Below are 71,761 nucleotides of genomic sequence, written 5' to 3' on the forward strand. Positions count from 1 at the left end.
TAAGCTATAGAGGAACAGTATCTACACAAAGGGGAGAACAAGCAGGCGGTGCAAAAATGAGCATTCACACTTTACACTGCTGGTGCCCTTTGCGGGATTGTGCGTGGTGCTACAGTTCCCAGGGAGCTTACTGGCAAACAGGGGCTGTCTTGCCTCTCAGTGTTAATTTCTGGAGGTTCACACCCAGCCTCAGTAATCAAGTTTCTTGCTGGGAGGTGGAGCCAGCCCCATTTATAAATAGGGGCTGGAGCTGACAACAGCCAGGCATTCGGCTCCGGAGATTCACCCTCCCTACCCTCCCTTTGTTTAATGTTTCTTGTTTGCAGGTTAACTTTTTCTTCCTGTTTAGTAGGTGCTACTACGGTCTTTGACTGGTTGCTGTTGAAGGACTGGGAAGAAATTTTCTTGCATTGGCAGGTTTTGTCTTCCCCATAGCAACTTGTCACAATGGTTATGGCCTTGGGTGGAATTCTTTAGTCCTTTCTTCCCTGTAATGGGGGGGGGCATAAAGGGGTGGCTCACCCCCCTGTGGTGGCGATTCCAGGTTCCCTCTTAAAGGGGTTATATATATGGGTCTCACTGGCCATACACTGAAAGGTTGTCAGTGAACTACCCTGTGTGTGGGGATATGGGCTTGGCTGCCTGCTACACTTATGTCTCGCAGAGCACCCTCCTATCCCATTTACCCTGATGAGCCCCAGTTCCCCCTGGTTGGGGGGCCGGGAGGGATACACGCCCAAGACCTAAGCCAAGGTCTTCCTACATAAAATTGTGGCCTAATTTTAATTCCATATAACGTTGTCAGAGATCCTGCTTTTTACATCTTACCTTTTCCTCCAAAGTTCTGGAGGTGGCATGTCTGGCTCTCCTGCTCACCATTTTAGCCTCAAACACCCGTGTGAAATAAGTCAGGCTAAGGGGCAGTGTCTGGCCCCAGGTCACCCAGCAAGTGTCGTGGCTCAAGTACAGATTTGAACTCTAGTCTCCTCCCACCCTTGTTCTTGATGGAGATGTTCACTCACCCCTCCTTCCTTGGTGGGAGGAGGCACCATTTTGTGGTTCGCCTTACCATTTTCCCCACCCTGGTGTATGCTTTTATTGAAAGCACTATAGCAACACTAGGACAAAGAATTATGTGAGAGGTAGTTTTTTGAGGGTGCTGAGAATTTATAGGAAAACCCCCTATCCCCCTCACAGAGTAATGGATTAGCAATCAAACCTCACACAATAGCTCTTATTACCTACTCTCTTTATTGAAATCATTATTATCTTTATGAAATCATTATTTTACCTAGAACTAAGCACATCTTTTTCCAGAAGAGATTTTTTAAAGGATAAAACTGCTGAGAGCTTTCTTTCTCTTTCTCTTTCTCGTTCTAAGAAAGAGGGCCAATTTGTAGAATTTTATCATCGTTTGTGTGCATCTGTGGCTGCGATTTTGTCTCTCAGAATGCCCCCCAATGCTGCTCAGTGCTAAGCCCAATTGCTTAAAGTGGTATCCCTGTGCTTGAAATGTATGCTGTGAATGTGGCCCCAGTCAGAAATCTCTTGCACCATGCCTTGATGTAGCCCTGGATGAATGGAGCATGGCTGAAGCACTCTGCTTGGAGAAGTGCTGGAAGGTGGTAGGCATCCATCTTGGAAGGAGGAGAACAATTACTGCCCCTTACATACAGCAAGTTGTGGTTTGCATCTGCAAAAGAAATACATTGACCCCCATCTTGGGGTGGTGTGGTGATTGTTTTACAGTTCCTGAGCATGAGAAGAGGAAGGACAATGGGCTGAAGTGCCCAAGTTGCTTCGAATCCCACACAGTCGTGTGCGAGTACATCAGTACCGTCAACTGTAGAAATGAGGAGGATCAATGCTTCTACTTTGGGGTTCATTTTACTTTCGGTGAGCCTTGTATGATGGAGTGCAGTTGGGGCCCATCTATACTATGCATTTAAAGCAGTATCACACCACTTTGAGCAGTCATGGCTTCCTCTAAAAGACGCTAGGGTACTTAGTTTATTAAGGGTTCTGAAGTTTATTAGGAGACCCACGTTATGTACTGAGCTTAGATCCTAGAACAATAGGCAAGTAGGATCCTAGATGGCAGCACCCTGATTGGTCTGCAGGAGCCGCCCAATCTGGTTCCAGAAGGAAGTGAACCAGCAAGCTGATTGGCCTGCAGCAGCAGCCCAATCAGGCTCCAGGAGGGGAGTTGAATCAGCCAATCATGCAGGACCCATTGTGTAAATAATGTATATATAGCCATTCCCTGTTCATCATGAGCTGATATAAAGAGCATGAAATCAACACTCAACTCCGAGTATATTTCAGGTTTTATCTGCTTTTATTGCTAATGTAAATATTTCTTGTAAACCCCTAGTAGTTTTTACTGCAATCAAGCAATATATAGATTTTGTTAAATAAAAATACATCTTAAAATTTGTACTTTCATTTGGAAGAGGAGGAAGGATGGAGACCCACAGGCCCAAGATCCAAGGGCATCCCTCTAAGACTCTCTTTCTCTGGCCCTTTGGATCCTCCTTATCCACACCTCCTAGGCCACACCCCTCACAAGCCCCACTTCATACCCTACCTGCATGCTATGGCCTGGCTGGGTTGTTGCCCCTGAACTCTTGGTTACCTGGAGGGAGGACAAAGAGGGGGATTTGAATGTATCTAGAAAATAGCCTGCTGTGTAAAGGTGAATTTTACATATGTTTCCATTGGCATGTGCACCTCCCAGAAGGTCACCCAGAATCAAAAAAAGCTCTTGGTCTGAAAAAAAGTTGCCCACCCTTCTGTTTGAGGGAGAGGGTTTTGGATTCCAAAAGCAAATGTGTGTTTTTTTTCCTAACAGGGGGAGCTGACATACTGGGCGCTCTCCGAGGCTGTGCAACAGCTACTTTCTGTAACCGGACTGATTGGTTGTTTGAATATCTTTTTGAAAGATTAAGTATTGCGGTCATTCATGCAGAGTGCACCAAAGCAATGGAGGACAATGCCAATGAGCTTGTAGCTGAGGGAAGGCAAACCTCCACAGCCCAGAAGAACCCGCCATTTATGGAAAATGGCGGCCTAGTGGTTGAAGAGGGGAGGTCTAAGCCTGAGGACTCCCAGGCTTTCTTTCCAGAAGTCTAGAAGCTCCTCCTCAAAGAGTATTTGACTTTCAGGTGCAAATGAAGTCATTGAATCATGTCCAAAATAAATATATATGGCAAATAATGTGTGTTCTATCATTTATTCAAATGCATCATTTGTTGGAAAAAATAATAGTGCTTGGAGATAGGAGATATATTTCAGGAGTGAAATCCCTAGCCAGATTTCCATGTCCAATTTTAATAATGTGTCAACTTTGGGCTCCCTTGTTGTCAGGGATGGTGCATCCCATTATGCCACTTGAGGTGAAATGGGGAATGGCACAACAGCCGTGCTGTGTAACTCACAGGAAAGCATCCCTTCCCTAGGTTGCGTGGCAACAGCACAAACTGGCATGGCGGCAGCAAGTTCTGGTTAGATTTCATAAAATAACTGAACAGGAGGTAGAAGGTGCCGTTCAGAATATGCAACTAGGTAAATCTCCAGGACCGGATGGACTGACTTCTAGATACTACAGATCTTTAAAAGAATGGCTAGTACAACCTTTAAAAGAAGTCTGTAACGAAATAATGGGTGGAAAAAGGGCACCAGAGTCGTGGAAAGAAGCGTATATTACACTTGTACCAAAAACAGAGACTGAAAAGACCCAGCTTAAGAACTACTGCCCCATATGACTGCTCAATGTGGATTACAAAATCTTTGCAGACATTTTGGCTAAAAGACTAAAAAGAGTGCTAGTGGAAGAGATACATAAAGACCAAGCAGGCTTTCTCCTGGGTAGGCATCTATCTGATAATGTGAGAAACATAATCAATATTTTAGAAAAATTACAAGTGAACGTAAATACTAAGGCAGCTCTGATATTTGTGGACGCGGAGAAAGCTTTTGACAACATTTCTTGGAGTTTTATGAAGAAGAACCTACAGGGGATGGGGATAGGTCCAGGTTTTGAAAACGGTATAAGTGCAATTTATTCAGAACAAAAGGCTAAATTAATTGTAAATAACGTGGTGACGGAAGAATTTAAGATAGAAAAAGGGACACGACAAGGTTGCCCAATCTCCCCATTGCTTTTTATATCGGTCCTGGAGGTCTTGCTAAACATGATTAGAAGGGACCGGTTGGTTAAAGGTATACAGGTCGGAGCCAAACAGTACAAACTGAGAGCATTTGCAGATGACTTAGTATTGACGTTACAGGAGCCAGAATCTAGTACTAAAAGGGTTTTAGAATTAATTCAAGAATTTGGTCAAGTGGCAGGTGTCAGGGGTTCAGAGACAGAGGCACAGGGTAGGCAGGAGATGGAGAGCGATGGGGATGAATCCCAGGACAGCGAGGAAGAGGATGACAATGACTCAAGAGATTCCATGAGTCTTTCCAGCGAATCAGAGGATTCCCAGAAGGGGGCGCCGGTGGTCAGGGCCAGGGGAGCCCCAGGGGGGACGTGTCAGGAGCAGGGGGCCAGCGGGGGATCCCAAAGTGGCAGCTGGGCGTCAGGACCAGTCTCCCTGCCAGAGTGCAGCGAAGGGGGTGGAGGTTCCAGTGTATCAGGGGAAGCAGCTCCGGCAGCAGAGAAGGGAGGGAGGTCGGAGCAAGCCACCCTCCCGGAAGGGGAGGGGAGTAGTGAAGGGAGTAGTGTAACTGTCAAAAGGAAGGTTAGAGGTTGGGCGCGCGCGCCAAGTTCAAATGTAGAGGCGCGCGGAAGTACAGGGAGCCCGGAGGAGGGGCCAGGTCCCAAAGCCCGCAGGAGGGGGGAAGAGCAATCTGGGGATTCCGCGTCAGGGGAATCCAGGAGGGGCGAAACCCCAGCGGGCAGGAAGACCCTGCAGAAAAGAAAAGAGAGGAAGAGGTGGAGCAGCGCAAGCCTCTTAAACTGGTGCAGGGGAGGGACTGACTCAGAGGGGACTTCAACGGTCTAAGCGTAACAGACGTGGGGCTGCGCGCCTCGGATGTGAAGCAAACAATGAACTCCAATAAACACTTTTGTATATAAGAAGAGATTGGCGTTGGTCTTTTGTGAGCTGAGACCTGAGGCAGCCCTGACAGCAGGTTTTAAATTGAACAAGCTAAAAACTAAGGTTTTAGAGAAAAATTTAACACCGATTGAAAGAGATAGGTTTCAGAATGAGACAGGATTGACTGTGGTAAAGAAAGTGAAATACTTGGGGATTAATATGACAGCCAAAAATGGGAACTTATTTAAAGATAATTATGAAAAATGTTGGACGGAAGTGAAAAAAGACTTAGAAATTTGGTCAAATTTGAAACTTTCATTGTTGGGCCGCATTGCTGTGATAAAAATGAATGTATTGCCGAGAATGTTGTTTTTATTTCAGACATTGCAAATTGTGGACAAGATGGACTGTTTTAAGAAGTGGCAGAGAGATATTTCTAGATTTGTCTGGCAGGGCAAGAAGCCCAGAATAAAATTTAAGATATTAACAGATGCAAAGGAAAGGGGTGGATTTGCCCTGCCAGACCTTAAACTTTACTATGAATCAGCAGCTTTTTGCTGGTTGAAAGAATGGCTACTTCTTGAAAACACAGACATTTTGGATTTAGAAGGTTTTAACAATGTATTTGGATGGCATGCATACTAATGGTATGATAAGGTCAAAGCACACAAAGCATTCAAAAATCATATTGTCAGGAAAGCATCGTTTAATGTCTGGATAAGATATAAAGATTTATTGGAAAATAAAACCCCAAGGTGGCTGTCACCAATGGAAGCAAAAGCTATGAAAAGGCTCAATATGGAGGCCAAATGGCCGAAATATTGGGAAATTTTGGAACAAGAAGGAGATAAATTGAGATTGCAGAGTTTCGAAAAACTAAAAAACAAAGTGAGAGATTGGCTTCATTACTATCAGATAATGGAGGCATATAATTTGGATAAGAAAATTGGCTTCCAGGTGGAAAAGTCAAAATTAGAAACAGATCTGCTAGAACCCAAAACTAAGAATCTGTCAAGAATGTATAACTTGCTGTTGAAATGGAATACTCAGGATGAAATGGTGAAATCTGCTATGATTAAATGGGCACAAGATGTTGGACATAATATTATGTTTGCTGACTGGGAACAGTTATGGACCACAGGTATGAAGTTTACGGCATGTAATGCCTTAAGAGAGAATATTATGAAAATGATATACAGGTGGTACATGACCCCAGTCAAGCTTGCAAAAATCTATCATTTGCCCGATAATAAATGCTGGAAATGTAAAGAAACTGAAGGTACATTCTTTCACCTTTGGTGGACGTGCCCAAAGATTAAGGCTTTCTGGGAAATGATATATAATGAATTGAAAAAGGTATTTAAATATACCTTCCTGAAGAAACCAGAGGCCTTTCTTCTGGGCATTGTCGGCCAATTGGTGCCAAAGAAGGACAGAACTTTTTTTATGTATGCTACAACAGCAGCAAGAATACTCATTGCAAAGTATTGGAAGACACAAGATCTACCCACTCTGGAAGAATGGCAGATGAAGGTGATTGACTACATGGAATTGGCAGAAATGACTGGCAGAATCCGAGACCAGGGAGAAGAGTCGGTGAAAGAAGACTGGAAGAAATTTAAAGACTATTTACAGAAATATTGTAAAATTAATGAATCTTAGAAGGATGTTGGATAGAAACTAACTGGTTTCCAGCTGTAATGCCTTAAGAGATACGAAAAAAGGTTCACAAATGGGTAAAAGCTTAATGGTAAGGATTTGCTGAACTAACAAACTGAACTGGAATACAAAAAAGGGAGGTACGAGGAGGTCCGGGGAAATAAGTGTAAGGAAGATATGCTATGGAAAATTAATGTGTTTTTGACTGTTTTTATTTTGTATGTTTCTTTTTATTTTTCATTTCTTTGTTATACCATAAAACCTTAAATAAATATCTCTAACTATCAAAAAAGGGAGGTATGAGGAGGTTAGGGAAACAAGGATATGAATGTAAGTTATGGAAAGATTGATCTATTTTTCTTTTTCTTTTTTCTTTTTAAGGGTTTTTTTACTCTTTTTTCTGTATTTTGTATTTTCTTGTATTTTTACTTTTTGTTTTTGTATAATTCTTGTATTCTTTGAAATTTTAATAAATATCATTAAAAAAAAAAGATATTTCATGAGATTTTGGCGAGAGCTTGCTGGAAAATGGTGCTGATGCCAGTGCCATTTTTCTGCCGCCCCTGGGGCAGGTGGGACACCACTTATTGTGAGAAAGACATCAATAAACTGGATTGTGTATAGTAAAGGGGACTGCACAACCTTAAAAAAATACAGAGAAGAAACATTTAGAATGGGTACAGAACCTGTGGCCTTCCAGATGTTCAAAGACTCCGATTCCCGTTGATCCCAACTAAGAATGCTGGAGAAATTGGCATTTTAATCAGGAACAACATAATTCACACCAGATCTCTGTTATGCCTTGAAATTCACACTTCCTCAAGTTTTTTGTTGCAGTTCACCAGCTAAACAATGTGAAAAATACTGCACACATTAGGGCAGAGGCAACACATCCTGTTTCACCTCTTGAAATCAGTTGCCAATACAAAAGGTCCCTGATGCCTATGTCTCCTTATTTCCAGGGCTTTCCCCAAAACTGACACTATGTGCAACTAAATTCTCCTCTGCCCTTTTAATGCCCCTCCTGGGGTTTTTTGGGGGGGAGGGAGAAAGGGAAGAGCCTGTTGCAGCAGGATTGGAAGACACCTGTGACCAGGGGTGCCAACTTGGGCTCCAGATTGTGGGTGCCCACCACACACCCACCCACACACCCACACCCACACACCCACACCCACCCACCCACACACCATGATGTCATGCCATAACATCATGCCATCACCTGCTGCCCTTCAAGTAGAGATATGTATTGATGCTAGGATGTATTTATTAGATTTTATCCTACCTTCCTCATGCTTTGAGTACAGCAGCTTAAAAAGTCTTTATCCCTTTCTCCCCTTAAGAATCACACAGATTATTGCTGTAAAAGGTAAAGATAACATTTACTCACTCAGAATACTTGTTGAAGAGTAACAGATACAGCAGCTTTGTCCAGGCCGTCTTAAAATGGAGATCTAGTTACAAAGACATACTTTGGTCCAGCTTATGATGGAGTCTGAGTTCCAAAGCCCAGACAAGCACATGGTTCTACATTGCTGGATGGATGATGATGAGAGAGCAAAGAGGGAGGGGAAATACATATGCCAACCCCCCGATGGAAGAAGGAACTGATGCATGAAGAGCCTTAGTTGCAGGAATTTATAGATTATGGCAAGGAGCACTTTGCCAGCACTCAGGAACAATGGGTTCAGACAGTGTCACAAATTGCTAGAATTCTAATCGTGCTATAGCATAATTTAAAGCACAGTGTTGAAAACAAATTAAATCTCTTCCCCCTCCCAAGTACTCCTAATCTAGACTTTATTATCTGAGAAATAGAAAGCGGGAGGGAGAGAGAGAGATTGCGGGTGCTTTTTTTAAAAACAAACAAACAAACAGCTGGAGACTCAAGGTTGGGAAACACTGGTCTAGAGGACCACAGCTTCTTATTCCTGCTCTTCACAATCTTATTGGATTTTCATCATCCTGAAGAGGAGCAAAAAAAAATCGGAAAACTTTTTTTGTTCTTGTTTATAATATTTTATTAAGTTTTCGAATTTAATAATTCAATAAAAACCACATTATAACATTCCAAATGACAATATAATAAAAAAGCCAAGTATATTGCCAAATTATATATCTTTGTGTGACTTCACATGCTCTGAATTTTGCAGAGTGCTAATCATCTAATATCACATTGCATTTTTTAATTAGTCAATAATCCATTCTGATGTTGATCCTTCACTTCATTTTCATTTATGTATGCAACCACTGGTCTATTCAAACTCTCCTCTTGGCCTCCATCTAGCTGTTAATGAGATGATTCCTCCACACTAAAACAATAACTCCATCAGGAATTCCTTTCATCTTTCCCTTAATGATCATTGCCAGAGTCATAATCAAGATTTCACCAGTCCGTTTCATAATTAAGATAGTGTCCACTTACATTTTTCAAGCCGTTGTATTTTAGTCACAATGAAAGTCTTTCCCCAGATCGATTACTTATTAGTGGCTGATTAAATCAGCAAATTATTTTAACTCCGATGGTTCAGGGCATGCCTGTTAATTAAGTGTGAATTTTTATCTTAAAAAGCAGGTGTTTTCTGCTCTTGACACTGATTTTGGAGAGTTGCCACAACCGTGCCGTGTACACCCAACGTCTCCTACCCCCTCTCCCTTCTGGATGGGCAGCAGATATCAGACGATCTGCAGGTGGAGTGCCCCCCTGACCCTCGGGGGGTTGGGAGGATAATTTCTCCCATATTATCCTCTAATACCAGCACAGAAGTTGGCACATCCGATCGTCATGGCAGACAAACAGGAAGTCAAAAAAGAAAATAAAAAAGACACACACACACAACCTATTAAAACCATGCCAATGATTTTCATCATTCTGAAGAGGAGCAAAAACCCCATCAGACTTGGCCAGCTCATCAACATTTTTGCACCTGCAAAACATTGGTAGAGTTAAAACCACACACACACACACACACACACACACACACACACACTATTAAAACCATGCCAATGATTGCAATAAAAACATCATGGCACCAGCCCTTAATTTAAAGTAGTCAGTTCCCAAAAACCCATTGGAACCAGAAATTCTTCACCTGCCATGGAACACACAGTGCACTGCCATCGTACTTTCTGACCCAGGTACTGTTGGAACTGGGGATTAAAAGCCAGCTGGCTCAGCCCCAGCTGGAGCATCTCCCCTCTCAGCTGCTGTGGAGATCCATTGACCTCTGCTCCTCTGACGTTCGTCAGTGACTCAAGCTGCAGTGCATACTTGAGCACACATTACTCAGTAGTGTAAACTGCGCAACAGAAGAGGCCTGAGGCGTAGATACAATACTAAGGCTACATATTAGTTAGACATAAAACATGACAAAGAAAACATGTCTTCACTCCTTGCCGTCTTCTCAGAGAGAGACTGAAAAACAAAAGCAATACAGAACAGAAGTTCCACTCATGCCAGCAATCTGTGCTGGAATGTAAACAGACATGTTGTAGGAAGGTGAGGACAGGTGACCCCACCTAGGCCCGAAGTCACCCCCCCCCAAAGCAGGCTCAAAGCTTCTCAAAGCTTTTCAAAATCATTTTCTCAGCAGCTAAAAGGCATTAGCTCATTTGCTCTGCTGTAACAAAGGTAGCTGAATAGAACAATTTCTCAGGCCAGTTGACCTCGCTAAAAGAACAGAACTGACTCTTATCTCATTCAGTTGCAACATGTTGGACATGCTGAAACCCCTTGGCTTCTCACCCCCTTTCCTGGGAAGAGTCCACAACAGTCCCAAAGATAGGAGCTTTCTGTTCATGCTCAGAGGAACTCATGGGCAGGACTCCTGGAGGAGGAGGAGAAAGGGGAGGGAACTAGAAGGGAAATATATGCTCTGTGCAAATGACTGTGAACCCGTGCTTGTTTTGTGAGTTATCACACTTGCTCCTTCTACCAGTTCATGGATGGTAGAAATAAAGCTTTTTCTCTGAAACTATTCCTTGAGTGTCTGTTGACTCCCACTTCCCTTTCCCGGGTGCAATATTTTTCCCACCCGAGGGCAAAGCCTCATAAGGCTACAATGTGACATGTAACAATCCCACATATCTGCAGCAAAAGGTGGAATAGAATTCCAAATGCGTACACCTCCCTGGGGTCATGTCTAGTTTTGTCAGATGAGCAGTCAACCTGAGTTGTTGAGCTAAATGACGGGCGGGGGGGGGGGGCTCCCTTCCAGCTCTATGATACGATGACTTCTGCAGGTCAGATTCCAGATCAAGTCTCCAGCCACAGCGATGGATCATCCTGGTGGTGATCAACCCCCCCACTACCCCTGAAAATTCCACTACTTCTTGCTGTTGTTATTGACTATCTGCTTCTCACCTTAAAGTCTCAGAATGGATTATGGGATCAAAGCATAACATTCAGAACGGTTTTAAGCAATTTGCAATCAAAGAAATAAGGTGGGTTCTAAAAATACATTAAAAAATTGATAAACGTTTTCATTCCTTTCTCATAACACTAGAATCCGTGGGCAGGCAATGAAACTGAATGTTGGCCAAATGGCTGAAATATTGGGAAATTTTAGAACAAGATGGAGAAAGAATAAAACTGCAGAGCTTTGAAAAATTGAAAAATAGAGTGCGAGATTGGCTCTATTATCAAATAATGGAGGCATACAATCTGGACAAAAAAGTTGGTTTCCAGATGGAAAAATCAAAATTGGAAACAGAATTGTTAGATCCAAAAACCAAGAATTTGTCAAGAATGTATAACTTGCTGTTGAAATGGAACACTCAGGATGAAACGGTGAAATCAGTTATGATTAAATGGGCACAAGATGTTGGACATAAAATAATGATGGCTGACTGGGAACAGTTATGGACCACAGGTATGAAATTTACGGCATGCAATGCCCTAAGAGAAAATTTAATGAAAATGATTTATAGGTGGTACATGACACCAGTCAAGCTTGCAAAAAATTATCATTTGCCTGATAATAAATGTTGGAAATGTAATGAGACTGAAGGTACATTCTTTCACCTTTGGTGGACATGCCCAAGGATTAAGACATTCACGAGATGATTTATAATGAAATGAAAAAGGTACTTAAATATACCTTCCTGAAGAAACCAGAGGCCTTTCTCCTGGGCATGGTTGGCCAATTGGTGCCAAAGAAGGATAGAACTTTTCTTATGTATGCAACAACAGCAGCAAGAATACTCATCGCAAAGTATTGGAAGACACAAGATTTACCCACCCGGGAAGAATGGCAGATGAAGTTGATGGACTACATGGAATTGGCGGAAATGACTGGCAGAATCCGAGACCAGGGAGAAGAGTCGGTGGAAGAAGATTGGAAAAAGTTTAAAGACTATTTACAGAAATACTGTAAAATTAATGAATGTTAGAAAAATGTTGGAATGAAGTTATATGGCTTTAGTAGAAATGTTATAAGGAATTAAGTATAAATAGATTAATATAGTATTAAAGGGAAAAATAAGGTTAGAATGTGTTAAGATAATTATAGGATAGAAAGCAGAGGAAGATGGAAAGGAATTGCTGAAACAATTAACAGAAGTGGAATACAAAAAGGGAGGTGTGAGGAGGTTGTGGAAACAAGTGAACGAAAGATAAGATATTGAAATTGTTTGGTTTATTTTATTGTTGTTGTTTTGTTTTGTTAGTTTAATGTTTTGTATTGTATGTGTTTTTTCTTTTTTTAGTGTTTAAATTTTTTGGAAAAGTAATAAATATTATTTATTTATTTTTTAAAAAAGAAACTGAATGTTGGAAGACTCCAGACAGATGGAAGAAAATGCTGCTTGAAATAGCACATGATTAAACTCTGGAATTCGCTCACAGGAAGTATTGATGGGCAGCAACTTGGATTTGCTTGACTGAGGATTAGAGAAAAAGGAATCATGGAGGATAAGGCTATCAATGGCTACTATCCCACTTGGCCATATCCTACCCCAGCTGTTGGAGACAGTATTCCTTTGAATATCAACTGCTGGGAATCACAAGGGGGGAGAGTGGGGTCACTTTCCAGTCCTGCTTTGAGGCTTTGCACAGGCATCGCCGAGCTGTGAGTCGTGAAGGCCGCTTCCTGCAAGGCCTTTTCGACCTGGCCTACCCTAGGGGGCGGGGCCAGATTCACCAACTTTACTAAGGAGGCTCCTGGGGAGACCAGAGGGACATCGCTATGCCTGACCCCAAACCCTAAGTACGGGATTCTTCTGCCCCATCTTTTTGTGCCTGCCAAACAGCCGTGCCATGCTTCTGAAAATATTTTATTCTCTTGTTAATTATGCTGTTTTAAATGTGCTGTTTTAAATTATGCTGTTTTAAATTTTGATTTCACTTGGAAATGGTTTTTTTGGGGGGGCAGTGTTTAAGATTTTTTTGTTTGTTAACTTTGGTTGTGTTAAATATGTATTCTGTAGTTGGCCTCCTTTGCAATGGTTTATTTTGAAATCTTTAAGATAATATTTTAGTTTTCTGTTAATTATATTGCTTTGACTGTAAATGCTATGTCAGGGAACTGACATCGGAGCTAGAGGCGGAGGGAAGGCTCTCAAATGATGCTGGAGAAGGGCCCAGCAGGGAGAGAGGCAGCTCAGCAGATGGGGAAGCAAATCAGCGCAACACCAGGGATAAAGGGGGGCAGATGGGGGAATCGGCGAGAGGGCTCCAGGACTCTTCACCGGACACCAGCGGGGTGAGCCCGGTTCCCCGCTACCCACGCCCTCCCTGCGCAGAAGACTTCCGCGCAGGGAGAGTAGGAGGAGACTTGGCGTCAAACAACTTTTATGTTGGAAAAGGTTTAAGAAACGCCCACTGACGGATTCTGCTAGCGACTGAGGCAGCCACGAAGTGAAGGGCTGTCCAGACAGAAAGGTTTAAACAAGGCAACATAGCCAGGAGAGGCGGCAACTTACTCACGAGCAACCCATACTCAGTACACGCTATATTTGAATTTCTTCAGGTTTTTTTTTTGATGTTTTAATATTCTGTAAACCGCTTTGAGATTTTTCTTTAAAATATAAAGCTGTATAGAAATGAAATAAATAAATAATCTGGGTGGCCATTGTGACAACAGGGTTCTGGAACCACAGGCCTGGGTTTGTTTTTTATTTAATCATTTTTTCAATACAAACAGCAACCACACAAAACATATACAACAAAAACCACAATAACACTAATAACACAATTTAACAATTCAGATTTGAGTACTGATATACCTATAACTACACCTTTTTAACAATATTTTCCCACCTCTCCTCCCCTACTTCCCACTACTTTCCGCCTTATCGCTTAAGTATTCCTTCCAGATTTCTTCATATTTATCCATTCTTAATTTGCATCGATATGCAATTCATTCGTATGTAACTAGTCTGTCCATATTGTCAATCCATGTGCTCAATGGGATCTTTTTGTGGCTCTTCCCATTCATCAAAACAAGTTTTTTTGCTTCTAATATGCATTGTAATCTCCTTGTAATCTCCCACGTTTCCGGTATATAATTTAGAATTAAATTCAAATCCCCTAAATAACAGTTTCTTTTTATTACTCTTGCTATATATATCCTCACTTCACACCAAAATGATCTTATCATCGGGCAGTTAATCATCATATGTACTAAGTTTGCATTTTTACTTCCACATCTCCAGCAGTTGTCTGCATTTGTTATTTTCTTCTCATAAAGTTTTGCTGGAGTCCAATGGACTCTGAATATTATTTTCTGCTGAATAAGTCTTAGTCTTAGATCCATAGAAGCTATTTCTGTTGATTTTATACTTGACTCCCATATATCATTTGTTATCTGTACCCTTAACTCTTCACTCCATTTTTGTCTATCATATTCTCAATCATACTTCTTTCTGTTGAGTAGGGTTTTATATAGTGCAAGTGTGTAGAGTTCTTTGTTTTTGTTGCAGAAATTAAATCTTGTAGCAGCATGGGTGTTTCCGATGCTGCTATAGCGTCAGGGCCAAACTGCCTTTCCAGCATATGTATCAATTGGATGTATTGCCATTGTGTTTCACTGCAAAGTCTTATGTTCCACAAATTTGTCAATTAATTGATTCAATGTCAAAATGCCTTTTTTTCATCCAATTTTGCCAAATTATTACTTGATTTCCATTTTTTAATTTTGGGTTGGCCCATATTGTTAATTTCTCATGCTGATAGGGGTTCTCCTTATTATTTTTATTTATATTCATCCAAATTTTTATAGGTGCTTTAATAGTCTCCAGGATAATAGGATGTTTCATAAAACTGGAGCTGAGTTTAATCCACCCTACAAGAGGTTCAGAGAAACTATATTCAAGAGTAACCCAATTGGGATTCCTGCTAGCTCTCCAATCGTTAGTCTTACTCAGCAGGTAGGCCTGGTGATATAGTTCCAGATTTGGGAGACCAAAGCCACCTTCCTTGTTTGGAAGTTGCATTTTATGTAGTGATATTTTTGGTGGCTTTGTACCCCATAGGCACGATCTAAATAGTTGATTTATTTTTTGGAAGTAAAATTTGGGACTATGTATTGGTAACCCTCTAAGAATGTATAAAAACTTTGGAACAACATTCATTTTGAGTTCCCCACCTTTCAATATCAAAAGAAATCTCATTTATAATTTGATTCAAATTTAATTTTACAATTTGTTCTATATCCGATTAAATCATTATACCCAAGAATTTAATAAAGTCTTTGCACATCCAAAATTGATGGTAACAGGCCTGGTTCAGCAGGCTGATGTAAGTTCTGGCCAGTTGAAGCTTGTGGGAAATCTAACATTTGTCCAAATCTTGATTGCCTCAAAGTGGTGCTCACCCAGTGTACCTGCTGAGGATGAGTGGATTCACAATGTACTTGCTGAAGAAGCATGGTTTCACAATTTCTTTCTAAAATCACCAAGCTGCTCATTTGGCTGAGTAAGGGAAGCCAAAGGAGAGAAAAAAATGGGAAACTATGGAGCCCTTTAGTAATTGCTACCAGGGGTGGGGAACCTCTGGCCTGGGGGCCAATGCAGCCACTGCATGCTTCTCCACAGGACCCAGGAGATGGGTATGTAGGTGGTACATCGTTCCTCTGCTTGGGGTCACAAGGGGGACCTCCAAAAATGTTTGCATATATTGTGTGTAGACTAGCGTTTCCATTTTGTGTAAGACTACATGCTACGACGCCTCTTCCTCCATCTGCTTCCTCTTCTGCTAACATTCCCCTGCCTACTTGTCCCAATGGATCCAGAGAGGTTCTGTGCCCGTTCTAAATGTTTCTTCTCTTTATTTTTTGAAGGTTGTGTACACAGTCCAGTTTATGTCTTTCTCACAATAAGTGGGTGTCCCACCTGCCCCATAGGCAGCAGAGAAATGGCTCTGGCATCAGCACCGTTTTCCAGCAAGCTCTTGCCAAAATCTCATAAGATCTAGCCAGATCCTGCTGCTGCTATGCCACTTTGTGCTGTTGCCACACAACCTAGGGAAGGGATGCTTTGGTGGGGGTTATGTAGCATGGCTGCTGTGGTGAAACGGGATGCATTACCCCTGACAACAAGGGAGCCCAAAGTGGACACAATAAAATTAGACATGGAAATTTGGCCAGGGATTTCAAACCTGAAATCTAGCTCCCATCCCCAAGCACTATTATTTCCCCCAACAAATGTTGCATTTGGATAAATGATACAACACACATTATTTGCCATATATATTTATTTTAGACATGATTCAATGACTTCATTTGCACATGAAAGTCAAATACAGCCTGTCTTTGAGGAGGAGCTTCTAGACTTCTGGAAAGAAAGCCTGGGAGTCCGCAGGCTGAGACCACCCCTGCTTCAACCATTAGGCCGTCAATTTCCATAAATGGTGGGTTCTTCTGGGCGGTGGAGGTTTGCCTTCCCTCAGCTACAGCTCATTGGAATCCTCGTCCATTGCGTCAGTACACTCCAATTGAGTGATCTCATATCCCAATGATTTAAGATAAGTCATCAGCATCTCCTGACCGTAGTCACACATACTAGCTGTTGCACAGCCTCGGACAGCACCAATCAGGCTGCTTCCCCCTGTTGGAAAAAAAAGCACACACATATTTTTGAAATCCAAAACCCTCCTCCTCAAACAGAACGGTGGGCAACGTTTTTCAGACCAAGAGCTGTTTTCCAGTCTGGGTGACCTTCTGGGAGGTCCACTGGCCAATGGAAACATATGTAAAATTCACCTTTACATGGCAGGCTATTTTATACATACATTCAACCCCCCCCCCGTCCTCCATCCAGGTAACCAAGACTTCAGGGGCAACAATCCAGCCAGGCCAAAGCATACAGGTAGGGTATGAAGTGGGGCTTGTGAGGGGTGTGGCCTAGGGAAAGCAGGTGAGGCTAAGTAGGATCTGAGGGGCCAGAGAAAGAGAGAGAGTTCTAGAGGAATGCCTTTGGCTCCTGGGCCTGTGGGTCTCCATCCTGCCCACTCCAATTTAAAGTGCAAATTTTAAGATGTATTTTTATTTAACAAAAACTATATACCACTTGATTGCAGTAAAAACTGCTAGGGGTTTACAAGAAATATTTACATTAGCAATAAAGGCAGTGAAAACCATTAAAACATTTAAAACTCAATCGAATGAACAGCAAAAGGGAATAGAGCATTTCCCTATCTGAATAGGCTTTTAAGGTGTTGCTGGGGATAAAATGGAATAAACTGGCGCAGGGTTCCAGGCAAGAACTGCAGAAATTACTAGCCCTTCCCTGTATTCTCCTCCTCCTCCCACCTCCCTGCGCACACATCCCTCCTCCTTGGGCTCCTGCCCATCCCAGACACTCTGTGAGGGCAACATGGGTCTCCTAATAACTTTCAGCACCCTTAATAAACAAAGTATCCTAGCGTCTTTTAGGGGAAGTCATGACTGCTCAAAGTAGCATGATACTTCCTTAAAGATGGGGCCCTAGCTGCACTCCATTATACAAGACTCACCGAACTTCATGTGACCCCCAGCGTAGAAGCATTGATCCTCCTCATTTCTGCAGCTGACGGTCTTATTGCCCTCACACTTGTCTGAAGAGATGGAGAAGCAACTCGGGCACTTCAGCCCATTGGGCTCCCTTGTCTCACTCTCAGGCCCTGGAAAACAATCACCACACCACACCAACATTGCAATTAGTCAATGTATTTCTTTTGCAGATGCAAACCACAACTTGCTGTATGTGAGGGGTGGGAATTGTACTCCTTCCAAGATGGATGCCTACCACCTTCTAGCACTTCTCCAAGCGGAGTGCTTCAGCCATGCTCCATTCATCCAGGGCTACATTAAGGCATGATGCAAGAGATTTCTGACTGGGGCCACATTCACAGCATACATTTCAAGCAAAGGGATACCACTTAAAGCAATTGGGCTTAGAACTGAGCAGCATTGGGGGGCATTCTGAGAGACAAAATGGCAGCCACAGATGCACACAAACGATAAGATTCTACAAAATGGCCCTCTTCCTGAGAGCGGGAAAGAGAAAGAAAACTCTTAGTAGTTTTATACTTAAAAAATCACTTCTGGGAAAACATGTGCTTAGTTTTGGTAAAATAATGATTAATAGTTCAATAAGAACTATTGTATGGGGTTTGTTTGCTAATCCATAGCTCTGTGAGGGGAATCGGTGTTTCCCAATTAACTCTCAGCACCCTTAAGAAATTACCACTCCCAGAATTCTTTGTCCTAGTGTTGTTATAGTGTTTACAATAAAAACATACACCAGGGTGTTGAGAATACTAAGGCAAACCACAAAATGGTGCCTCCTCCCAACAAGAAGGGAGGGGTGAGTGAAGATCTACATCAGGAACAAGGGAATGTGAACATCTACATCAGGAACAAGGGTGGGAGGAGACCAGAGTTCCAATCTGTACTTGAGCCACGAAACTTGCTGAGTGACCTGGGGCCAGACACTGCCCCTTAGCCTGACTTATTTCACATGGGTGTTTGAGGCTAAAATGGTGAGCAGGAGAGCCAGAAATGCCACCTCAAGCTCTTTGGACAAAAGAGTAGGGATGTAAATATCAGAAGCTGCTGCAGGAGAGGGACTGTGAGTAACATCACACAAGGAATGTTTCTAGGACTAAGGTAAAACTGTGAAGCTCCCTTGTAATTTTTGCTCATGAATGCTGCATGTTGTTCAAGTAATCTTGTTATTGATACATGGTTTTTGGTTTTGTTCTATGTGCAGTTTTTCTTTTACTATGCTATGTTATTAAATAATGCAGATATCCTCTTAGAAAGTCCTGTTCTGTTGGTGAAGGCAGAAGCCCACGTTGCAGATGTTTGTAGAAGGCCTGGCCAATCCAGAGGTATCATACTGCTTTCTCACTTGCTGGATCATCACCTTGTTGTGGTGAGTGGGCTTCCACATTCCTATGACCCGTGTGAGCAAAGCCATCAGGAATCCTGTACTCCTAACAGGGTTACCCAAGGCGGTAAGGTCAAAGGGAAGGAGCTAGACAAAGAATGATCCAAAAAGTCCTCAATGGCAGAGGGCAACAGGTGGATGATAACAAGCGGTATGTTACAACGGCTGTGAAGGCAGATAAGGGCTGCAGCAGATAGGAATCTACCGGTTCATTGTGACTACTCATGCCATCGGAACAGAGCCCTACTGTGAATAATAATAATAATGATGATTTATTATTTGTACCCCACCCATCTGGCTGGGTTTCCCCAGCCACTCTGGGCGACTTCCACAGAGACCAAAAATACACTAAAATGTCACACATTAAAAACTTCCCTGAACAGGGCTGCCTTAAGATGTCTTCTGAATGTCACGTAGTTGTTTATCCCTTTGATATCTGATGGGAGGGCGTTCCACAGGGTGGGCGCCACTACCGAGAAGGCCCTCTGCCTGGTTCCCTGTAGCTTTGCTTCTCGCAATGAGGGATCCGCCAGAAGGCCCTCGGCGCTGGACCTCAGCGTCCGGGCAGAACGATGGGGGTGGAGACACTCCTTCAGGTATACTGGGCTGAGGCTGTTTAGGGCTTTAAAGGTCAACACCAACACTTTGAATTGTGCTCGGAAACATACTGGGAACCAATGTAGGTCTTTCAAGACTGGTGTTATGTGGTCTCGGCGGCCACTCCCAGTCACCAGTCTTGTTAAGTCGTGGGTTGACATAGCAGCCGGCACAGCGATTTCTTCAAGTAGCTCTTTATTATGGTAAGCTGGAATAGAACTCACTGCGAACAGCTCAGCCGGCCTGTATTTATAGGCAGCCGGCTGTCAACATTGTAACCACAACAGCCCAGAGTTCCCGCCTAAAATAACTGGCGCGGACCTGAGTGAAAACTATCTACAGACCTGAGTGAAAACTATATACAGTATCCCCCTGTTGGCCCAGGGTGAAACTACACTACATAACACCCCTCCCCACCGAGATAAGGCGTTAGTTACAATCGTAATGGTTTCCTTATATACAGCACTACGCGTAATGGTTCAATTAGGCACAAAAGCATATCGGTTACATTTCCCATACTTAGACCAACAGTGATACCTGTCCAACAACATAGTCCTTTAAATAAGTTGGGCGCTCGGAAACTCTGCCAGACCGCCGGGGACTGGTAGCCAAGTCCGGAGGGCCACACAGTTCTCGCTGAGGCTGTGGTGCGACCCTAGGTGGCGTTGGAACCAACTCCCCTGGATCCGCTGCTGTGGGTGGAGCCTCCGCAAGTGGAGTGGTCTGAGTCTGTTCTGAAACGGCTTGGTTCGGCTCCACGCTGGCAGTTTGCGAGGGAGGTGTAGGTGGGGCCTCGCCATCTGTACGTGTCTCTTCTGGAGCCGCAAGCGCAGTTGGGGGCACCTCGGTAGTGTCCAAGTCCCCAACCCTGCGCCTAAGCTGGTCTATGTGCCGTCGCCACAAGCGTCCGTCTTCGAGTGCCACCTGGTACGAGCGAGGTCCAGTGACTCCCACTACTGTGGCTGGCACCCAAGGGATGTCCCCCACATAGTTCCGGGCAAAGACCTGGTTTCCTGGGACAAATGACCGTGGTGCGTTGGCACAGCCTGGGGGTTCAGCCACGGCAAAGTCTGGGTGTAGCCGGTCGAACGGTGACCTGAGGCGGCGGCCCATAAGCAGTTCAGCAGGACTCCTCCCTGTGGCCGCATGAGGGGTGATGTGTTGCACGAACAAGTATTCGGCGACCCGCTCATGCCAGTCTCCCCGGTCCAGGCGCGCCAGTGCCTCTTTTGTCGAGCGCACCATTCTTACCGACCCATCTGGCTTGACAGGCGTGACGATGGGGGTTTCCCACTTTGCGTGGTCAACCGGCTCCAAAACTCCTTGGGCGATCAGTTTGTCCAGTTGTTCGTCCACCTTAGCCTTGAGAGCAAAGGGAACCCGGCGTGGCTTTAGCTTGATGGGGGCGACTTGTGGATCAAGGCTAAAGGAGATGGGCGTACCTGTATATTGGCCCAAGGTGCCGTCAAAAACCTCGGCAAAGTCTTTGACCAGACCCTCAGTCTCTGCGTTAGAGATGCAGTTGATGCCGGTGACTTCCAGGCCGAGGGCATCAAACCAGTCTAGCCCTAGGAGGCTTGGCCGCTGACCTTCGACCACCACCAACCGGAGCAGGCCCGAAAAATCCTTGAAGGCGATCCGGAACCGGCCAACGCCTACCACGGGAATGTCGTTTCCCTGGTAGTCTCTCAGGTGTACGCGGTGAGAGTCGAGTTGCCTTTTGGACACTCTGGGTACCAGTCTTTTGATGGTGCTCCATGACACGATGGACAGGGCAGACCCGGTGTCGATCTCCATGTCACATGGAGCTCCTTCAATGAGCACCGTGACGTTCAGCTTGCGTCGCGTAGGCGAGTCGGTTTGGCCAATCGTGGTTCCAGACGGGCAGCGGCAGTTGGTGAGAGCGAAACAACTTTCCTTGGCAGACTGGAGTGAAGACTTGGACTTGCGAGTCGATGAAGGGGGGGTGTCAGACGGAGCCGATCGGCAGACCTTAGCGATGTGGCCCCTTCTGGAACACTTCCTACAGATGGCGTCTCTGAATCGACACTTGGCACGGGAATGGTTGCCTCCGCAGCCAGCACATTCCGGTTGGCCCTTGGACTTCTGTTGGAACTTCCTGCGCTCCCGCTTTGTCTGGTGCACGTCATCGTCTTCACTGGAGGATGCCTCCTCACTGCTGGCCTCTTCATGATGCACCGGAACTGGCTCCCTAGCAAGACGCGGGCTGCTGGACTTGCGGATCTCCTGGGCGGAGCGTTCAGCAGCTTCTGAGGCCACAGCCTCCTCAATGGCTTTCTGTAGCGTGAGGTCTGGCTTGGCTAGGAGGCGCCGTTGCAGATGGATGTCCCGGACCCCGCAGACGATTCGATCCATCAGGGCATCGTCAAAGTCTCGGAACTCACAGTGCATTGCAGCCTGTCGCAGGGCGGTGGTGTAGTTGTTGATTGACTCCCCCTCTGCCTGGTTCCGGTGGTAGAACGCATGGCGGGCAGCAATCTTGGACGGCTTTGGTGCGTAGTGGTTGCGGAGCTTCTCTTGGATCGTGTCCCATGGTGTTGCCTGGACTGCTTCAGGCGCAACCAACGCTCGGGCCGTCTCAAACACCTCAGGCCCACAGAGGCTGAGGAATAGGCCCCGCTTCCGATCCTTTGATACTGCTGTCAGCTCGTTGGCTTGGAGGTAGCAGTCGAACCGAGCGAGGTAGGAGTCCCATGATTCAGAGGCTGGCGCAAACGGCGGTAGAGGCACAAGTGAAGCCATGATTCCGATGCCAGCGTGAAGGGCGATGGATGGAACACAGTGCTCTAGCCAGAACAGTCAGCTCTGAATTGGTTCTGCCCAGTGATTTCGCTCAGTGATTTCGCTCTGTGATTCAGCTCAGTGATTCAGCTTAGTTCAGAGGCTGGCCGCATCTGGCTGTGCTCTGATGTCCATCTATCCCATCCTCGTCGCCAGTGTTAAGTCGTGGGTTGACATAGCAGCCGGCACAGCGATTTCTTCAAGTAGCTCTTTATTATGGTAAGCTGGAATAGAACTCACTGCGAACAGCTCAGCCGGCCTGTATTTATAGGCAGCCGGCTGTCAACATTGTAACCACAACAGCCCAGAGTTCCCGCCTAAAATAACTGGCGCGGACCTGAGTGAAAACTATCTACAGACCTGAGTGAAAACTATATACAGTATCCCCCTGTTGGCCCAGGGTGAAACTACACTACATAACAAGTCTAGCTGCCACATTCTGGATTAATTGCAGTTTCCGGATCACCTTCAAAGGTAGCCCCACATAGAGCGCATTGCAGTAGTTCAATGCTGTAGTCCAAGCGGGAGATAACTAGAGCATGCTCCACTCTGGCGAGACAGTCCGCGGGCAGGTAGGGTCTCAGCCTGCGTACCAGGTGGAGTTGGTAGACAGCTGCCCTGGATACAGAATTGACCTGCGCATCCATGGACAGCTGTGAGTCCAAAATGACTCCCAGGCTGCACACCTGGTCTTTCAGGGGCACAGTTACTCCATTCAGGACCAGGAGTCCTCCATACCTGCCTGCCCCCTGTCCCCCAAGAACAGTACTTCTGTCTTGTCAGGATTCAACCTCAATCCATTAGCCGCCATCCATTCTCCAACCACCTCCAGGCACTCACACAAGACCTTCACCGCCTTCACTGGTTCTGATTTGAAAGAGAGGTAGAGCTGGGTATCATCTGCATATTGATGCAGATGCAAAGATTGTGCCTTGGTCAGCATGCACTGATCTACACACATAAAACAAATTCATGTACTGGTGTCTTCCAAAAACCCATCCCAAACTCAAACCCCAAAAGTCCCCTGGCGATCGGCAAATGGTAACGGGGGCAGGATCATGAAATCTGGAAGCCCCTAGTCATGAACCAGCACATGGGCGGTAGATACATATTCAGCCACTCTGACCCAAGGAATGAGGCAGTTGAGCAGCTCGGCGGCTGTATCCATGACTGAGCAGCCCTTTTTAGGATCCACTCTGCTCACCCTGGAAAGGGGGAGGGGCTAGAAAAGGTGCCCTAAACATAGTCTGCCTCCCTTTCCCCCTGACTGGACGACCGCACACAATGGGGTCACCACCTAGCGGTTGTAAAACACAATTGAATTTTGGAACATGGAATATACAGACTTTGTCAGATAACACAGATAGCGCGCGTTCTGAATGCATCATTGCAAGAGAGCTGCAATGTTTGAACATCACTATTGCAGCGCTTCAAGAGCCTCAAAGAGCAGGCGAGGGACAACTGAAGGAAGAAAAAGGAGACTACACTTTCTTCTGGAAAGGTCTATCTGAAGAAGAACTTCGGATACACGGAGTAGGCTTCGCTATCAAAAATGATCTTGTGAAGCTCCTGTCAGAAATCCCTACCGGCATTAATGAGTGACTCTCAACCCTTCGAATAAAGCACACCAAAAACCAACAGGCTACTCTTATAAGTGCTTATGCACCAACACTGGACGCCGATGAAGACATTAAAGGAAATTTTTACTCTCAGCTGGATACCGCTCTATCAGAGATGCCTAAGGAAGATAAACTCATCCTCCTGGGTGATTTTAATGCAGGAGTTGGGCGAGATTTCAACCGGTGGCCTGGGACTATTGGGAAAGAAGGAATTGGCAACAGCAACCAGAACTGAATCTTACCTTTGACGATATGTGCAGCGCACAACCTTGTTACTACCAACACACTCTTTTGACAGAAAAATAAATTTAAAAATCCCTGGAGGCATCCTCAGTCAAACCACTGGCACCTCTTAGACCAGGGGTCAGCAACCTTTTTCAGCCATGGGCTGGACCACCATCCCTCAGACCATTTGGTGGGCCAGACTATATTTTGAAAAAAAATATGACCGAATTCCTATGCCCCACAAATAACTCAGAGATGCATTTTAAATAAAGGCATACATTCTGCTCATGTCAATTACACCAGGCAGGCCACACAAATAACCCAGAGATGCATTTAAAATAAAAGGACACATTCTACTCATGTAAAAACACGCTGATTCCTGGACCATCCATGGGCCGGATTGAGAAGGTGACTGGGCCACATCCGGCCCCTGGTCCTTAGGTTGCCTGCCGCTGTCTTAGACTATGTTATTGTCTGTGGTAAAGATCACCGTGATCTGCTCCTTACCAGAGCTATGACGAGTGCTGACGACTGCAGGACAGATCACTGACTAATACGCTCCACAATGGCTATCAATATTATACCTTAACGTAGGCTTTAAGGGAGGAAAACAAGGCGCAAAATGACAAAAAAAAACAAAACCCCAAAGTACTGCACCAACAAGTACAAAATGCAGCTCCACAAATCCAACTCAATGGTGTAACGTTGGAAAATGTCAATCACTTTTCCTACCTAGACACAGATGGGTAGCCGTGTTGGTCTGCCATAGTCAAAATAGAGAAATTCCTTCCTGTAGCACCTTAAAGACCAACTAAGTTAGTTCTTGGTATAAGCTTTCGTGTGCAAGCACACTTCTTCAGATACACACGAAAGCTTATACCAAGAACTAACTTAGTTGGTCTTTAAGGTGCTACAGGAAGGAATTTCTCTATCCTACCTAGACAGTTATCTTTCCATAAGGGCTAGTACTTATGTTGAAATCCAGCATCCCTGAGCTCTGTGAGTGCAGCTTTCTGTTGATTGAAGTGCAGAGTGTTTAAGGACCGGGACATTCACAGGGAAACCAACATGCTTGTTTACAAAGCTATTGTACTACCAGCCTTACTGTATGCTTGTGAAACATGCACCACTTATAAACACCATCTCCAACTCCTCGAAAGATTTCATCAACGGTGTCTCTGAAAATTTTTCCACATCACTTGGGAAGACAGGCGAACTAATATCAGTGTACTGAAAGAAGCAAATATCACCAGTATTGAAGCAATGATTCTTCAACATCATCTTCGCTGAACTGGTCATGTTGTGCAGATGCCTGATGATCGTCATCCAAAGTAACTACCCTATTCTGAACTTAAAAATGGAAAGCGTAATGCTGGTGGTCAACAAAAGAGGTTTAAAGACTTTCTGACGGCAAATCTTTAAAAATGAAGTATAAACACCGACAACTGGGAAACACTGGCCTGCGAGCGCTTCAATTGGAGAACAGCCTTTACCAAAGGTGTCATGGGCTTTGAAGACACTCGAACTCAGGATGTAAGGGAGAAATGTGCTAAGAGGAAGGCATGCTTGGATATCCACACCGTGATCAACTCCCGCCCAGAAACCAATGTCCCCACTGTGGAAGGACATGTGGTTCCAGAATTGGCCTCCACAGTCACTTACGGGCTCATTGTTAAAACCGTGTTTATGAAAGACAATCTTACTTGGCTACGAATGATCGCCAAAGAAGAAGAAGAATCATACTGCCTTACCAGTCTGTCCCACTAAAATATCTCTACAAATGCAAATGCATCAAAGAAAATGGGTCACTCTAGGTTTGGGGGCTAGAACTCTGGGAAACCAATGAACCAGTGATGTGAAGTGGTTAGAGAGTTGGACTAGAATCTAGGAGACCAGGGTTCAAATTCCACTGTAGCCATGACACTTGCTGAGTGACTTGGGACCAGGAACCATCTCTCAGCCTAACCTATTTCACAGGATGTTTTGAGGCTAAAATGGTGAGCGGGAGCTCAAGCTTTTTGGAGGAAAGCATAGGATGTAAATACCAGAAGCTGCTGCAGGAGAGGAACTGTGAGTAGCATTATGGGAGGGGTGTTTCTAGGACTAAGGTAAAACTGTGACGCTCCCTTGTAATTTTTGCTAATAGATGCTGCATGTTGTTCAAGTAATCTTCTTATTGATATTTTGGGTTTTGTTCTATTAGTTCCCGCCACCCCCATACTATGGCTCCAATGCTTCCCCGCTGGTTCCCTCTGTCAGTGGCTCCTCCCTGTCCCACCAGTCTGAATCAGGTTTGAAATGTTCTTTCCTAGTGTCACCCTCAGGCACCTCCTGGAGTGACTGGCTGCCACCATTCCTCCTTGTCTAGCCAGTCCCTGACATCAGGATACTGCCAAAAACTTGTTTGTCTTTCTTTGACCTCTGTCATTACTTGAGTTTTGTGAGATCATCTTTCCTGATGATGATACTTACTTTCGGGAGGTCCGCTGTTGCACATATCTGTTTTGCAGCAGGAGGCCTTGCTCTGGATGTACAGTGATGAGGTTATGGAGGCACTGCCATAGCCTACATCGCACAACTCTGTATCGATGCAGGACTTGAGAATCATTGTTGACCCCAAAAGTGCTATAAAAGAATTGGAAAAGGAAATAACTAGACCTGGAGATAGGGCTGGCCCACCTATGATGAAAGGGTTGATGATCACCTTATGTTTGCTGATCCACGGGCGCAGGAGATCTGACCATCAAGAAAAGCATCGCCTGCTGCTGCCTTTGAAGCTGTGGTGTGATCCTTGGAGGCAAGATCTGTCACCTCCTCGTCAGTTCCTCTCCCCCATTTGAGCCACCCCATGTCCCTGTTGTTCGTGGCAGGGACCTTGGAGCTCCTTCCTTTTTCTTTTTAATATAATGTTTATTAAAATTTCTTTTTTCCATTATAACAACCAAATAAAATTTCCTCATCACATATATCTTTGCTCAAATTGAGCTTTGACTTCCTCCTGTCCCCCTCCCTGACTTCCATATGCAATCACTTTTATCTTCACATCTCTAAATCACCCTACTTACCTTATCTCCATACTTAAAAGACGTACTTCTAATATTTATAAACAGGTATCAAATCATAACCTGTCCTTTTCAAACAGTTCGTTGAGCTGGTTTCGGATTCCCCCCGTCAGTCTCGCCAGCTTGGCGTATTCAATCATCTTTGTCTGGCATTCTTCCAACGTTGGAAGTTCCTGCTGCTTCCATTTCTGGGCTAAAAGTATCCTTTCTGCCATGGTAGCATGCATAAATATATTTATGTCTTTTTGGGGAAATTTCTTCACCTATGATTGCTAATAAAAAAGCATCTGGTTTTTTTACTAAAAGTACAGTGGTGCCCCGCAAGACGAATGCCTCGCAAGACGGAAAACCCGCTAGACGAAAGGGTTTTCCATTTTTGAGTTGCTTTGCAGGATGAATTTCCCTATGGGCTTGCTTCGCAAGACGAAAATGTCTTGCGAGTCTTGAGATTTTTTTTCCGCTCCCCCCCCCTTTATCTAAGACGCTAAGGCTTTAATAGCCTTTTAGCAGCTAATCCGCTAAGCCGATAAGCCTTTAATAGCCGCTAAACCGCTAATAGCGCTAATCCGTTAAGCCGCTAATAGGGTTGCTTCGCAAGACGAAAAAACCGCTAGACGAAGACACTCGCGGAACGGATTAATTTCGTCTTGCGAGGCACCACTGTATTTTATATAACATATCCCAGTAGACTTTAATCTTAGGACACATCCACCACATTTGAAAGAAATTCCCTTCCTTCTCCTTACAGTTCAAAAATACCTTATCTTAAGTTCTATACATTTTAGCAAATATCACCTCGGAGCTCCTTTCTGAGGCTCCCTCCGCCTCGCTGGTGCCCGTGCAGGCACACTGCCTCTTTCCTTGTGGGGTGGTCATTTGCAAAGCGCAGGCTGCAAAGCCACCCTACCTGTGCCTTGCAGGGCTGCATGCACTGCCTGGCTGCCTTTGACTGGCAGAGTGGGCTCCGTCTTTCCTCCTGTGCTGAAAAAGGCAGCCAGGTGGCAGCCAAGGTTGTCTCCGCCCGGAGCCTGCACTCCATTGTTGATTCACACAAGGTGAATCCTTCAAACTTCTCCATTGAGAGGTGGGCAGCCGTGCCCCCTCAACAGGAAAGGGTGACATGGCTTGCAGTTCCCCTGCTTAGCAGCTGAGATTCCGCTTCTACTTGTGTGCAAGCAGGAGCGGGGCTGGGGCTCTTGCAGCTAGGGAGGGGGAGCCCTTTAACAGAGCCCCCGCCCCAATACTTGCTCATGTGAGCCAGTGGCAGGTTGGGGTTTCCGCAAAACTGCTTGGCTGAGGCGAGGGCAGCGGTGTGCTCTTAACCCAAGCAGTTTAAGGAGGGAGGGAGGGAGGAACAAGATGTATAAGCCTTGTCCATGCAGCTTTTTTCTCCCAGTGCAAGTATATGGGACAGACCACGATGATGATTTCACATCGTTGATGAAACTGCCACCCCTCCTGAGTCCCTCTGCCTCCAGCTCCAGGCTACAGCTTGTTTTGTTTTTCCTCAGCGTGCTGGGTGCTGGAGGCAGAGGGACTAAGGATAGGCAGGGTTTCCCCCACCGATTTACTGCTGAGTGAATCTGTCATCACGGTCTGCCCCTCATACCAGTCCTGGGGTGATATATCAATAAATCGCCCGGGCCGAATCTTCAGTCACCCTGTCTTCCCGGTCTGCAGGGTGGGGAACATTTCATGGTTTGACTCAGGTATCCAATTGTCTTGAGCTGGCCCTGCTTGGAGCAGAAAGAGATTTCTCCAGTTTTATCTATTTGTTGAATGTGAGTCAGGAATGGAGAACCTTTGGCTGTCCCGAGGTTTCTACCACCCTTCCCTTATTGAGTGGGATCAGTTCAGGAGGCTTCATGGGAAGGAATTCATCAATGAAATAAGTTTTGTGGCTGACAGAGTGGATAAAAATCAATTTAAAAAATCAAAATAATCAGATTTTTAAACTTAAATTAGATTTTTTTTATTTAAATCAGATTTTTTTATTTAAATTGTGTTTTTTTTAAATGATTTTGGAGGATCCCCCCCCCCAAGATAGTTTTCTATTTAAGTTATATTATAGTCCAAAGACTATCTTCATCAGGAAATAAGGATTTGTTTTAAGCTTTTCATGTGTGCTATAACTCTCTCTAAGGTTTTTCTAAAAAAAAGTTTAATCACATCAGTTAACAAACATTGATACATATGCTATAATGTTATTGTTTTAGTCAAATAAATTATTTAAATTATTATTAATGAAATGATTATTTTTTCTCCTTCCAATAAAATACAGCAGAAAAGAAGTCCAAATATAAACAGTTAATTTATTAAACCTCACAAAAATTTTATAATTATCTGTCAATGTTTTCCTAATAGTATAACCAAATCAGTAATTTCTGATATAACTTTAAAAACTACTCTGAAAATTTATTATTCCAAAAACAAAACCTTCATCTAGTTGTAAATATTAAGATTACACCAGCAAGAATGAATCTTTATGTAAAAAAATGTTTTAAATCAAGTTTTACTGACTAGTGATTTAAATTGTGATTTAAATCAAATCCACCCTGTAACTGGACCAATGAGAGTTGATGGTGGAGCTCATAAAGGGAGCATGTGCCACAGGCAATTAGGAAGGGGCAATATGTCAGTATCAGTTTCTCTTGGTTTCTTATTTGAAGTTCATTTCTCCACATTTTCACATCAGTTTCCAACTCCCCCCCACCCCCCCATCAACATTTAGTCTGAATGTTATTTTTACTCTTAGGCCCTATCTGCAGGGTCATACTGATTTAAGCAGTCATGGTTTCCCCCGTGGGGGTGGGGGGATGTTTGTTGACCATATTGGCTGTGAATCCTGGCGGACTAGCTCTCTTCCTTGCAGGTCATTTTTCACTTGGCCTGGGAGATAGGAACCACACAGACTGACTCCAACTACAAAAGCTGAGGCTGCTGAACCAACACTTGGGTTGGGGTATTGTTTGGCTTGTTTTGTTGCTGTTACTGATATCCATCTTTTCTATCTTTATTTTTAGCTCTTCTTATGAATTAGGTGACTTTTGCTTCATTTTGTTGTAGGTTCTTATATGCACACTTTACCCTACTATGTGCATTTGTATATTGATTACATGGCTGGACAACTGAATTGCAAAAATGGGAGAAGGGCAGATTCTGAAGGATGTTTTGTTTTGTTCTGCCAATTGAGTAAACACACCTTTAAATATGAACTGACTTGAATTTCTTCCCTGCTCCTACAGGCAATGCAGAACCTAGAACACTTCTTTATGAAAAGTCTTGTTCCGTGGCTTGTGGCTAAGATATGGCCTTAGAAAGTGAGTCTGGGGGTTTACGTTTTGGTGATCAAAGAGGTTGAAAGTTCTTCTCACTTACACAGTTTGCCAACTCCAAGGGAAGACATGCAGGATTGGTCCCGGGAATCGTCACACTCCTCAGTGGTGGCATTTCTGCAATCTTTTCCTTGACCGAAACAAGACTCACATGTCAGAGTTACCACTGCAGACGGGGGAAAATGGGTTTAGAAAACTTTAGTAACTGTGTAGGAAGAATAGGTCTGCGTCAAGGTACATGAACACAACACTTTCTGCTACAAACTCCATCTTACGAGAGGTAGCAAAGGCCACCAAATTTGATAGCTTCAAAAGCGGACTGGATAAATTCATGTTTACCATCCTCAATTGATATATAGACCAGAGAATGATTGTTGAAAATGACTCCTGCAGTCTGAGGGAGAGGACCAGTAGAGAAGGACCCTCCCGAAGATGTTGTACTACAACTCCCATCAGCACCAGCAAACATGACAGACTCTGGTAAGCACATCTGGTACCCCTGGAACCTGACTCCACTGAGAGATTGGGGGTGTGTGTAACACCAGCAAACTAAAAGATTTCATGGGGGGGGGCAGGATAATTCCGCTCCGAAATAGGAGAAGAATTGTGCCTATACATTGTCTCCTATCCTATCATAAGTTTCTACAAATGTAAGCAACTTACTCTTTGCTTTAAATCAGGCATGGCCAAAGTCCATTTCAGGGGCCCACTGGTCGGTTTAATCCGGCCCCTGTGGCAGTTTATTTTCCTGGGGTAAAATCCTGAAAAAACCTCAACAACTTAAGTCCTAAAAATGCTTAAAAACTTTGGTCGGCCCTTTGGTCGGCCCCCACAGCTTTTCTCTTCATCAAATCTGGCCCTCTTTGAAAAAAGTTTGGACACCACTGCTTTAAATTTAAGCTAGGACTCTGGTTTATTGAAGAGTGAACTACTGCCTCTTTTGCTCCCCCAATGTACTTGGGGATGCCACACCTCTGTATGCATTTGGTAAAATAAAGATTTAATATTGAGAAGAAAGTTTCAGGAAGAAGGGGCAGAATTTGAATGGACGATGAGGCAAGCAAACCGGAAAAAAGTTCAAGAAACATACTCTTTGTTGTAGATGAAACCTAGGATTCTGGTTTATCCAAGAGTGGGCAACTGCCCCCATTGCTCCTCCAATGGACTTGGGGATACTGCACCTCTCAGTATGGATTTGGTTAAATAAAAACAAATATAAACATTGGGAAGAAACTATCTATGATTGAGGATCCCTTGTAGCTTGACCATATGCTTTATTCCTCTCCTTTCAAAGGAACCACAAGTCCTTGTTCCTTTCTTCTCCTGCTTTAATGGCTGACCCCCCACTTAGTTCCTTCCTGGAAACAGGATGATCAGCACAGCAGTTGTGGTTCTGCTCACCTGGATTCAGAAGGGTCAAGAGGAGGCAGGAGATCAGGAGTGTCTTCATCATTCTAGAGAGCTGAAGAGCCAGGAAGGCGTTTGAGAGCAGCACTGGGCTGAGCAAGGAACTGATGCATGAAGAGGCTTAGTTGGAGGAATTTATAGCAGATTACAAGATGCACTTTGGCAGTACCCAGGAACAATGGGTTCAGGACAGTGTCCCAAATTTTTAGAAGTCTAATCATGCTAGACTTATTTAAAGCACAGTGTTGAAAACCAATTAAAGCTCTTCCAGCTTCCAATAACTCCAAGGACACGTACCTCCTAATCTGTGCCAGCGTCAATTTCACCATCCTGGATGTGGGGAAACGAGTCCCATCAGGTTACAGCACTGAAATTGGATTAGATTTCTGGAAGCCAAGGCAGTTTCTCTGACAGCATGAACTTTTTTGAAAGGGGGACAAATGTCTGTCCACAGTTTCCCTTGTGGTACAGTAATAAAATGCACACTGACCCGGATCCCCTCACTCCCATTAAATGCAGTTGCATTTGGGGTAAATCAATCTCTTCCCCCTTCCAAGAGCTCCAAGGACATGCCCCTCCTTTAACCTGTGGCACCCCATCAGGTGACACCAGAATTCAAAGCTCAGCAGTGAAATTGGATTAGATTTCCAGAAGTCCAGGCAATTCTGCCAGATTTCTCTGATAGTCAGAATCACAAACTTATTTATTTTTGGTAAGGGGAGACGAGTGTCTGTCCAGTTTCCATTGTTGTACAGTAATAAAATGCACAGTGATTCATGATCTAGATTTCCTCTGTCCCATTAAATGCACATGTTTGGGGTACAGAATTGGTCCACTTGCTCTTTATAAATAAGTTGGTTACAGTTAAGAGAGTCCCATGGACTGCAAAAAGATCAAACCTATCCATTCTGAAGAAATCAGCCCCGAGTGCTCACTGGAAGGACAGATCATGAAGCTGAGGCTCCAATACTTTAGCCACCTCATGAGAAGAGAAGGCTCCCTGGAAAAGGCTCTGATGCTGGGAAAGATTGAGGGCAGAAGGAGAAGGGGACGACAGAGGACGAGATGGTTGGACAGTGTTCTCGAAGCTACCAGCATGAGTTTGACCAAACTGCAGGAGGTAGTGGAAGACAGGAGTGCCTGGGGTGCTCTGGTCCAGGGGGTCACGAAGAGTCAGACACGACTAAACAACAACAGAGTTAAGAGCAGGTGGGGGGGATTGCAGGTCTGTGTCCAGAGGAGCTTGCAGATTTTAGGGACTATCTTTTACTGGGACTGGATATACACAAGTACAGCTCCATGTCCTTTGCTTTTGTTTCACTTGTGATTCTGATGAAAGTCAAAGACAGTGTGAATGATGTGGATTTGGCATTTGGACAATGAGAGAGGGAGAGTGGTAGCATCACAGATGTATATATTTGTGTAATATATGATGTTGCTATATAATTTACTGTCAGCTTAGATTCTTCACATTGTTTCTTCTAAGAGGAATGGGACTCCCAGATGTTGGTAATCACAATGGAGGGGGTGGGGAGAGTGACATTGGGCTCATGTCCTCTTCCTTCACCATCTTCTTCATATTATAAGTTAATTATTATAAGATGATGTACCAATGTTATTTAACTCTAAAGAGCTTAGATCGAATATATAAGAATGTACCACAAAAATGTTGGAAATGTAAGAATTGCAAGGGGTCATTCTGTGACATGTGGTAGACCTGTAGGAAGGCTATGGTCTCTTGGGGCATGATATATAATGGGGGGGGGGAATCAAACTGACTTTTCCAAGAGTCCAGAACCCTTCTGGCAGGGGATATTGGTCAGCAAAATTCCAAACTCTGTTTATGTATGCAGCTGTATTCATGTATGCAGGTACAGTGGCAAAGGATCTTTATGCTCAGAGGTGGAAAGTTGTGAGAATAACCTGAAAAGAAGAATGAATGGTGAAAGCCTTAGAATTGGATTTTAATATTCTGCTGGAAGCCACCCAGAGTGGCTGGGGAAACCCAGCCAGATGGGCGGAGTATAAATAATATATTTATTATTAAATTATTATTATTATAATTTACAGAGATGGCAAAGGTAAAGGAGGAGAGGCTGCAACAGCTGAGGCCCTTCCCCACATAATGCCACTTTCAAAAAAAATTCTGGCCATGTGTCCCTCTGTTGCTGAGATAGTGGCACTGGTTGCCAATTTTCTTCCAGGTCACATTCAAGGTGCTTATGTTTATTTCCACAGATACCTGAGCAATGTGAGCCCAAAGTGCCTTGAGGAGTGTGCAATCCCTTATGCTACACCTCAAGTAGTGAGATCCTTTGAGTGGGGCAATTCTTGTAGCTCCCTACACATCTGAGGTTTAGTCAGCCTTCAATTCATAGGAAGCCTTTAGTGCAACAGGACAGAGAAAAGCTTTTATTCCTTTCTCACAGTACTAGAATTTGTGGGCAGCCAATGGCAGTGAATGTTGGACGATCTGAGAAAGATGGAAAAAAGTGCTGCTTGATTGAGGATTAGAAGAAAATAATGGAGGATAAGGCTAACAATGCCTACTAACCAAGTTGGCCATGTTCTTCCTCAAGTGTTGGAGACAGTATTCCTCTGAATGTTAGTTGGTGGGAATCACAAGCGGGGGAAAGGGATGGGGACAACTGGTGTTGCTGTCCAGTCCTGCTTTGAGGCTTTGCACAGGCATCTTGCTGGCCATTTCGACAACAGGGTTCTGTAACAGCTGGACTGGTTCAGCAGGCTGATGCAAGCAGTGCCAGTTGAAGCTTGTGGAGAATCTAACATTAGCACAAATCTTGATTGCCTCAAAGTGGAAAGGGATGCTTTGGTGGGGGTTACGTAGCATGGCTGCTGTGGTGAAACGGGATGCACTACCCCTGACAACAAGGGAGCACAAAGTGGACACAATTAAATTTTACATGGAAGGCTGGCCAGGGATTTCAAACCTGAAATCTTGCTCCCATCCCCAAGAACTTTTATTTCCCCCAACAAATGATGCATTTGGATAAATGATACAACACACATTATTTGCCATATATATTTATTTTGGACATGATTCAATGACTTCATTTGCACATGAAAGTCAAATACAGCCTGTCTTTGAGGAGGAGCTTCTAGACTTCTGGAAAGAAAGCCTGGGAGTCCTCAGGCTGAGACCACCCCTCTTCAACCACTAGGCCACCAATTTCCATAAATGGTGGGTTCTTCTGGGCGGTGGAGGTTTGCCTTCCCTCAGTTACAGCTCATTGGCATCATTGTCCATTGCTTCAGTGCACTCTAATTGAGTGATCTCATATCCCAATGATTTAAGATAAGTCACCAGCATATCCTGACCGTAGTCACACATACTAGCTGTTGCACAGCCTCGGAGAGCACCCGTCAGGGTGGTTTCCCCTGTTGGAAAAAAGCCACATACATATTTTTGAAATCCAAAACCCTCCTCCTCAAACAGAACGGTGGGCAACTTTTTTCAGCCCAAGAGCTGTTTTCCAGTCTGGGTGACCTTCTGGGAAGTCCACAGGCCAATGGAAACATATGTAAAATCCACCTTTACATGGCAGGCTATTTTATACATACATTCAACCCCCCCCTCTGTCCTCCATCCAGGTAACCAAGAGTTCAGGGGCAACAATCCAGCCAGGCCAAAGCATACAGGTAGGGTATGAAGTGGGGCTTGTGAGGGGTGTGGCCTAGGGAAAGCAGGTGAGGCTAAGGAGGATCTGAGGGGCCAGAGAAAGAGTTCTAGAGGAATGCCTTTGGCTCCTGGGCCTGTGGGTCCCCATCCTGCCCCCTCCAATTTAAAGTGCAAATTTTAAGATGTATTTTTATTTAACAAAATCTATATACCGCTTGCTTGCAGTAAAAACTGCTAGGGGTTTACAAGAAATATTTACATTAGCAATAAAAGCAGTTAAAATCATTAAAACATTTAAAACTCAATGGAATGAACAGCAAAAGGGAAAAGAGCATGTCCCTATCTGAATAGGCTTTTAAGGTGTTGCTGGGGAAAAAATGGAATAAACTGGTGCAGGGTTCCAGGCAAGAACCCCAAAAATCACTAGCCCTTCCCTGTATTCTTCTCCTCCTCCTCCCACCTCCTTGCACACACATCCCTCGTCCTTGGGCTCCTGCCCATCCCAGACACTCTGTGAGGGCAACGTGGGTCTCCTAATAAATTTCAGCACCCTTAATAAACAAAGTATCCTAGCGTCTTTTAGGGGAAGCCATGACTGCTCAAAGTGGCATGATACTTCCTTAAAGATGGGGCCCTAGCTGCACTCCACCATACAAGACTCACCAAACTTCACGAGACCCCCAGCGTAGAAGCATTGATCCTCCTCATTTCTGCAGCTGACGGTCTTATTGCCCTCACACTCATCTGTCAAGATGGTGAGGCAACTCGGGCACTTCAGCCCATTGAGCTCCCTCGTCTCACTCTCAGGCACTGGAAAACAATCACCACACCACACCAACATTGCAGTTAGTCAATGTATTTCTTTTGCAGATGCAAACCACAACTTGCTGTATGTGAGGGGTGGGAATTGTGCTTCCCCTTCCAAGATGGATGCGTACCACCTTCCAACACTTCTCCAAGTGGAGTGCTTCAGCCATGCTCCATTCATCCAAGGCTACATTAATGCATGGTACAAGAGATTTCTGACTGGGGCCACATTCACAGCATACATTTCAAGCAAAGGGATACCACTTTAAGCAATTGGGCTTAGCACTGAGCACCACTGGGGGGCAATCTGAGAGATAAAATGGTAGCCATGGATGGACACAAATGATGATAAAAGTCTACAAAATGGCCCTCTTCCTGAGAGCAGGAAAGAGAAAGAAAGCTCTTAGTAGTTTTATCCTTAAAAAATCACTTCTGGAAAACATGTGCTTAGTTTTGGTAAAATAATGATTTCACCTAAGAAAAAATGGGAGCTAATAAGAACTCTTGTGTGGGGTTTGTTTGTTAATCCATAGCTCTGTGAGGGGAATAGGGGTTTCCCAATTAACTCTCAGCACCCTTAGGAAATTACCACTCCCAGAATTCTTTGTCTTAGTGTTGTTATAGTGTTTACAATAAAAACATACACCAGGGTGTTAAGAGTACTAAGGCGAACCACAAAATGGTGCCTCCTCCCAACAAGAAGGGAGGGGTGAGTGAAGATCTACATCAGGAACAAGGGAATGTGAACGTCTACATCAGGAACAAGGGTGGGAGGAGACCAGAGTTCAAATCTGTACTTGAGCCATGACACTTTCTGGGTGACCGGGGGCCAGACACTGCCCCTTAGCCTGACTTATTTCACATGGGTGTTTGAGGCTAAAATGGTGAGCAGGAGAGCCAGAAATGCCACCTCAAGCTCTTTGGACAAAAGAGTAGGGATGTAAATATCAGAAGCTGCTGCAGGAGAGGGACTGTGAGTAACATCACACAAGGAATGTTTCTAGGACTAAGGTAAAACTGTGAAGCTCCCTTGTAATTTTTGCTCATGAATGCTGCATGTTGTTCAATTAATCTTGTTATTGATACATGGTTTTTGGTTTTGTTCCATGCGCAGTTTTTCTTTTACTATGCTATGTTATTAAATAATGCAGATATCCTCTTAGAAAGCACTGTTCTGTTGGCGAAGGCAGGAGCCCACGTTGCAGATGTTTGTAGAAGGCCTGGCCAATCCAGAGGTATCATACTGCCTTATCACTCACTGGATCACCACCTTGTTGTGGTTGTGAGATTTTGACCAGCTTCGGCCCATCTGAAGCTGATACAGGCTCGTCTTATCTTGAGCCCAAGCAGAGTAGTCCACACAGCAGAAGGATAAGCAGTATGTGCCTACATTCTTAACTTTATTTACACTCTATGCTGAGAGAATACAAACATGCATCTAGCCTCTGTGAGAGCAGAGAAGCAACTCCCTCGGAAACAAAGAACACCGAGAGAACAGTGAAAAACAGGAAACCAGTGTACGTCACATCCAGTCTCCCATTTCCCGTGGGAACCCAACAGTAACTCTGACTATGGAATGTAAACAATTGTCTTGTGACAAGCATTTTGCTGCACAGTGAAGAAAGCGGAAACCAACATCCTCCCCCTTTCTGTGAATATCACTGGGCAGCATGTTCGTACAATATCAGTACAAACCCAACTTCTGCACATAGGTACAGTGTTGATCCCTTGTTATAACCTTGGACAATACATCAGCAGGAATTTCTTTACCTGGCATATAGGACACCATTACGAGTCCCTTCTGAATACATTCCCTAGCATGTTGCAGTTTCAATTGCAAATGCTTCATGCTTTGCTTACAACCTTCAGAATTCAGCTAAACATGTTTTGTTGTCTTGATAAACCTGGATTGGACATTTGACAGGAATTTTCATGTCTTTGCACAATTGTAACAACCATTCACAATCTTTAAGTGAATAAGACAGTGCATTCAGTTCAGCTTCACAAGTACTTAAGCTAACTGTTGTTTGCTTCTTGCATGACCAATCAAAAAGACCCTGATTGTACATATAGCAAACTCCAGACGTGCTTTTCCTGTCTGTAGTGTCACTACCAAAACTTGCATCTCAAGACCACCAGACTTCTGATTGTTAAATCTCAGTCTGTAATGCATAGTGCCTTTCAAATAGCGAGCTATGCGTTTCAGAGCTTTCCCATCCTTAACAGTAGGATTGTTGACTTGTCTGCTTAGCAAATTACAGCTAACAGCAATGTCAGGTCTTGAACATCTGGCAATGAAGTTTAGTTTACCTAGCACACTTCTGTACAGTGTAGTGTCAGAAAATGCTCCTTCAGTGTCATCTACCTGATAACCTGTTGTCATCGGTGTGTCTACAGGCTTAGCATCCATCAGGTTTCATTTGCTTAACACATCAGCAATTTTCCGTGACTGGTGTACAAGAATGTTACCATCTTGATCTCTCTCTATTTCCAGAGATAGGTAGTTGTTTACCTCACCAAGATCTTTCATGTCAAAATGCTCTTTCAGTTGAGCTAGGGCGTTATTGTACATTGTGACATCTTTCCAAAAGAACAGAATATCATCAACATAAAACAAGCAATACAGCTTCTTTTGCCCCTCCTCTTTGACAAATACACATGGATCAGCTTTCCCTTGCTGAAAACCTAGAGAAAACAATACTTCAGTGAGTTTTGTGTGCCAACACCATGCACTTTGTTTGAGACCATAAAGGGATTTCTTCAGAGCACAAACAAATCCCTGATTTACCTGTACGCCATCAGGTGGAAGCATATAAAGAGATTCGCCTAGAGATCCGTACAGAAAAGCTGTATTCACGTTGTGGTGACTAACGTGTAGATTCTCCTCTGCAGCAAGCTTGAGCATAAGCCTAATGCTCTCATACCTCACGGTGGGTGAGTAGGTCTCGTGATAGTCTTCACCTGGTACCTGTGAAAAACCTCTGGCTACCAATCTGGCTTTGTGTCTGACTATCTTGCCAGTTTGATCAGTCTTTGCTTTGAAGACCCATTTGCTTCCAAGTAGTTTCATTCCTGGAACTACTGGAACTAGCTCCCATGTTTTGTTCCTCTCTAAGGAATCAAGCTCAGCCTTCATGGCATTTAACCATGGCTCAGCATCCTTTGAATCCAAATCCTGGATTTCTTGGAAACTTGAAGGTTCAAATACCTTCTTGGAGCTTTTAACAGCTGCTACTGCTGTCTTAGCAAACTCATCAGCAAATCTCTTTGGAGGTCTACCCTTTGTGGCTCTCTGAGACCTGCGAATTAGCCTTAGGTCTTCAACACTCTCCTCTTCCTTCTTAGGAGAAAAGTGACCTATTGTGAACAATGGTTCTTCCAATTCTTCTCGATCAGAGCATTCAGAGGGTCACATAGAGGCTTTCACACTCTTGAAATCCTCTGAATCACCTGATTCAGTCTCAGACTCAGAATCAGGACCTTCATCAGTGGGTTGTTGCAACAGCTGCGGCTGTTGCTGCTGCTGTTGCTGTGGCTGTTGCCTATCCTCAGTCTCATCACTGTCATCAGGATAACATTGGAAAATTCCCACATTCTCCCCCCACTTGGCATTGTACTCAACACTTCTGGTGAGCCTAATTGTCTTAGAGTCAGTCATCATTACTCTGTAAGAACCTTTCTGATACCCAAGAAAGATACCATGCAATCCATGCTTGCCTAACTTGGAGCTTTGTGGTGTGTGAACCCACATGTCAGAACCAAAAATTCTCATGTGTTTGATGTAAGACTTCTTGCCAAACATCTTCTCATAGGGGGTAAACCAATCGCTGAAGATAACCTGTGATTATAACTATAAACAAAACAAGCCAAAGATTCCGCCCAATAACTCTCTGGAAGATTGGCATCATGCAGCAAGATTTTTAACCCTTGAAGCAATGTTTGATTTGCCCTCTCGCAAAGTCCGTTCTGCCATGGCGAGCGAGGACTAGACAAATCGTGCTGAATTCCTTTCTCAGTCAGAAAAGCTTCAAACTGCTAAGAAGTGAATTCCCCCCCGCGATCAGTGAAAAGAGTCTTTATCTTCTTACCATGCACATTTTCCAACAAAGCACAGAATTCCTTGAACCTTTGAAATGCCTCTGATTTCTGCTTGAGATTGTACACATAAATATACCTGGAAAATGCATCAATGAGAACCATGAAGAACCTGTTTCCACCCAAAGAGGGCGACAGTGGACCAACCAAATCAGCATGCACTACCTGGTATGGTTCTGTAGCTTGCCTACTAGACACCTTACCTTTCGCAGCCATTTTCACTTTGTTTGCTGCGCATGCCTTACACTTCATGTGGTACCTGCAGGGTTTAATAGTCATACCTTCAGCCAAGGCAGGCATTTTAGATATTGCCTCAAAATGCAAATGACCAAATTTCCTGGGAAATCATGAATACATCCTGCATGCAAACTTTTGTTAGAACCTGCAATGCAACAAGTTTCATCCTGCACATCATCATCAAAATACAAAACAAACAAACGATCAACATATTCAGCATGCAATACATAATCGTTTTTCTTTGTGATGGTGCACTTCTTCTTCTTGAAGGAAACGTCAATTTTCCGTTCATTCAGCTGTGCAACACTGAGTAGATTGTGTGCAGCATCTGGAACGTAGAGAACATCGTGTATCGATAAGTCCAAACTGTGAAGAACAACAGTTCCGTAGCCTTGACTGGGGATCATGTGGTCATCCGCCTGGTGAATAATAATAATAATAATAATAATTTATTATTTATACCCCGCCCATCTTGCTGGGCCTCCCCAGCCACTCTGGGCGGCTTCCATAGAAACCAAAAATACACTAAAATATCACACGTTAAAAACTTCCCTGAACAGGGCTGCCTTAAGATGTCTTCTGAATGTCAGGTAGTTGTTTATCACTTTGACATCTCGTGGGAGGGCATTCCACAGGGCGGGCGCCACTACCGAGAAGGCCCTCTGCCTGGTTCCCTGTAGCTTTGCTTCTCGCAATGAGGGAACCGCCAGAAGGCCCTCGGCGCTGGACCTCAGTGTCCGGGCTGAACGATGTGGGTGGAGACGCTCCTTCAGGTATACTGGACCGAGGCCGTTTAGGGCTTTAAAGGTCAGCACCAACACTTTGAATTGTGCTCTGAATCGCAGCTTCCTGCGGTGTAAAAGACATGAACAGTCGCTTGTCGTTGCATAAGTGGCGCGTTGCACCCGAATTCACCACGAAGAAAGATCTAGACGTCTTCTGGACCTTTGCAACCTTTGGAGTGAAGCGTGAGACCATTGCCTTGTGCTGCGTTCTCCTGGACACTGGACCTTTGCCTTTTCCATGCGATGAGCCTTCGCTGCACTGCTCTGTCTTGGCCCTGGGAAATCTGCATTCCCTCTTCATACGGCCTAGACGTCCACACGGGTAGCATTTCACTGCCTTCAAAGCTTTGCCGCCATCTGGTGGTTCCACTGCATTCTGGGATGACGTCTGTGAAGACTCCCCCTTACCCATGCAGCTAGCACCTCGCCTGTCCGCTTCATTCAGAATCACGGCAGTAACATGTGCTACTGTGATCTGAGCAGTTGGCTGAACAGCAATCTGAGTGGCAACGGACTCCCAACTTGAACCCAAAGAATGTAGTAACATGAAGGAATACACAGTGAGTGGGTTTGCACGTTCCGATGACCCGTGTGAGTGAAGCCATCAGGAATCCTGTACTCCTAACAGGGTCACCCAAGGTGGTAAGGTCAAAGGGAAGGAGCTAGACAAAGAATGATCCAAAAAGTCCTCAACGGCAGAACAGGCGGATGATAACAAGCGGTATGTTACAACGGCTGTGAAGGTGGATAAGGGCTGCAGCAGATAGGAATCTACTGGTTCATTGTGACTACTCATGCCATCGGAACAGAGCCCTACTGCGAAGATTGTGCCTTGGTCAGAATGCACTGATCTACACACATAAAACAAATTCATGTACTGGTGTCTTCCAAAAACCCATCCCAAACCCAAACCCCCAAAGTCACCTGGCAATCAGCAAATGGTAATGGGGGCAGGATCATGAAATCTGGAAGCCCCTAGTCATGAACCAGCACATGGGCGGTGAATACAGATTCAGTCATTCCGTCTCAAGGAACGAGGCAGTTGAGCAGCTTGGCAGCTGTATCCATGACTGAGCAGCCCTTTTTAGGATCCACTCTGCTCACCCTGGAAAGGGGGAGGGGCTAGAACAGGTGCCCTAAACATAGTCTGCCTCCCTTTCCCCCTGACTGGACGACCGCGCCCAGTGGGGTCACCACCTAGGGGTTGTAAAACACAATTGAATTTTGGAACATGGAATATACAGACTTTGCCAGATAACACAGATAGCGCGCATTCTGAATGCAGAACTGCCATCATTGCAAGAGAGCTGCAACGTTTTAACATCAATATTGCAGCGCTTCAAGAGACTCAAAGAGCAGGCGAGGGACAACTGAAGGAAGAAAAAGGAGACTACACTTTCTTCTGGAAAGGTCTATTTGAACAAGAACTTCGGATACATGAGGTATGCTTCGCTATAAAAAACGATCTTGTGAAGCTCCTGTCAGAAGTCCCTACTGGCATTAATGAGTGACTCTCAACCCTTCGAATAAAGCACACCAAAAACCAACAGGCTACTCTTATAAGTGCTTATGCACCAACACTGGATGCTGATGAAGACATTAAAGAATTTTTTCTCTCTCAGCTGCCTAAGGAAGATAAACTCATCCTCCTGGGTGATTTTAATGCAGGAGTTGGGCGAGATTTCAATTGGTGGCCTGGGACTATTGGGAAATAAGGAATTGGCAACAGCAACCCGAACTGTATCTTACTTTTGACGATATGTGCATCGCACAACCTTGTTACTACCTTGTTACTACCAACACACTCTTTTGACAGAAAAATAAATTTAAAACTCCCTGGAGGCATCCTCGGTCAAACCACTGGCACCTCTTAGACCAGGGGTCAGCAACCTTTGTCATCCATGGGCTGGCCCACCATCCCTCAGACCATGTGGTTGAAAAAAAATATGACCGAATTCCTATGCCCCACAAATAACCAGAGATGCATTTTAAATAAAGGCATACATTCTGCTCATGTCAAAACACCAGGCAGGCCCCACAAATAACCCAGAGATGCACTTTAAAGAACAGGACACATTCTACTCATGTAAAAACACGCTGATTTCTGGACCGTTCATGGGCTGGATTGAGAAGGTGATTGGGCCACATCTGGCCCATGGTCCTTAGGTTGCCTGCCGCTGTCTTAGACTATGTTATTGTCTGTGCTAAAGATCGCCATGATGTGCTCCTTACAAGAGCTATGACGAGTGCCGACGACTGCTGGACAGATCACTGACTAATACGCTCCACAATGGCTATCAATATTATACTTTAATGCAGGCTTCAAGGAAGGAAAACAAGGCGCAAAATGAACACCCAAGGCCTTCAAGACCCCATTAAGTGGGATTGCTTCCAAATGACTCTTAAGGGCCATCTGCTTTCAGAATTCCCTCAAAACATCGAGGAACACTGGACCAAGCTAAAAACATCCATTATTGCAGCCTGTGAACAAAGCCACAAAGACCATCTACGGGCCAATAAATCATGGCATATGCCCCCTACGCTCAGCAGACGGTATCACGCTTCTAAAAGATAAAGAAGCTATTACACCGCTTTAAAGAACATTACCGACATCTCCTTAACTGCAACTCCCCCGTAGCTGCTGAGGTCCTCTCACAAATTCTGCAAAAACAAGTTAGAGATGAGCTTGCAGTATCTCCAAATCTGGGAGAGTTGTGTACAGCTATTAACCATATGAAAAACAAAAAAACCAGCAGACACGAGGGAATACCTGCCGAGGTCTTCAAAGTGGGTGGAATTGAACTTGCACAACAACTTCGCAAGCTCATCAAAAAAATCTGGGAGACAGAAGAGATCCCAGCAGACTTTAGGGATGCCAAAATTATCATTATTTTTTTTTAAAAAGGTGACAGAACTGATTGCGGAAACTATCGAGGCATCTCTCTATTAGCTGCAGGTGGCAAAATTCTTGCAAGGATCTTAGCAAACCATCTCTTAACAATATCCGGGGTGACCCTTCCTGAATCCCAAAATGGTTTTTGGCCTTCTAGGGGGACAGTGGACATGATTTTCACCGCTCAACAGCTTCAAGAAAAATGCAGAGATCAAAACCAACCCCTATATATGTCGTTTTTTGACCTAAGGCTTTCGACACTGTAAAAAGGCTTTCGACACTGTAAATTGTAATGCCCTGTGGACTGTCCTACTGAGAATTGGCTGCCCAGATAAATTTTTAAGCATCATCCTACTCCTCCATGATAATACGACAGCAACAATCGCAGATAACAATGGCTCTCAAAGTGAACCATTCACAGTGGGATCAGGTGTTAAACAGGGTTGTGTTATTGCCCCAACTCTATTCATTGTTTTCATTGCCATGATCCTACACTTTGTCAAAGGGAAACTCCCCACCGGAGTAGAAATCATATATTTAACAGATGGAAAGTTCTTCAATCTGAGCAGGCTGAAAGCAAAGAGTAAGGTTACAGTAACTTTCATCATAGAGCTTCAGTATGCTAATGACAATGTAGTGTGTGCACGCTCAGAGGATGACCTCCAAACCATCCTAAATATCTTCCCAGAAGCTTATGAAAACTTTGGCCTGTCACTCAACATCCAAAAAAAACAAAGTACTGCACCAACAAGTACAAAATACTCCCTCTGCAGCTCCACAAATCCAACTCAATGGTGTAACGTTGGAAAATGTCAATCACTTCTCCTACCTAGGCAGTTATATTTCCACAGGGGCTAACACTTTTGCCAAAATCCAGCATACCTGAGCTCTGCGAGTGCAGCTTTCTGTCGATTGAAGTGCACAGTGTTTGAGGACCGGGACATTGACAGGGAAACCATAATGCCTTTTTACAAAGGTATTGTACTACCAACCTTACTGTATGCTTGTGAAACATGCACCACTTATAAACACCATCTCTAACTCCTCGAAAGATTTCATCAACGGTGTCTCTGAAATTTTTTACACATCACTTGGGAAGACAGGCAAACTAATATCAGTGTACTGGAAGAAGCAAATAACACCAGTGTTGAAGCAATGATTCTTCAACATCATCTTCGTTGGACTGGTCATGTTGTGCAGATGCCTGATGATCGTCTTCTAAAGTAACTACTCTATTCTGAACTTTAAAAAGTGTAATGCTGGTGGTCAACAAAAGAGGTTTAAAGATTGTCTCAAGGCAAATCTTTAAAAATGAAGTATAAACACCGACAACTGGGAAACACTGGCCTGCGAGCGCTTCAATTGGAGAACAGCCTTTACCAAAGGTGTCATGGGCTTTGAAGACACTCGAACTCAGAATGTAAGGGAGAAACGTGCTAAGAGGAAGGCATGCTTGGCAAATCTACACCGTGATCAACTCCTGCCCAGAAACCAATGTCCCTACAGTGGAAGGACGTGTGGTTCATTGTTAAAACCATGTTTATGAAAGACAATCTTACTTGGCTTCGAGTGATCGCCAAAGAAGAAGAAGAATCATACTGCCTTACCAGTCACACTGCCTGGTGTGCTGTTATTCCTATCTTCCTCTGCACCTGAGGGTCCCAGTATGCAGTTCATGGTAGCTCACTAAGCCAAGCTCCAGCTCAGTGCAGCTTCCAGCTTTGGGGTTCTTGGTTCAAATCCCAACCCCAGCTTCTGTCCCTAGTTTGAAAAGGATGGTGATACAGGCCTGCATCAACAGCTGGTGTATGCCAGGGGCCTAGCTGGGGCTTACAGACTGAACCTTCATATTAACAGTTTTCATTGAGGGCCACATTTTCTTCTAGGCAAGCTTCTCAGGGCCACATGCCAGTGGCAGGGCCTGTTGCGAAAGTGAGTGGAACAACAAATGTAATTCTTTTTTACTTTTTATTTTTTGCACCACCTGCTTGTTCTTCCCTTTGTCTATACAGTGGTACCTCTGGTTACATACTTAATTCATTCCGGAGGCCTGTTCTTAACCTGAAACTGTTCTTAACCTGAAGCACCACTTTAGCTAATGGGGCCTCCTGCTGCCGCCGTGCTGCCGGAGCACGATTTCTGTTCTCATCCTGAAGCAAAGTTCTTAAACTGAAGCACTATTTCTGGGTTAGCGGAGTGTGTAACCTGAAGCGTATGTAACCTGAAGTGTAAGTAACCCGAGGTGCCACTGTATAGTGTTCCTCTATAATATGTAATTAAGCATCACTGGAGTCCATTGCATCTAATAGATCTTTATTAGCATTTGCTTTAACCTGAAGATATCAATTCCCTGAATGCAAACCTCAAAGAAATCAATTCCCTCCCACACAAGAAGGACAGATGCCTCTCCTGCTAAAAATATCTCTACAAATGGAAATGCATCAAAGAAAGTGGGTTGGTCTAGGTTTGGGGGCTAGAACTCAGGGAAACCAATGAGGCAGTGACGTGTAGTGGTTAGGGGGCTGGACTAGAATCTAGGAGACCAGGGTTCAAATTCCACTGTTGCCATGACACTTGCTGAGTGGCCTGGAGCTGGAATCATCTCTCAGCGTAACCTATTTTACTGGATATTTTGAGGCTAAAATGGTGAGCGGGAGCTCAAGCTTTTTGGAGGAAAGCATAGGAAGTAAATACCAGAAGCTGCTACAGGAGAGGAACTGTGAGTAACATTATGGGAGGGGTGTTTCTAGGACTAAGGTAAAACTGTGATGCTTCATTGTAATTTTTGCTAATAGGTGCTGTATGTTGTTCAGGTAATCTTATTGTGATTTTGGGTTTTGTTCTATTAGTTCCCGCCACCCCCATACTATGGCTCCAATGCTTCCCTGTTCGTTCCCTCTGTCAATGGTTCCTCCCTGTCCCACCAGTCTGAATCAGGTTTGAAATGTTCTTTCCTAGTGTCACCCTCAGGCACCTCCTGGAGCGACTGGCTGCCACCACTCCTCCTTGTCTAGCAAGTCCCTGACATCAGGATACTGCCAAAAACTTGTTCGTCTTTCTTTGACCTCTCTCATTACTTGAGTTTTGTGAGACCAGCTTTCCTGATGATGATACTTACTTTCAGGAGGTCCGCTGTTGCACATATCTGTCTTGCAGCAGGAGATCTTGCTGTGGATGTACAGTGATGAGGTTACGGAGGCACTGGCATAGTCTGCATCACACAACTCTGTATCGATGCAGGACTTGAGAACAATTGTTGACCCCAAAATTGCTATAAAAGAATTGGAAAAGGAAATAACTAGACCTGGAGATAAGGCTGGCCCACCCATGAGGAAAGGATTGATGGTCATCTTATGTGGCAGGATCCAGAGGGACAGGGCATCTGACCACCAAGAAAAGCATTGCCTGATGCTGCTGCCTTCGGTATGAGGGGCAGACCGTGATTGTTAAGTCGTGGGTTGACATAGCAGCCGGCACAGCGATTTCTTCAAGTAGCTCTTTATTATGGTAAGCTGGAATAGAACTGACTGCGAACAGCTCAGCCGGCCTGTATTTATAGGCAGCCGGCTGTCAACATTGTAACCACAACAGCCCAGAGTTCCCGCCTAAAATAACTGCCGCGGACCTGAGTGAAAACTATCTACAGACCTGAGTGAAAACTATATACAGTATCCCCCTGTTGGCCCAGGGTGAAACTACACTACATAACACCCCTCCCCACCGAGATAAGGCGTTAGTTACAATCGTAATGGTTTCCTTATATACAGCACTACGCGTAATGGTTCAATTAAGCACAAAAGCATATCGGTTACATTTCCCATACTTAGACCAACAGTGATACCTGTCCAACAACATAGTCCTTTAAATAAGTTGGGCGCTTGGAAACTCTGCCAGACCGCCGGGGACTGGTAGCCAAGTCCGGAGGGCCACACAGTTCTCGCTGAGGCTGTGGTGCGACCCTAGGTGGCGTTGGAACCAACTCCCCTGGATCCGCTGCTGTGGGTGGAGCCTCCGCAAGTGGAGTGGTCTGAGTCTGTTCTGAAACGGCTTGGTTCGGCTCCATGCTGGCAGTTCGCGAGGGAGGTGTAGGTGGGGCCTCGCCATCTGTACGTGTCTCGACTGCGAACAGCTCAGCCGGCCTGTATTTATAGGCAGCCGGCTGTCAACATTGTAACCACAACAGCCCAGAGTTCCCGCCTAAAATAACTGCCGCGGACCTGAGTGAAAACTATCTACAGACCTGAGTGAAAACTATATACAGTATCCCCCTGTTGGCCCAGGGTGAAACTACACTACATAACAGTGATGACAGCTTCACTCAGCAGTAAATCGGTGGTGGAAACCCCGCCTATCCTGAGTACTTCTGCCTCCAGCACCCAGCACACTGAGTCTCTCATACCGGCAGTCTATGTCCCTGTTTTTCGTGGCTGGGACCTTGGAGTGCCTTCCTTTTTCTTTTTTAATATAATGTTTATTAAAATTTCTTTTTTCCTTTATAACAACCAAATAAAATTTCCTCATCACATATATCTTTGCTCAAATTGAGCTTTGACTTCCTCCTGTCCCCCTCCCTGACTTCCATATGCAATCACTTTTATCTTCACATCTCTAAATCACCCTACTTACCTTATCCCCATACTTAAAAGACTTACTTCTAATATTTATAAACAGGTATCAAATCATAACCTGTCCTTTTCAAACAGTTTGTTGTGCTGGTTTCGGATTCCCCCCGTCAGTCTCGCCAGCTCGGCGTATTTAATCATCTTTGTCTGTCATTCTTCCAACGTTGGAAGTTCCTGCTGCTTCCATTTCTGGGCTAAAAGTATCCTTTCTGCCGTAGTAGCATACATAAATATATTTATGCCTTTTTGGGGGGAATTTCTTCACCTATGATCGCTAATAAAAAAGCCTCTGGTTTTTTACTAAAAGTATTTTATATATCATATCCCAGTAGACTTTAATCTTAGGACACATCCACCATATTTGAAAGAAATTCCCTTCCTTCTCCTTACATTTCCAACATACCTTATCTTGAGTTCTATACATTTTAGCAAATACCACCTCGGAGCTCCTTTCTGAGGCTCCCTCTGCCTCGCTGGTGCCCATGCAGGCACACTGCCTCTTTCCTTGTGGGGTGGTCATTCACAAAGCGCAGGCTGCAAAGCCAGCCTACCTGTGCCTTGCAGGGCTGCATGCACTGCCTGGCTGCCTTTGACTGGCAGAGTGGGCTCCGTCTTTCCTCCTGTGCTGAAAAAGGCGGTGGCAGCCAAGGTTGTCTCTGCCCGGAGCCTGCACTCCATTGTTGATTCACACAAGGTGGGGGCTCCTTCAAACTTCTCCATTGAGAGGTGGGTAGCCGTGCCCCCTCAACAGGAAAGGGTGACATGGCTCGCAGTTCCCCTGCTTAGCAGCTGAGATACCGCTCCTACTTGTGTGCAAGCAGGAGCGGAGGTGGGGCTCTTGCAGCTAGGGAAGGGGAGCACTTTAACAGAGCCCCCGCCCCACTACTTGCTCATGTGAGCCAGTGGCAGGTTGGGGTTTCCGCAAAACTGCTTGGCTGAGGCGAGGGCAGCAGTTTAAGGAGGGAGGGAGGGAGTAACAAGCTGTATAAGCCTTGTCTATGCAGCTTTTTTCTCCCACTGCAGGTATATGGGACAGACCACAATGATGATTTCACATCCTTGATGAAACTGCGACCTCTCCTGAGTCCCTCTGCCTCCAGCTCCAGGCTGCAGCTCGTTTTGTTTTTCCTCGGCGTGCTGGGTGCTGGAGGCAGAGGGACTCAGGATCGTAGGGGTTTCCCCAACAACTTACTGCTGAGTGAAGCTGTCATCACGGTCTGCCCCTCATACCGGTCCTGGGGCGATATGTCAATAAATAGCCCAGGCCTAATCTTCAGTCACCCTTTCTTCCGTTTCTGTGGGGTGGGGAACATTTCATGGTTTGACTCAGGTATCCAATTTCTTGAGCAGGCCCTGCTTGGAGCGGAAAGAGAGTTCTCCAGTTTTATCTATTTGTTGAATGTGTCAGGACAGGAGAACCTTTGGCTGTCCAGAGGTTTCTAACACCCTTCTCCTTATTGAGTGGGATCAGTTCAGGAGGCTTCATGGGAAGCAATTAATGAATGAAATAAGTTTTGTGGCTTCCAAGGTGGATGACAGAGTGGATAAAAATCAATTTTAAAAAATCACAACAATCAGATTAAATTTAAATCAGAATTTTTTTATTTAAATCAGAATTTTTTTAATTTAAATTGGTTTTTTGGAGGATCCCCCCCCCCCAAGATAGTTTTCTATTTAAGTTATATTATAGTCCAAAGACTATCTTCATCAGGAAATAAGGATTTGTTTTAAGCTTTTCATGTGTGCTATAACTCCCTCTAAGGTTTTTCTAAAAAAATTGTTTAATCACATCGGTTAACAAACATGGATACATATGCTATAATGTTATTGTTTTAGTTAAATAAATTATTTAAATTGCTATTAATGAAAGGATTATTTTTTCTCCTTCCAATAAAATACAGCAGAAAAAAAGTCCAAATATAAACAGTTAATTTATTAAACCTCACAAAAATTTTATAATTATCTGTCAATGTTTTCCTAATAGTATAACCAAATCAGTAATTTCTGATATAACTTTAAAAACTACTCTGAAAATTTATTATTCCAAAAACGAAACCTTCATCTAGTTGTAAATATTAAGATTATACCAGCAAGAATGAGTCTTTATGTAAAAAAAGTTTTAAATCAAGTTTTACTGACTAGTGATTTAAATTGTGATCAAATCCACCCTGTAACTGGACCAATGAGAGTCGATGCTGGAGCTAATAAAGGGGGCATGTACAACAGACAATTAGGAAGGGGCAATATGTCAGTATCAGTTTCTCTTGGTTTCTTATTTGAAGTTCATTTCTCCACATTTTCAGATCAGTTTCCAACTCTCCCCCCCATCAACATTTAGTGTGAATGTTATTTTCACTCTTAGGCCCTATCTGCAGGGTCATACTGATTTAAGCAGTTATGGTTTCCCCCGTGGGGGCAGGGTGTGTGTGGGATACTTGTTGACCATATTGGCTGTGAATCCTGGCGGACTAGCTCTCTTCCTTGCAGGTCATTCTTCACTTGGCCTGGGAGATAGGAACCACACAGACTGACTCCAACTACAAAAGCTGAGGCTGCTGAACGGACACTTGGGTTGGGGTATTGTTTGACTTGTTTTGTTGCTGTTACTGATATCCATCTTTTCTATCTTTATTTTTAGCTCTTCTTATGAATTAGGTGACTGTTGATTGACTTGGTTTAGGTTCTTATATGCACACTTTACCCTAGTATGTGCATTTGTCTACTGATTACATGGCTGGACAACTGAATTGCAAAAATAGGAGAAGGGCAGATTCTGAAGGATGGCTTTGTTTTGCTCTGCCAGTTGGGTAAAGACACCTTTAAATATGAACTGACTTGAATTTCTTCCTTGCTCCTACAGGCAATGCAGAACTTAGAACACTACTTTCTGAAAAGTCATGTTCCGTGGCTTGTGGCTAAGATATGGCCTTCGAAAGTGAGTCAGGTGGTTTACGTTTTGGTGATCAAAGAGGTTGAAAGTTCTTCTCACTTACACAGTTTGCCAACTCCAAGGGAAGACATGCAGGACTGATCACTGGACTCGTCACACTCCTCAGTGGTGGCATTTTTGCAATCTTTTCCTTCATTGAAACAAGACTCACATGTCAGAGATGCCACTGCAGACAGGGGGAAAATGGGTTTAGAAAACTTTAGTAACTGTGTAGGAGGAATAGGACTGTGTCAAGGTACAGGAACAGAACACTTTCTGCTACAAACTCCATCTTACAAGAGTCAGAAAAGGCCACCGAATTTGATAGATTCAAAAGCGAACTAGAGAAATTCATGGTTACCATCCTCAATTGATATATTTTTTCTGCAACATTGGAGGCACTATTTGAATACTAGTTTCTGGAAACTAGTATATATTCCTTCTGTAGTTCTTAAACTCTGTGAATGGGGGTGGGCCTTGCATAGACCAGAGAATGATTGTTGAAGATGACTCCTGCAGTCTGAGGGAGAGGACCAGTAGAGAAGGTGTGAGGAAACCTTTAAGCCTTCCGAAGTTGTTGTACTATAACTCCTACCACACCAGCAAACATGACAGACTCTGGTAAGCACATCTGGTACCCCTGGAACCTGACTTCACTGAGAGATTGGGGGTGTGTGTAACACCAGCAAACTAAAAGATTGCATGGGGGGGGGCAGGATAATTCCGCTCTGAAAAATGAGAAGAATTGTGCCTATACAATTCTCCTATCCTATCATAAGTTTCTACAAATGTAAGCAACTTACTCTTTGCTTTAAATCATGCATGGCCAAAGTCCATTTCAGGGGCCCACTGGTCGGTTTAATCCGGCCCCTGTGGCAGTTTATTTTCCTGGGGTAAAATCCTGAAAAAACCTCAACAACTTCAGTCCTAAAAAATGCTCAACAACTTTGGTTGGCCCTTTGGTCAGCCCCCACGGCTTTTCTCTTCATCAAATCTGGCCCTCTTTGAAAAAGGTTTGGACACCACTGCTGTAAATTTAAGTTGGACTCTGGTTTATTGAAGAGTGAACTAGTGCCTCTTTTGCTCCCCCAATGTACTTGGGGATGCCACACCTCTGTATGCATTTGGTAAAATAAAGATTTAATATTGAGAACAAAGTTTCAGGAGGAAGGGGCAGAATTTGAGTGGATGATGAGGTAAGCAAACAGGAAAAAAGTTCAAGAAACATGCTCTTTGTTGTAGATTGGATTCTGGTTTACCCAAGAGTGGGCAACTGCCCCCATTGCTCCCCCAATGGACTTGGGGATACTGCACCTCTCAGTATGGATTTGGTTAAATAAAAACAAATATAAATATTGGGAACAAACTATCCTGACTGAAGATCCCTTGTAGCTTGACCATATGCTTTATTCCTCTCCCTTTCAAAGGAAGCACAAGTCCTTGTTCCTTTCTTCTCCTGCTTTAATGGCTGACACCCCCCCCCCTTAATTCCTTCCTGGAAACATGATGAACAGCACAGCAGCTGTGGTTCTGCTCACCTGGATTCAGAAGGGTCAGGAGGAGGCAGGAGATCAGGAGTGTCTTCATCATTCTAGAGAGCTGAAGAGCCAGGAAGGCGTTCGAGAGCAGCACTGGGCTGAGCAAGGAACTGATGCATGAAGAGGCTTACTTGGAGGAATTTATAGGAGATTTCAAGATGCACTTTGGCAGTACCCAGGAACAATGGGTTCAGGACAGTGTCCCAAATTTTTAGAAGTCTAATCATGCTATACTTATTTAAAGTACAGTGTTGAAAATCAATTAAAGCTCTTCCCCCTTCCAATAACTCCAAGGACACGTACCTCCTAATCTGTGCCAGTGTCAATTTCAGCATCCTGGATGTGGGGAAACGAGTCCCATCAGGTTACAGCACTGAAATTGGATTAGATTTCTGGAAGCCAAGGCAGTTTCTCTGACACCATGAACTTTTTTGAAAGGGGGACAAATGTCTGTCCACAGTTTCCCTTGTGGTACAGTAATAAAATGCACACTGACCCGGATCCCCTCACTCCCATTAAATGCAGTTGCATTTGGGGTAAATCAATCTCTTCCCCCTTCCAAGAGCTCCAAGGACATGTCCCCCCTTTAAGCTGTGGCACCCTCAATTTCACCACCCAGGAAGTGAAGCCCCATCAGGTTACACCAGAATCCAAACCTCAGCAGTGAAATTGGATTAGATTTCCAGAAGCCCAGGCAATTTTGCCAGATTTCTCTGATAGTCAGAAACACGAATTTATTTATTTTTGGTAAGGGGAGACGAGTGTCTGTCCAGTTTCCATTGTTGTACAGTAATAAAATGCACAGTGACTCATGATCTAGATTTCCTCTGTCCCATTAAATGCACATGTTTGGGGTACAGAATTGGTCCACTTGCTCTTTATAAATAAGTTGGTTAGAGTTAAGAGAGTCCCATGGACTGCAAAAAGATCAAACCTATCCATTCTGAAGAAATCAGCCCTGAGTGCTCACTGGAAGGACAGATCATGAAGCTGAGGCTCCAATACTTTGGCCACCTCATGAGAAGAGAAGACTCCCTGGAAAAGACTCTGATGCTGGGAAAGATTGAGGGCACAAGGAGAAGGGTACGACAGAAGACGAGATTGTTGGACAGTGTTCTCGAAGCTACCAGCATGAGTTTGACCAAACTGTGGGAGGCAGTGGATGACAGGAGTGCCTGGGGTGCTCTGGTCCAGGGGGTCACAAAGAGTCAGACACGACTAAACAACAACAGAGTTAAGAGCAGGTGGGGGGGATTGCAGGTCTGTGTCCAGAGGAGCTTGCAGATTTTAGGGACTATCTTTTACTGGGACTGGATATACACAAGCACAGCTCCACGGTCTTTGCTTTTGTTTCACTTGTGATGCTGATGAAAGTCAAAGATAGTGTGAATGATGTGGATTTGGCATTTGGACAATGAGAGAGGGAGAGTGGCAGCATCACAGATGTCCTGGGAGAGTTTTCTTGGTGCAATGTTAGTATTATGTATATGTTTGCGTAATATATAATGTTGCTATATAATTTACTGTCAGCTTAGATTCTTCACATTGTTTCTTCTAAGAGGAATGGGACTCCCAGATGTTGGTAATCACAATGGAGGGGGTGGGGAGAGTGACACTGGGCTCATGTCCTCTTCCTTCACCATCTTCTTCTTCATATTATAAGTTAATTATTATAAGATGATGTACCAATGTTATTTAACTCCAAATAGCTTAGATCGAATATACAAGAATGTACAAAAAAAATGTTGGAAAGGTAAGAATTGCAAGGGGTAATTCTGTCACATGGGGTAGACCTGGTGGGGTATAAATAATATATTTATTATTAAATTATTATTATTATTGTATGCAGAGATGGCAAAGATAAAGGTGGAGATGCTGCTACAACTGAGGCCCTTCCCCACATAATGCATTGGATCTGAGGGGCAAGCAGAGGGCAAAGTCTCCCTGGGCGGCATTGAGGGGGATTGCAATGAGTCTAGATTTCCCTTCTCCCCCAAAAATCTTTTATGTTTGTGTCTAATCTTGCCACTTTCAAAAAATTATTTATTGGTGCATTCTTTTCTTTTTGTAAATGTACCAAACATGAAATAAAATAAAACTGGGATTATGGGGTATTCTCAGGTCAGTGGAGGATATACATGCTGTGTCCTGTTCGTGATGTGGCTGCGGAACTTGCCATTCTTCTGATAGAAAATGCTGTGGGGGGGCATGGGGTGGGGAACCAAAATGGGGTGTGTGTCAGTTGTGGGGAGTGAGAAATGTCCATGTTTTCATCTGAGGAATGTTGGAGGGTGTGCAGTGGCTCTTGAACATCAATATGAAGCTGTTGGGAAGAGTCAATTGGAGTTTTGGAGTGAAACTCTGGATTGGTGCCTGGATGCCATGGAGGCCTTATGAATGAGTGATTTCTGTGTCTTGAAGATAGGTCAATTGCTTGGCAGCCTGGACACAGGGGTTCATGCACTGGTAACTTCAAGACTTGATTATGGCAGTATGCAGTGGGGCTGTCTTTGTATCAGGTCCAGAAGCTGCAGCTATTGCAGAACACAACAGCCAGAGTGCTCATAGCAGCAGGCTACTGGCCATGTGTCCGTCTGTTGCTGAGACAGTGGCACTTGTTGCCAATTTTCTTCCAGGTCACATGCAAGGTGCTTATGTTTATTTCCACTGATTCCTGAGCAAAGTGAGCCCAAAGTGCCTTGAGGAGTGCACAAACCCTTATGCTACACCTCAAGCAGTGAGATCCTTTGGCTGGGGCAATTCTTGTAGCTCCCTACACACCTGAGGTTTAGTCAGCCTTCAATTCACAGGATGCAACAGGAGAGAAAAAAGCTTTTATTCCTTTCTCACAGTACTAGAATTTGTGGGAAGCCAATGGCAGTGAATGTTGGAAGATCTGAGAAAGATGGAAGAAAGTGCTGCTTGAAATAGCACATAGTTAAACTCTGGAATTTGCTCTCAGGAAGTAAAGATGGGCAGCAACGTGGATGTGTTTGATTGAGGATTAGAAGAAAATAACGGAGGATAAGGCTAACAATGCCTACTAACCAGTTTGGCCATGTTCTTCCTCAAGGGTTGGAGACAGTTTTCCTCTGAATGTGAGGAATCACAAGCGCAGGGGGGGGGGATGTCTGGTGTTGCTGTCCAGTCCTGCTTTGAGGCTTTGCACAGGCATCTTGCTGGCCATTTCGACAACAGGGTTCTGTAACAGCTGGACTGGTTCAGCAGGCTGATGCAAGCAGTGCCAGTTGAAGCTTGTGGGAAATCTAACATTAGCACAAAGTGGAAAGGGATGCTTTGGTGGGGGTTACGTAGCATGGCTGCTGTGGTGAAATGGGATGCACTATCCCTGACAACAAGGGAGCACAAAGTGGACACAATAAAATTTGACATGGAAGGCTGGCCGGGATTTCAAACCTGAAATATAGCTCCCATCCCCAAGCACTATTATTTCCCCCAACAAATGTTGCATTTGGAGAAATGATACAACACACATCATTTGCCATATATATTTATTTTGGACATGCTTCAATGACTTCATTTACACATGAAAGTCAAATACAGCCTGTCTTTGAGGAGGAGCTTCTAGACTTCTGGAAAGAAAGCCTGGGAGTCCTCAGGCTGAGACCTCCCCTGCTTCAACCACTAGGCCACCAATTTCCATAAATGGTGGGCTTTTCTGGGCAGCGGAGGTTTGCCTTCCCTCAGCTACAGCTCATTGGCATCATCATCCATTGCTTCAGTGCACTCTGCTTGAGTCACCTCAACTCCTAATGATTCAAGACCAGTCTCCATCATCCCTTCACCGTAGTCACACATACTTGCTGTTGCACAGCCTCGGACAGCACCAATCACGGTGCTTCCCCCTGTTGGGGAAAAAAACACATACATATGCTTTTGAAATCCAAAACCCTCTCCCTCAAACAGAAGGGTAGGGAACTTTTTTCAGTCCAAGAGCCTTTTTCCAGTCTGGGTGACCTTCTGGGAGGTCCACATGCCAATGGAAACAGAAGTAAAATTCACCTTTACACGGGAGGCCATTTTATTTAACAAAATCTATAAATCGCTTGATTGCTTTAAAAACATTAAAAACTCAATGGAATGAACAGCAAAAGGGAAAAGAGCATGTCCCTATCTGAATAGGCTTTAAAGGTATTTCTGGGGGGAAATGGAATAAACTGGTGCAGGGTTCCAGGCAAGAACCCCAGAAATCACTAGCCCCTTACCTGTATTCTCCTCCTCCTCCCACCTCCCTGCATACACATCCCTCCTCCTTGGGCTCCTGCCCATCCCCTTACTCTGTGAGGGCAATGTGGGTCTCCTAATAACTTTCAGCACGCTTAATAAACAAAGTATCCCAGCGTCTTTTAGCAGATGCCATGACTGCTCAAAGTGGCATGATGCTTCCTTAAAGATGGGGCCCTAGGTGCACTCCATTATACAAGACTCACCGAACTTCATGCGACCCCCAGCGTAGAAGCATTGATCCTCCTCATTTCTGCAGCTGACGGTCTTATTGCCCTCACACTCATCTGTCAAGGTGGAGAAGCAACTCGGGCACTTCAGCCCATTAGGCTCCCTTGTCTCACTCTCAGGCACTGGAAAACAATCACCACACCACACCAACATTGCAGTTAGTCAATGTATTTCTTTTGCAGATGCAAACCACAACTTGCTGTATGTGAGGGGTGGGAATTGTACTCCTCCTTCAAAGAGCGATGCCTACCACCTTCCAGCACTTCTCCAAGCGGAGTGCTTCAGCCATGCTCCATTCATCCAGGGCTACATTAAGGCATGATGCAAGAGATTTCTGACTGGGGCCACATTCACAGCATACATTTCAAGCAAAGGGATACCACTTAAAGCAATTGGGCTTAGCACTGAGCAGCATTGGGGGGCATTCTGAGAGATAAATTGGTAGCCACGAATGGACACAAATGATGATAAAATTCTACAAAATGGCCCTCTTCCTGAGAGCGGGAAAGAGAAAGAAAGCTCTTAGTAGTTTTATCCTTAAAAACATCACTTCTGGGAAAACATGTGCTTAGTTTTGGTAAAATAATGATTTCACCAAAGAAAAAATGGTAGCAAATAAGAACTATTGTGTGGGGTTTGTTTGTTTGTTAATCCATAGCTCTGTGAAGGGAATAGGGGTTTCCCAATTAACTCTCAGCACCCTTAAGAAACTACCACTCCCAGAATTCCTTTTACTAGTGTTGTTGTAGTGTTTAAAATAAAAGCTTATGGTGCCGCCTCCCACCAAGAAGGGAGGGGTGAGTGAAGGTCTACATCAGGAACAAGGGAATGTGAACATATACATCAGGAACAAGGGTGGGAGTAGACCAGAGTTCAATTCTGTACTTGAGCCACGACACTTGCTGGGTGACCTGGGGCCAGACACTGCCCCTTAGCCTGACTTATTTCACACGGGTGTTTGATGCTAAAATGGTGAGCAGGAGAGCCAGAAATGCCACCTCAAGCTCTTTGGACAAAAGAGTAGGGATGCAAATATCAGAAGCTGCTGCAGGAGAGAGACTGTGAGTAACATCACACAGGAATGTTTCTAGGACTAAGGTAAAACTGTGAAGCTCCCTTGTAATTTTTGCTCATGAATGCTGCATGTTGTTCAAGTAATCTTGTTATTGATACATGGTTTTTGGTTTTGTTCTTTGTGCAGTTTTTCTTTTACTATGCTATGTTATTAAATAATGCAGATATCCTCTTAGAAAGTCCTGTTCTGTTGGTGAAAGCAGGAGCCCATGTTGCAGGTGTTTGTAGAAGGCCTGGCCAATCCAGAGGTATCATACTGCTTTATCATTCACTGGATCACCAGCTTTTTGTTGTGAGTGGGTTTGCACGTTCCTATGACCCGTGTGAGCAAAGCCATCAGGAATCCTGTACTCCTAACAGGGTCACCCAAGGCGGTAAGGTCAAAGGGAAGGAGCTAGACAAAGAATGATCCAAAAAGTCCTCAACGGCAGAACAGGCGGATGATAACAAGCGGTATGTTACAACGGCTGTGAAGGTGGATAAGGGCTGCAGCAGATAGGAATCTACCGGTTCATTGTGACTACTCATGCCATCGGAACAGAGCCCTACTGCGAAGATTGTGCCTTGGTCAGAATGCACTGATCTACACACATAAAACAAATTCACGTACTGGTGTCTTCCAAAAACCCATCCCAAACCCAAACCCCAAAAGTCACCTGGCAATCGGCAAATGGTAATGGGGGCAGGATCATGAAATCTGGAAGCCCCTAGTCATGAACCAGCACATGGGCGGTGAATACAGATTCAGTCGTTTCAAATTAAGGAACGAGGCAGTTGAGCAGCTCGGCAGCTGTATCCATGACTGAGCAGCCCTTTTTAGGATCCACTCTGATCACCCTGGAAAGGGGGAGGGGCTAGAACAGGTGCCCTAAACATAGTCTGCCTCCCTTTCCCCCTGACTGGACGACCGCGTCCAGTGGGGTCACCACCTAGCGGTTGTAAAACACAATTGAATTTTGGAACATGGAATATACAGACTTTGTCAGATAACACAGATAGCGCGCATTCTGAATGCAGAACTGCCATCATTGCAAGTGGTACCTCTGCCATCATTACAGTGGTACCTCTGGTTACATACTTAATTCGTTCCGGAGGCCTGTTCTTAACCTGAAACTGTTCTTAACCTGAAGCACCACTTTAGCTAATGGGGCCTCCCACTGCCGCCGTGCTGCCGGAGCACGATTTCTGTTCTCATCCTGAAGCAAAGTACTTAAACTGAAGCACTATTTCTGGGTTAGCGGAGTGTGTAACCTGAAGCGTATGTAACCTGAAGTGTAAGTAACCTGAGGTGCCACTGTATAGTGTTCCTCTATAATATGTAATTAAGCACCACTGGAGTCCATTGCATCTAATAGATCTAAAATGGTGAGCGGGAGCTCAAGCTTTTTGGAGGAAAGCATAGGATGTAAATACCAGAAGCTGCTGTAGGAGAGGAACTGTGAGTAACATTATGGGAGGGGTGTTTCTAGGACTAAGGTAAAACTGTGATGCTTCCTTGTAATTTTTGCTAATAGATGCTGCATGTTGTTCAAGTAATCTTCTTATTGATATTTTGGGTTTTGCGAGAGACGAAAGATGAAGAGGTAAAATCAGTTATGATTAAATGGGTACAAGATGTAGGTCACAACATTATGATGGAGGATTGGGTTAAATTATGGAAAACTGACTTAAAATTTACAGATTGTTCCCTATTGAAGGAGAATTACATGAAGATGATGTACAGATGGTACACAACACCAGTGCAGTTAGGGAAAATGTACAAAACTAGTTCAAACATATGTTGGAAGTGTAAGGAAAAGGAGGGAACATTTTATCATATGTGGTGGGATTGTAAAGTAATTAAAAAATTTTGGGAAATGATATACAATGAACTGAAGAAAATGTTCCATTTAACATTTGTTAAAAAACCCAAGGCATTTTTGTTGGGGATTGTAGGGAAAGACCTGCCAAAAAAGTTGAAAAACATCTTCATGTATGCGACAACGGCCGCGAGAGTTCTGGTAGCACAAGGATGGAAGACTGAAGAAATCCCAACTAAAGAATCATAGCAAGAAAAATTGATGGATTATGCAGAACTGGCAAAATTGACTCATAAGCTACGGGACAAGGATAACTGTGACTTTAAGGATGAATGGGAACCTTTCACAAAGTATTTGAAGACGCAACAAAGCGAACTGGACTCCTTGGCAGGTTTTGAATAAACATCCACAATTTTTTTTTACTGATAATAATTAGCTAAACAGTTGGAGGATCTATACAACTCTGTAACATGCAGAAAATAGCATTATTGGAGAAACCAAAGACTGGAACTGAAGGAAGTCGGGGGGTGGGCGGATGGGTTTTGTGGGGGAGGGGGGAGGAAAAATGGGGGGGGGAATAAGGATATGTTTTTGGAAAATATGTTTTGTTATAACTTTGAATAAAAAAAAATTTAAAAAAAAGATATTTTGGGTTTTGTTGTATTATTTCCCGCCACCCCCATACTATGGCTCCAATGCTTCCCCGCTGATTCCCTCTGTCAATGGTTCCTCCCTGTCCCACCAGTCTGAATCAGGTTTGAAATCTTCTTTCCTAGTGTCACCCTCAGGCACCTCCTGGAGTGACTGGCTGCCACTACTCCTCCTTGTCTAGCCAGTCCCTGACATCAGGATACTGCCCAAAACTTGTTTGTCTTTCTTTGACCTCTCTCATTACTTGAGTTTTGTGAGACCAGCTTTCCTGATAGTGATACTTACTTTTGGGAGGTCCGCTGTTGCACATATCTGTCTTGCAGCAGGAGATCTTGCTGTGGATGTACATTGATGACATTATGGAGGCACTGGAATAGTCTGCATCACACAACTCTGTATCGATGCAGGACTTGAGAACCATTGCTGACCCCAAATGTGCTATAAAAGAAAGAATTGGAAAAGGAAATAACTAGACCTGGAAATAGGGCTGGTCCACCCATGAGGCAAGGATTGATGGTCACCTTATGTGGCAGCATCCAGAGGGGCAGGGGATCTGACCACCAAGAAAAGCATTGCCTGATGCTGCTGCCTTTGAAGCTGTGGTGTGATCCTTGGAGGCAAAATCTGCCACCTCCTCGTCAGTTCCTCTCCCCCATTTGAGCCACCCTATGTCCCTGTTGTACGTGGCAGGGAACTTGGAGCTCCTTCCTTTTTCTTTTTTAATATAATGTTTATTAAAATTTCTTTTTTCCTTTATAACAACCAAATAAAATTTCCTCATCACATATATCTTTGCTCAAATCGAGCTTTGACTTCCTCCTGCCCCCCTCTCTGACTTCCATATGCAATCACTTTTATCTTTGCATCTCTAAATCACCCTATTTACCTTATCCCCATACTTAAAAGACTTACTTCTAATATTTATAAACAGGTATCAAATCATAACCTGTCCTTTTCAAACAGTTCGTCGCGCTGGGTTTGCATTCCCCCTGTCAGTCTCGCCAGCTCGGCGTATTTAATCATCTTTGTCTGACATTTTTCCAACACTGGAAGTTCCTGCTGCTTCCATTTCTGGGCTAAAAGTATCCTTTCTGCCGTAGTAGCATACATAAATATATTTATGTCTTTTTTGGGGGAATTTCTTCACCTATTATCTGTAATAAAAAAGCCTCTGGTTTTTTACTAAAAGTATTTTATATATCATATCCCAGTAGACTTTATTCTTAGGACACGTCCACCACATTTGAAAAAAAGTCCCTTCCTTCTTCTTACATTTCCAACATACCTTATCTTGAGTTCTATACATTTTAGCAAATACCACCTCGGAGCTCCTTTCTAACGCTCCCTCCGCCTCTCTGGTGCCCGTGCAGGCACACTGCCTCTTTCCTTGTGGGGTGGTCATTTGCAAAGCGCAGGCTGCAAAGCCACCCTACCTGTGCCTTGCAGGGCTGCCTGCACTGCCTGGCTGCCTTTGACTGGCAGAGTGGGCTCCGTCTTTCCTCCAGTGCTGAAAAAGGAAGCCAGGTGGCAGCCAAGGCTGTCTCTGGCCGGAGTCTGCACTCCACCTAGGCTCTTGCAGCTGAGGAGGGGGAGCACCTGAGCCCCTGCCCCACTACTGGCTCATTTGGGGTTTCCACAGAACTGCTTGGCTGAGGCAAGGGCAGCAATGTGCTCTTAACCCAAGCAGTTTAAGGAGGGAGGGAAGAATAACCTTTCTATTATTTTTTTAAAATTAATATTTATTAAAGTTTCAGAAAGAATAAAATCACATTAATAAACACAAAAATTTTAACAAAAACAGAGAAAAATACACCATACAAAATACAAAGTACAGAATAGAGAAAAGTAAAAAAAAGAAAAAAGAGAAAAAAAGAAAAAACAGTTAAAAATAGTTCCGTCCTTTCATAACCTCTTTTAAATTTTCTTGTTTCCCGGACTTCCTCGTACCTCCCTCTTTTGTATTCCAATTTAGTTTGTAAACCCAGCAATTTCTTACCCTCCTTTTTAATTCCAGTCCTAAATCTTGATATATTATGACATTAGATTTTTACCTATTTGAACCAATTTTTCCATTTCTCTTTGTCTTTTTGGTCCTAATCCTTAATCTTGATACATTTATGGCTTTAAAACCTGTTCACCTAGAAGCCACTTAACTTCAATCCAACATCACTCTGTCTTTAAATTTCTTCCAATCTTCTTCCACCGACTCTTCTCCCTGGTCACGGATTCTGCCAGTCATTTCCGCCAATTCCATATAGTCCATCATTTTCATCTGCCATTCCTCCAGTGTGGGTAGCTCTTGTGTCTTCCAATACTTTGCGATAAGTATTCTTGCTGCTGTTGTAGCGTACATAAGGAAAGTTCTGTCCTTCTTTAACACCGATTGGTCGACTATGCCCAGGAGAAAGGCCTCTGGTTTCTTCAAGCAGGTATATTTAAATACCTTTTTTAGTTCATTATATATCATCTCCCAGAAAGCCTTAATCTCTGGGCACGTCCACCAAAGGTGAAAGAATGTACCTTCAGTTTCTTTACATTTCCAACATTTATTATCGGGCAAATGGTAGATTTTTGCAAGCTTGACTGGGGGTTATGTACCACCTGTATATCATTTTCATAATATTCTCTCTTAGGGCATTACATGCCGTAAACTTCATACCATACTGTGGTCCATAACTGTTCCCAGTCAGCAAACATAATATTATGTCCAACATCTTGTGCCCATTTAATCATAGCAGATTTCACCGTTTCATCCTGAGTATTCCATTTCAGCAGCAAGTTATACATTCTTGACAAATTCTTAGTTTTGGGTTCTAAGAGTTCTGTTTCTAATTTTGATTTTTCCACCTGGAAGCCAATTTTCTTGTCCAAATTGTATGCCTCCATTATCTGATAATAATGAAGCCAGTCTCGCACTTTATTTTTTAGTTTTTCAAAACTCTGCAGTTTCAATCTATCTCCATCTTGTTCCAAAATTTCCCAATATTTCGGCCATTTGACCTCCATATTGAGCTTTTTCAAGGCTTTCGCTTCCATCGGTGACAGCCACCTTGGGGTTTTATTTTCCAATAAGTCCTTATACCTTATCCAAACATTAAACAAGGCTTTCCTGACAATATGATTTTTAAATGCTTTATGTGCTTTAACCTTATCATACCACAGATATGCATGCCATCCAAATACATTGTTAAAACCTTCTAGATCCAAAATGTCAGTGTTTTCAAGAAGCAGCCATTCTTTCAACCAGCAAAAAGCTGCTGATTCATAATAAAGTTTAAGGTCTGGCAGGGCAAATCCACCTCTTTTCTTTGCATCTGTTAGTATTTTAAATTTTATTCTGGGCTTCTTGCCCTGCCAGACAAATCTAGAAATATCTCTCTGCCACCTCTTGAAACAGTCCATTTTGTCCACAATTTGCAGTGTTTGAAACAAAAACAACATTCTGGGCAATACATTCATTTTTATCGCAGCAATACGGCCCAGCAGTGAAAGCTTCAAATTTGACCAAATTTCTAAATCTTTTTTCACTTCAGCCCAACATTTTTCATAGTTATCTTTAAATAAATTCCCATTTTTTGCTGTCATGTTAATCCCCAGGTATTTAACTTTCTTAACCACTGTTAAACCTGTCACATTCTGAAACCTCTCTCTCTCCATTGGTGTTAGATTTTTCTCTAAAACCTTAGTTTTTAACTTGTTCAATTTAAATCCTGCAGCCTGACCAAATTCTTGAATCAGTTCTAAAACCCTTTTGGTACTAGATTCTGGCTCCTGTAACGTCAATACTAAATCATCTGCAAATGCTCTCAATTTGTACTGTTTAGCTCCGACCTGTATACCTTTAACCAACTGGTCCCTTCTAATCATGTTCAGCAAAACCTCCAGGACCGAAATAAAAAGTAGTGGGGAAATTGGGCAACCTTATCGTGTCCCTTTTTCTATCTTTAGTTCTTCCGTCACCACATTATTCACGATTAATTTAGCCTTTTGTTCTGAATAAATTGCACTTATACCATTTTCAAAGCCTTGGCCTACCCCCATACCCTGTAGGTTCTTCTTCATAAAGCTCCAAGAAATGTTGTCAAAGGCTTTCTCCGTGTTCACAAAAATCAAAACTGCTTTAGTATTAATATTCACTTGTAACTTTTCTAGAATGTTAATTATATTCCGCGTGTTGTCAGACAAGTGTCTACCCGGGAGAAAACCGGCTTGGTCTTTATGGATTTCTTCTACTAGTACCTTTTTTAATCTTTTAGCCAAAATATGTGCAAAAATTTTGTAATCCACATTAAGCAAAGATATGGGGCGGTAGTTCTTAAACTGTGTCTTCTCAGACTCTACTTTCGGTATAAGTGTGATATAAGCTTCCTTCCACGACTCTGGCGCCTTTTTCCCTTCCAATATTCCATTACAAACTTCTTTTAATGGCTGTATTATCCATTCTTTCAGGGATCTATAGTATCTTGAATTTAGTCCATCCGGACCTGGAGATTTACCCAACTGCATATTCTGGATGGCCCCTTCTATCTCTTGTTCCGTTATTTTGTAGTTCAACATTAGCTTATTTTCTTGAGAGATTTTTTGTAATCCATTTGTTTTCAAAAAACAGTCAATGTCCATTTGTTTCTGAGTTTCCTGTGTATATAGTTGTTTAAAATACCTCTGAAAACACTTTCTAATCTCCACTGGATTCTGTATATTTTTCCCTTCTACTTCCAAATTTGTGATAGTGTTAAGTTTTTGTCTTTTTTTCATTTGCCAAGCCAGCAGTTTTCCACATTTGTTTGCCGATTCAAATGTCTTTTGTCTCATCTGTTTAATTTTCCATTCTATTTCCTGGTTCATCATTTTCATATATTGTACTTGGTATAACTTTATCTCTTTCAAAATATCCTGCGACTTTGGTTTCACTCTCAGTTTCTTCTCTCCTTCCTTTATTTTCTCCAATATTTTATCTTTTTTCTCATTTTGGACTCTCTTTTGAATCGCATTCTGTTGTATCAAAAACCCTCTCATAACCGCTTTGCTTGCGTCCCAGATTACTCTTTTTTCTACAGTGGTGTTCATATTTATCTCAAAGTAGTATCTCAGAGTTTTTTGGGCCTTCTTAATCACTTCTTCGTTCCTAAACAATGTGTCATTCATCCTCCATCTGAAGGAACCAGTTGGTGTTAGTTTCAATTCCATCTTTACAGCATTATGGTCGGAGCAGGTTTTTGGGCATATTTCCACCTTTCTAGTTTTTGGTGCCAGTCCTCTAGTTACCCAAATTTGGTCAATTCTTGTCCATGTCATTTTAGCCTCAGAGAAGAAGGTTCCCTCTCTTCCCAAAGGGTTTTTAATTCTCCAAATGTCAACTAAGTCCATATTGTCAGTCATATCAAAGAAAGTCTTTGGCAATCTGCCATCCTTAGTGACTACCTGTCTCTGTGCTTTATCCATATTTGTAGACACTACGCCATTCATATCCCCCATCAAGATCATATTGTAATCCATATAGTCCATCAGAGTCTCATGTAGCTTCTTAAAGAATTCCGATTTTCCCTCATTTGGTGCATAAATACCTAATATCAAAAACTTCTCTCCTTGCGATTGGATTTCAATTGCTACAAATCTTCCTTGATCATCTTTAAAAAGAAATTTCGGTGATAGGCTCTCCTTTGTATAAAGTACTACTCCTCTTTTTTTTACTTTGTCTGATGAAATAAATTCTTGTCCCAATCTTTTATTTACCAGTAATTTCCTATGTAGCCTTATCACATGTGTTTCTTGTAAGCAAATCAAGTCCAATTGTTCCTTTTTTAATACATGAAAGACTCTTCATCTCTTCTCGGGGGAATTCATCCCATTAATGTTCCAGCTTAATATTTGCAGTGCCATAATATAATTACTTTAAGTCACCTCCAACTGCGCCCAGTGCTTCTTCTTGTTCTGATGGTGGTGCTGGTATCCCTTTCGCTGGGAAGTCCAATCCAAAATTTAACTTTGCTAAGTCCAGTATAGGTGATCTTTTGTCCAGTACTCCTTGCTCTAGTAGTCTGTCTGGTGATCTTCTGTCCGGTACTCCTGGTTCTTTTCCAAGTCCCTTCTGTAGATCCTCTTCGTGGGTACTCAAAAATTTGTCTTTATCTTCAACTGATCTTATTTTTATTTTTCTTCATTTAAAACTGAAGGATAGGCCTTGAGGAAATTCCCACCTAAAGATGATACTGTTCCTTCTCAGCAGAGCAACCAAATCTCCGTAATTGGCCCTAAGGTCCAAAAGATATTTCGGGATATCTTTAAATATTTCCACTCTTGACTGCAATATTCCCAAGGGCTTCTGAAAGTGCCAGCCCAAAATTTTATCTCTCTCCTCTTTAGATCGGAGGGTAATCAAACAGTCTCTTACTCTATTCTTCTTCCCTCCTCTTCCAAGCCTGAAGGCACTCACGATTTTCACTCCTTCTTGTTCCAAGTCCAACTTCCAAAACTCTGCAAATTCCTGCATAAGAAATTCTATCAAAGTATTTGTCTCCAATTCAGGTACACCTCTAATCCTCAAGTTCGTCTGTTTTTCCTTAAGCTCAACCATAGAAAGAATAAGCCTGTGATCCTCAACCTGTCTCTGAATATCTGGAACTCTCTTTGTTTCCAGTTGTGTTACTTTGGCTTCCACAACTTCCACTTTTCCCTTTGCTTCCTCTGCAATTTGACGGGTCGAGGCAGACTCCTGTATCAATTTCTGTATTGCTTCTATACAGTGGTGCCCCGCAAGACGAATGCCTCGCAAGACGGAAAACCCGCTAGACGAAAGGGTTTTCCGTTTTGGAGGTGCTTCGCAAAACGAATTTCCTATGTGCTTGCTTCGCAAGACGAAAATGTCTTGCGAGTTCCTGCGGGGTTTTTTTCCTTCCCCCCCTTTTTCCCAAGCCGCTAAACCGCTTATCAGCTGATGGCTAAGCCGCTTAATAGCTGATGCTAAGCCGCTTATCAGCTGATCCTTAAGCCGCTTATCAGCTTAGCGTTAAGCCACTTATCAGCTGATCGTTAAGCCGCTTATCAGCTTATCGTTAAGCCGCTTATCAGCTGATCCACTAAGCCTGCTAAGCCGCTAATACTGTAGCACTAATCCGCTAAACCGCTAATGGGCTTGCTTCGCAAGACGAAAAAACCCGCAAGTCGAAGAGACTCGCGGAACGGATTCTTTTCGTCTTGCGAGGCACCACTGTATTAGTATTCACCTTTTGTCCCAGACTATTTATACTTTCTGTATTAATGTCAATTTTGGCATTTGCGGCATCCACCTTCGCATTAGATGCATCAACTTTTATATTTGTCTCATCTACTTTCCTACTGAGTTTTTCCAAAGATTCATTTATTTTACCCAGCACCGCAGCTAAAGCCTCTTCTGACGACATTCCTCTTTGTTTAGATTGAGTTGGCACAGCTGCAGATGGTACAGAAGGACCAGATGCTGACGCTCTTCGCTGCCAAGGCCTCCCAGATCGCGTTGTTGATAAATCTACTTTCTCTTTCCCATTTGCCATAACACTCAAAAAGTCCAAGGTCACTCCCACAGTCAGACAATTTTATCTTTCTAATGGAAAATTCCCCTGGCCCGGCTCTTACAGCAGTTTCCACTACCACCTCTAGGGGGAAACAGTTGCAATCTGTACTTATAATTATCCAAAATAACTCCTTTTGAAACGTAGCTCAAAAAAGAAATTTAGTTTCAATTTTCCGTTACTTTTTCTCCCCCTTAAAGAGTCAAAAGGGCAGTTAGAAACAATTGAGCAGAATGTATCTCTCTTTTGACAGCTAACAGTCAGAGCGCATTCCAAAATACGGCAGCCTTATTGTCTATTTGCAGCCCATTCCCAGGGTCTGAGCAGTGGAGTTTTAGTTTCCTTCCCTCTCTCTCGCAGGTATGAAAAGTCCAAAACTTCTCCCCCCTCTTCTCCTGCTTCCCGGGGGGAGTTTTCTAATTTAGAAATTGGGATTTTAATCCTTTCCAGTCGGCTCTCCAAGACTCTAGCTTGCAGGCTCTTTGCTTTGTTCTGACTACAAAAGCGGAAGGCAGACTTCCTGTTTATGCCTCCCTGCTACAGTTCCAAATTGCAAATTTCTTCCTTTGAAAAGTTCCAATATGGTTGTTCTTAAATAATATCTTTAAAATCCAATTGTTCTACTCACGGGTAGTGTCTTTTTAAGTCCAATTTTTCACAGGAAAAAGTCAGCGCTCTCCGGCAACGGCTCTGCGGCTTCACTCTGTGGAAAGAGCAGTCGATTCACAGCACCGCGCTGCTCACCCCACTTCGCTACGGATCCCGCGAACGGGTATCCCCGCGAGTAGGGGAGGCGCTGAAGGTGCCCGCCGAATCACACGTTCACAGGCTTCACCCGCCTGTGATTTCTGAAGGGTGTCCGCCTTCGCCGTGGCGGCCAGACCCGATTTCCACGGAGCAAATTCCTCTTAGTCAGAGGAATTCAGCCATTAGCCGATGGCGCCAACCGGAAGCGGGGTCCCCCACCGATTTACTGCTGAGTGAATCTGTCATCACGGTCTGCCCCTCATACCGATCGCCCAGGCCTAATCTTCAGTCACCCTTTCTTCCTGGTCTGCGGGGTGGGGAACATTTCATGGTTTGATTCAGGTATCCAATTGTGTTGAGCAGGCCTGCTTGGAGCGGAAAGAGAGCTCTCCAGTTTTATCTATTTGTTGAATGTGAGTCAGGAATGGAGAACCTTTGGCTGTCCAGAGGTTTCTACCACCCTTCTCCTTATTGAGTGGGACCAGTTCAGGAGGTTTCATGGGAAGGAATTCATCAATGAAATAAGTTTTGTGGCTGACGAGAGTGGATATAAATAAATTTTAAAAATCAAAATAATCAGATTTTTAAATTTAAATCAGAATTTTTTTATTTAAATCAGATTTTTTAAAATTTAAATTGGTTTTTTAAAAATGCCTTTGGAGGATTCCCCCCCCCCCAAAGATAGTTTTCTATTTAAGTTACATTATAGTCCAACGACTATACTTATCAGGAAATAAGGATTTGTTTTAAGCTTTTCATGTGTGCTATAACTCCCTCTAAGGTTTTTCTAAAAAAAATCATTTAATCACATCAGTTAACAAACATGGATACATATGCTATAATGTTATTGTTTTAGTTAAATAAATTGTTTAAATTGTTATTAATGAAATGATTATTTTTCTCCTTCCAATAAAGTATAGCAGAAAAGAAGTCCAAATATAAACAGTTAATAAACCTCAAATTTTTTTTATAATTATCTGTCAATGTTTTTCTAATAGTATAACCAAATCAGTAATTTTTTATATAAATTTAAAAACTACTCTGAAAATTTATTATTCCAAAAACGAAACCTTCATCTAGTTGTAAATATTAAGATTACACCAGCAAGAATGAATCTTTATGTAAAAAAATGTTTTAAATCAAGATTTACTGACTAGTGATTTAAATTGTGATTTAAATCAAATCCACCCTGTAACTGGACCAATGAGAGTTGATGCTGGAGTTCATAAAGGGAGCATGTACCACAGGCAAATAGGAAGGGGCAATATGTCAGTGTCAGTTTCTCTTTGTTTCTTATTTAAAGTTCATTTCTCCACATTTTCATATCAGTTTCCAACTCCCCCCCCCCCCATCAACATTTAGTGTGAATGTTATTTTCACTCTTAGGCCCTATGTGCAGGGTCATACTGATTTAAGCAGTCATGGTTTCCGCCGTGGGGGCGGGGTGTGTGTGGGATATTTGTTGACCATATTGGCTGTGAATCCTGGCAGACTAGCTCTCTGCCTTGCAGGTCATTTTTCACTTGGCCTGGGAGATGGGAAACTGACAGACTGACTCCAACTACAAAAGCTGAGGCTGCTGAACGGAAACTTGGTTTGGGGTATTGTTTGGCTTCTATTGTTGCTGTTACTGACTATTGTTTGGCTTCTTTTCTATCTTTATTTTTAGCTCTTCTTATGTATTAGGTGACTGTTGCTTCATTTGTTGTAGGTTCCTATATGCACACTTTACGCTCCTAGTATTTGCATTTGTCTATTGATTACATGGTTGGACAACTGAATTGCAAAAATGGGAGAAGGGCAG

The 71,761-nt window shown here is 43.7% G+C and overlaps 3 protein-coding genes across 3 annotated transcripts in view; 1 reads left to right on the forward strand and 2 right to left on the reverse strand.

Annotated features, from left to right (window-relative positions):
* LOC308484384 (phospholipase A2 inhibitor gamma subunit B-like) overlaps positions 1 to 3,143 on the forward strand; it is a 7,562-nt gene extending 4,419 nt beyond the window's left edge. Inside the window, exons 4-5 of the mRNA XM_081019298.1 lie at positions 1,750 to 1,896; positions 2,852 to 3,143. Of these exons, the coding sequence (XP_080875424.1) occupies positions 1,750 to 1,896; positions 2,852 to 3,132 (428 nt within the window). The 3' untranslated portion in view covers positions 3,133 to 3,143. The remainder of the gene's footprint in view (positions 1 to 1,749; positions 1,897 to 2,851) is intronic.
* A 13,243-nt stretch (positions 3,144 to 16,386) lies between these two features.
* LOC308484433 (phospholipase A2 inhibitor NAI-like) lies at positions 16,387 to 32,287 on the reverse strand. Its single transcript, XM_081019395.1, has 5 exons — positions 32,112 to 32,287; positions 30,754 to 30,876; positions 26,786 to 26,938; positions 17,653 to 17,799; positions 16,387 to 16,745 (listed from the first exon to the last, which is right to left on the reverse strand). Exons 1-5 carry the CDS (start codon positions 32,161 to 32,163, stop codon positions 16,588 to 16,590), a joined length of 633 nt encoding a protein of 210 aa, XP_080875521.1. The 5' UTR covers positions 32,164 to 32,287; the 3' UTR covers positions 16,387 to 16,587.
* Positions 32,288 to 35,158: 2,871 nt separating this feature from the next.
* Positions 35,159 to 53,822, reverse strand: LOC308484434 (phospholipase A2 inhibitor gamma subunit B-like). Its single transcript, XM_081019396.1, has 5 exons — positions 53,664 to 53,822; positions 52,190 to 52,312; positions 47,693 to 47,845; positions 36,421 to 36,567; positions 35,159 to 35,516 (listed from the first exon to the last, which is right to left on the reverse strand). Exons 1-5 carry the CDS (start codon positions 53,713 to 53,715, stop codon positions 35,359 to 35,361), a joined length of 633 nt encoding a protein of 210 aa, XP_080875522.1. The 5' UTR covers positions 53,716 to 53,822; the 3' UTR covers positions 35,159 to 35,358.
* Between the last annotated feature and the right edge of the window lie 17,939 nt (positions 53,823 to 71,761).

This window comes from Podarcis pityusensis (assembly GCF_964106645.2).
Source record: "Podarcis pityusensis genome assembly, chromosome: 8".
Taxonomy (NCBI): Eukaryota; Metazoa; Chordata; class Lepidosauria; order Squamata; family Lacertidae; genus Podarcis; species Podarcis pityusensis.

Excerpts from the sequence above, each read along its gene's own strand:
- LOC308484434 (XM_081019396.1), bottom strand. The coding sequence starts at position 53,715 with ATGATGAAGACACTCCTGATCTCCTGCCTCCTCCTGACCCTTCTGAAT. Across the intron at positions 47,846-52,189 it reads CCTTGGAGTTGGCAAACTGT|CAATTTTGGGGTCAACAATT; the intron begins GTAAGTGAGAAG and ends ATTCTTTTATAG. Across the intron at positions 35,517-36,420 it reads TGGGGGTCTCGTGAAGTTTG|GGGAAACCACCCTGACGGGT; the intron begins GTGAGTCTTGTA and ends TTTTTCCAACAG.
- LOC308484433 (XM_081019395.1), bottom strand. The coding sequence starts at position 32,163 with ATGATGAAGACACTCCTGATCTCCTGCCTCCTCTTGACCCTTCTGAAT. Across the intron at positions 26,939-30,753 it reads CCTTGGAGTTGGCAAACTGT|CACTTTTGGGGTCAACAATG; the intron begins GTAAGTGAGAAG and ends ATTCTTTTATAG. Across the intron at positions 17,800-26,785 it reads CAACAGCGGACCTCCCGAAA|GGCCTGAGAGTGAGACAAGG; the intron begins GTAAGTATCATC and ends ATTGTTTTCCAG.